Source organism: Polypterus senegalus, chromosome 9 (assembly GCF_016835505.1).
Source record: "Polypterus senegalus isolate Bchr_013 chromosome 9, ASM1683550v1, whole genome shotgun sequence".
NCBI classification, from domain to species: domain Eukaryota; kingdom Metazoa; phylum Chordata; class Cladistia; order Polypteriformes; family Polypteridae; genus Polypterus; species Polypterus senegalus.
The window spans coordinates 121,388,594-121,460,682 of NC_053162.1; the positions used below are offsets into that span (position 1 = coordinate 121,388,594).

At 37.0% G+C, this 72,089-nt stretch overlaps 1 protein-coding gene across 1 annotated transcript; it reads left to right on the plus strand.

Moving 5' to 3' along the window:
• The first annotated feature begins 34,662 nt into the window (after positions 1 to 34,662).
• Positions 34,663 to 54,568, plus strand: LOC120535686 (vesicle-associated membrane protein 1-like). Its single transcript, XM_039763666.1, has 5 exons — positions 34,663 to 35,104; positions 46,197 to 46,332; positions 46,594 to 46,752; positions 46,927 to 46,978; positions 50,951 to 54,568. Coding segments are annotated over exons 1-5 (366 nt in total). The 5' UTR covers positions 34,663 to 35,102; the 3' UTR covers positions 50,968 to 54,568.
• The last annotated feature ends 17,521 nt before the right edge of the window (positions 54,569 to 72,089 follow it).

The following is a 72,089-nucleotide window of genomic DNA, read 5'->3' on the forward strand; positions in this document are numbered from 1 at the left end:
AAGAACTTGTCACAGCACTGTCTGTGTCTGTATTCAGTGAAGAGCACTATCTGAAAAAGTACACTCATTTTGCGTGGATTTGTTTCCACCAGTGGTCTTTGGGATGTGCTAACTATATTTTATACAGGTAAAGCTAATTTGCTCTACACAGGCATAAACATATTTCCTTACATCTGTATTTTAAAGCAATTTTCACTGTGTAAGAGGAAGGCTATTTCACACATCCTGTTTGCAAAGCGAGTTTCAGAACTGAGAGAGGCAAATAAGAAATAATTACTCATTTCTCTAATTAACAAAATTGATAATATTTGTGGAATCATAAGGATGACCATCTCTTTCCCATCCCTATTTTGTTCATTGCTTCATGCTTTTTAGGTGACTAAACTTAGATAAGGGAGTTGCATCTTGATAGCTTTATAAACTTTAAAAATCTGATTACAGCATTTAATCAGAATTTCAATTACATTTCTGGGCATATTTACTGTATGTATTGAAGACGTCCTTTTATTTATTAGTATAGTGTTTTATTTATATTTCCACATCACCAAACATCAAAAAAGACCTCACTGTACACCTGAAATCTCACAATTCACAAGGTGGGTTATTTTTGCTGGTTTCTTTGTCATTCTGTACACTAGATCTACATGGTTTGATGGTTTTTAATTAACTGTTGTCACTGCTGTATATTGAACAAATGCCTAAAAATATTACCAGCGTCAGAACTGACATGTCCAAGCATAGGTAACTACAGAATGATGGAAAACTGGATGCATGTTAGTATGAAGAATTGTGATAGTTTTTAGACTTTCAGAGTCATCAGTTCTCTATTGCTGCCAAGCACTGTACCATCTAGACATTGAACAATCAGGAGCATTAAACGATGATTTTATGACCCAAAAAAAAAATAAATAAATAAAGGATCTCTGTTTTAGACTTCAGCTACAATAGTTTCCAGTCTCCACAATTAGAGTAATTCATCATTTTTCTATACCCTTTGTCACACATGTGTGCATGGGAGGCAGCTAAAGGGCCTGCGTAATGATAGTTCCATGCCAGACCAGGGGGTGGCGAGGTGCACTGAATTTCTCTCTTGATCCTCTGTAGATCATTCACGGGAAATCCCACATGGTTCCATCACCCATGAAGACGTAACTTCCGGTCTCGGCCTTTAAAGTCTCCATCTTTACATACCTAAATCAGTTCTGCTTTGCACTCTGACCTGTGAACAACGCAACAAATTTACCAATTTGCAGCCATCGCATAATATACAGGTGCCTGCCCCAAACCTTTGATGTCTCTGGTTTATTCTTGTGACACATTATTTTTAAGGCAAGATTAAGATACCCATGGGCACCAGAGTGATGAAACTCAAAAGAACTCACTACCCCCCAACTAGTTCTCACACACTACAGATATCAAATATGTCAATAATAAATCAGTAACAGACATTGAATTAGGAAAAAAAAATCCAAAACTGTATAACAAATCAACTTCACCTTCCTTTTTTGGTTCATTTGTGTATTACAATGAAGATAACAGACGAATTGATGAATGTAACATTACATCTGTGGAAAACCAACTCTCTACTGCTAGCACATTCAGCAAACATCTTTAAAAGGCCTAAATCACTTTGTGGCAAAAAGGTAACATGTGACAAAGCATTCTGGGTTTACATATTAGTGCCAAATAAAATAAAGATCTTACAGTGGGACTCCTTCATTCGGGTTTGCCTTTGTTGGGTGGGTCTTATCTCCTGTACATTTTTGTTTACTAGTGACTCTAAATTTGCTCTTTTGTGTCTTTTGCTCTCACTGTGTCTGTATACATTAGTGTCAGCACTCTTTCTAAGGCTGGCATCACAATATATGACTTTTAGTTGGAGCAAGTCACACTGTAACTGCAGGAGCTGGATCTCATTGACAAGAGGATGTCAGAACACATGACAAATTGCAGGGAATGGCAGATTACACAGCTCTTTCACAACTTCTTAGCACAGTTTCACACTTAATATTAAACACAATATTGACACATTTTGATAGCTAATATTTTTTTCTGCACTCTCTCGTGGTTCTACAAAGATGAGATGTTAAATGAGCATTTGTGCTGACTCCAAAGTTTCCCAAGCCTCTTCTCTGTTTGCACAGTCCAAAATGCCTTTTTACTTTCATTTTTGGAGGCGACTGTTAGCTTTCTGTGCTTTTATTTTCTTGTAGATTTGATTAAACTATTCTATGTTAGTGCACACTGTATACATTGTACTTTTAAGAACTAATTGTTTGTTCAGTCTTACACATACAAGGGCCCATTCCATTTTAGTTATGACAAAGTGACACCAGTTTGATTTTGTTGTGGCCAATTACACAGGGTGCTAATTTATTTGCTAGGGATATCATGCTGCAGAACTGTCACAGCTGTGTGCAGTGACTGTCCATGATATATTAATATGAAGTAAATTAAGGTTATGACAGAATATTACTTGATAAGTTATATGGTGTTTAATGTGGGCTTTAGAGTGGTTTCTGCTTTGCAATCTGTGCTACCTAATAGAGTTCTACTCCCTAAGACACTTAAACTGGATTAGGCAGGTTCAATGTTTTATTACTGGTGTCTTTTAAATTGTCTCTGTATGAGTGAATGAGATCCTTGTGATAGAGTGGTGTCAGAACATTTAATCCTGTTACAGAATGCACACTATCAAAAAAGTAATTGATTTACAGTGGTGTGAAAAACTATTTGCCCCCTTCCTGATTTCTTATTCTTTTGCATGTTTGTCACACAAAATGTTTCTGATCATCAAATAAATTTAACCATTAGTCAAATATAACACAAGTTAACACAAAATGCAGTTTTTAAATGATGGTTTTTATTATTTAGGGAGAAAAAAATCCAAACCTACATGGCCCTGTGTGAAAAAGTAATTGCCCCCTTGTTATAAAATAACCTAACTGTGGTGTATCACACCTGAGTTCAATTTCCTTAGCCACCCCCAGGCCTGATTACTGCCACACCCGTTTCAATCAAGAAATCACTTAAATAGGAGCTGCCTGACACAGAGAAGTAGACCAAAAGCACCTCAAAAGCTAGACATCATGCCAAGATCCAAAGAAATTCAGGAACAAATGAGAACAGAAGTAATTGAGATCTATCAGTCTGGTAAAGATTATAAAGCCATTTCTAAAGCTTTGGTACTCCAGCAAACCACAGTGAGAGCCATTATCCACAAATGGCAAATACATGGAACAGTGGTGAACCTTCCCAGGAGTGGCCAGCCGACCATAATTACCCCAAGAGTGCAAAGACGACTCATCCGAGAGGTCACAAAAGACCCCAGGACAACATCTAAAGAACTGCAGGCCTCACTTGCCTCAATTAAGGTCAGCGTTCACGACTCTACCATAAGAAAGAGACTGGGAAAAAACGGCCTGCATGGCAGATTTCCAAGACGCAAGCCATTGTTAAGCAAAAAGAACATTAGGGCTCGTCTCAATTTTGCTAAGAAACATCTTAATGATTGCCAAGACTTTTGGGAAAATACCTTGTGGACTGATGAGACAAAAGTTGGACTTTTTGGAAGGCAAATGTCCCGTTACATCTGGCGTAAAAGGAACACAGCATTTCAGAAAAAGAACATTATACCAACAGTAAAATATGGTGGTGGTAGTGTGTTGGTCTGGGGTTGTTTTGCTGCTTCAGGACCTGGAAGGCTTGCTGTGATAGATGGAACCATGAATTCTATTGTCTATTAAAAAATCCTGAAGGAGAATATCCGGCCATCTGTTCGTCAACTCAAGCTGAAGCGATCTTGGGTGCTGCAACAGGACAATGACCCAAAACACACCAGCAAATCCACCTCTGAATGGCTGAAGAAAAACAAAATGAAGACTTTGGAGTGGCCTAGTCAAAGTCCTGACCTGAATCCAAATGAGATGCTATGGCATGACCTTAAAAAGGTGGTTCATGCTAGAAAACCCTCAAATAAAACTTGAATTACAACAATTCTGCAAAGTTGAGCGGGCCAAAATTCCTCCAGAGCGCTGTAAAAGACTCATTGCAAGCTATCGCAAACGCTTGATTGCAGTTATTGCTGCTAAGGGTGGCCCAACCAGTTATTAGGTTCAGGGGGCAATTACTTTTTCACACAGGGCCATGTAGGTTTGGATTTTTTTTTCTCCCTAAATAATAAAAACCATCATTTAAAAACTGCATTTTGTGTTTACTTGTGTTATATTTGACTAATGGTTAAATGTGTTTGATGATCAGAAACATTTTGTGTGACAAACATGCAAAAGAATAAGAAATCAGGAAGGGGGCAAATAGTTTTTCACACCACTGTAATTCTTGAGTGATGCTCATGATCTATGGACCTCAGTTGGATGTGTAAATGTGTTGGTGATAGTGACACTGTTTGCTACCATTGGTGGATGCTACAACATAAGTCATCCTTGTAGTTGTATTCAATAATTAATTCAAATGGTTTTATTAATCTTTTAAAATTCACCAAATCAATATGGGGTAGTCTAACATAGCAAGAACCCTTTTGTGTGCAATTAGTCTGGTACTCCCAAGTATAACTCAGTGATATGGAGAACATCCATGAGCACTTGGTGTCCCTAGGTGTAGCTCCTCCAAGAACTCATTGGTACTTTGAATAAACACTGGGTAGAAAGGAAAGATAGATGTGAGATAAAAAGAGTGATTTGTGTAATAAGGTGATTAGAAATTTGAGTACAGAAATGGGTAGGTGGTCCAGAAACCTCAAAGAGTAATTGAGATCTTCTAATATAGAGGTAATCCCAAAGTGGTTAGTCATTTTACCCTTTGTGTTCCTCTATTAATTGTTTGTGTAAATATTCCTGTTACATTTATTCTTTGAATTATCATTAAGGTTTAGAGTCTATCCTTGAGCACCCCCTTTTCCATATGTTTCTGTAATGCCAAATTTATTGTTAGTAATACCTTCCAAACCTGATGATGGATGCCATTTTAGTTATGCCAAATAAAAACTCTGTGCCAGATATCTATTATTGTTTTCTGGATGATATATTGGGAGTTGTTGCAATCATCAACAATCAAACAAACAAACAAATCAAACAAAAAAGCACAGGCCAGAATGTTCCTTATCCTTTAATTATAGGCACTTTTCTTTACTTTGTGCAATATGCTTTTTTTACTTGTTAGACAGCTGAATTCAGGGACATCATGACAAGTTTGTGACAACTAAACTGCAAAAACAAATATAATCAAAAACATAATTTGCAAAATGATTTTCCAAAGAGCTTACAAACTGCATTTTGTATTTACTTGACTCTCCTAGTGCAATATTGAAAGATGTATTTCACATTAAGAATAATAAAAATAACATTTCTGAATTCTTTTGAATTATTTACAGCAACAAATTGCCAGTTAATGAGAGCCAGTGGTAACCACTTAAAATAATAGGAATCATGTTTGAATGTGAAGTATTTATAAACCTCACATTTCTTTTATGAGGGTTAATTCCTTGTGTTTTGTGAAACCTCATGGGCCACAATTAGAGTTGTTCGCTCCTTTCAAATTACCACATTAGTCTCATTCTCACATTTCTATTATCACTACTTTCCACTCAATAAAATACAGATTGAAGATTGTACAATACATCAAAAGCTTACATAGATATTGACCAGAATGGAATGTAAAAACAGTACTTTCTAGAACAGTGCTAGACACATGCTGCCATTCTGACCTCAAAGCCTACATTTATTAAACTTGCATAGTATACAGATGAAGTAGGCGGCTAAGACCTTAAACTTAACTAAAAAATCAGAATTTTAAATATAGATCAGTGATGCCTGCGGTGGGCTGGCCCCCTGCCCGGGGTTTGTTTCCTGCCTTGTGCCCTGTATTGGCTGGGATTGGCTCCAGCAGACCCCGTGACCCTAGGATAGTTAGGATAACTCTAGTTGGATAATGGATGGATGGATCAGTGATGCCATTGTTATGCTTCATTTCTAAATATGTGCAAACTTAATCCAAAATATAAGTGGATAACATATTATTGCATGAATATCATCGTCTAGATAAAATGCCAGTACTAAATACACAGAGGTCAATTATACATTTTTGATTAAAGAAAAAAAGGTTTTGATTGTTGCAGTAGTAAGTGGCGCTGTTTTATAGATTCATTGTCCTGTGTTGAAATCATGTGTCTGGTTTTTCAGATAGTCCTTACCTATTTGCTTTGTTTATGTATGTGTTGAGTCATAGCATAAAGGACCAATCTCCCTGGTGCATGCTTTTTGCTGATGACATTGTGTTGTGTATCAACTGTGACCATCAGGGGTTGCTCCAGCTCCCCAACACCTGACACAACAGACATGGCACAAGTTCTAGCACAACATGTGGCTTTTATTCAGTGGGAAATGTTTCCCATGTTTCTCACCAGCACCAAGCACAGTATAATCACAAATAGACAGAATTTTTCTTCTTCCTTCTGTCTTCTGCCTCCATTTTTCCTCAAACAAGCGTTGTCCCCTCTCTCCCAACTCTGGCTCCATTAAGTGAGTGTGGTGGCTCCTTTAATACAGCACCCGGAGATGCTCCAGGTGTCCCATGAACTTTTTCTGGCAGCACTTCCAGTGTGGTGGCAGTCCTGCCATAAATGGCTCAGCTGTTCTTCATGTGCCCCTGCCGGTGACCACAGGTCCCAACAGGGCTGAACATCCAAACTCCAAAACCATGGCACTGTCCTAAGACAGGGGGACTGCACTCTGCTGATTCCAGGAGATGTAATGCCCCCATTCAAGTTATATCCCCCAGTCCCTCCTTTTTGAAGGCATCCCAGCTGGTTAAAAGCCCCAACTGTCCATTGCACATCAGAAAAGAGGAAGTGGAGAGGAAGTTGGAAGAGTGGGGAAGGGCTTTGGAAGATAGAAGATTGAAGATAAACAGGAAGAAGACAGGATATTTGGGGTTAAATGATGATTGAGATTCAGAAGAGCTATTGAAAAGAGTGAATACATTTTAATACCTAGATTCAGTGGTAGCCCGAAATGGAAAACTAGATGCCTTTTTAACCCATAGAGCACAGTGTGCAATAGGAAGAAGGTATCAGGAGTATTATGTGATTGAATAATTAAAGTGAAGGTTAAAGGTAAGGTTTTTAAGACAGTGGTAAGACGAGCAATGATCTATGGAGCTAAGACATGGGCAGTAAAGGGAGCTCAGAAAAAGAAGTTAGATGTGCAGAAATGAGAATGTTGAGATGGATGTGCGGAGTTACAAAAAAGGACAGAGTGAGAAATGAGATAATCAAAGGTACAATAAAAAAGGAGAGATATCTAAGGAAGTACAGGAAAGTAGGTTGAAGTGGTATGGACATGTGATGAGTAGAGACAATGAAAATATGGGCAAAGGAGTGATGAGAATGGAAGTACAGGGAAGAGAAAGCGAGGGAGGCTAAAGCAGAGGTGGATGGATAAAGTAAAAGAAGATCTGACTGTAAAGGTCTTAACATGAAAGGAGGTTCAGGACTCATCTGTTTGGAAAAAGCACATCGACCCCATTCATAGAAGTGGGAGGAGAGGAAGAGGAAGAAGACTCAAATACTTCTCCCGAGATTGTGCTGCTGAGCTTAGCATTGTATGTTCAGTTCATCAACATAAATGTTTTGATTTCTGAAATATTGAGACAGATTATTTAAACTGGATCGAAAACAAAGCTTTATTTGTATGGTGTGTAATTCATAGGAAATTCTGGTTAAAGAAACTTTGCAATAGTTATATCAAAAATGATTTTTGGTTTATTAAGCAAGCTCATTTCTTAGTTAAATTTCATTTTCTAGTTTCTCTATATAAAAATGCTGCCTTTTTTCCAGTAAAGACAAAACAACAATGTGAAATCAATAATATTAATATTAAAATCAGAAGATGGTCTCAAACACAAAAATGTGCCAAGGTCAGTATTAGGGAGTCGAAGGAAGCTTTCAAACAAGCCAAACATTCAAGAAATATTCATTGCAATAAAATAAGGGAGAAGTATCAGAAGCCAATAAGTTTATAAGTAAACTATGCAAAAATGAAATACAAAATTATATCATAAAATGGACGAAGACTCATAGTGAGAACATTAGGAAAAAGATTATAAAGAAATGCTAATGCTTGTTTCTTTAAATTATTCACAAATTTGGACATCCTGAAAGTGTACACTGTTGACCTTTATACCTTTGTTCTAATAATTCCACGTGTCATAGTCTTTTGGTTGACCTTACGTAAGCAATTGGTAACAAGGCCAAGCAAAATGCACAAAATGGCAGCACCCATAATAACAAAGAAAAGGGGAATGTGGAAGGAGGTATTTCATTTTTAACATTGTTAAAAACATCACTGAATAAAAAATAAATGTAAACACAGAATTCCTTGGCCTTCTAGACTCCCCAAATTGATGTCAAGGAATAGCTAGAAAAAGCAAAAAACATACATCAGATCATGATACTTTCAAAATTTCAAATTGCAAAAATGTTGGCATCTAATACATTGAAGAATATTCACAATATAATAGTTGATTGTAGATTCAATATAATTTTTAGTGTTGGTCTCAAAAGAATTGACTGAGGAAATGTCCAAGTGTTAGATATAGTAATGTCTTTGGACTAACGCATTTTGGGATTACACGTCTTCCTCAGGGAAGATATTCTTTTAACTTCAAAAGAAATGCATCTTACATTATTATATAAAATGATGATTACAACAGATACAATAATCAACTTAAAATAATTGTAGCAAACCACATCTTTTATATTTTTATAAAAATAGCTCCACATCTGCCTCAAATATGGAGTAGGAGAGTGAAATCATTTGCTTGAGGAATTTGTTTCAAAACCAGTGCTATTTCAGTGTCATTTTTCAAACTCCTGTACAATTTCCGGCTTCTTCCAAACCACAGACATTATGTTCCACATCTAATTTCCTTTGCCAAGGTCTAGTATACTCATTGGCAAAGTTCAGTTCCAGGCCTGTTTCCATTCATATAAATATATTGGCTGTTACATTGTTCTCTGAGTGAGCCAATAAACCTAAACCATGCTAAGAAATTGCACCTCACATTGTAACAGCCATCAGAAGATTTCACTAAGGATTCCAACCTGTAATCTACTTCTCAGCATGTTTCACAGGCATTCACCAACTTCTGAAACTGACCATGTCACTGTTTCAAATTACTTGCAAGACCAATAATTAGGACCACTTAACCTAGAAAACAGTTTTTTTTAAACACAGCAACCTAACTAAAGTATGTATCTATGTACACTGTTATTGAAGCTATCTTTGTTTATTGCAGTTGGAGTTAATGTATATATTTGAAAGACAAAAATATTCAGGTTTTATCCAGAGTTGCTCTTACATTATTATCTCTTTCCCTAAAACTTTCATGTGAATAGCACCTTAGTCACTTTTCCTGTTAAATCATCAGCCGATTGAACAATCCTTGTCATCCAAACTCCTGGCAAAAATAAACCCTTGAAAGTCACTAATTTCTATTCTTCAAGCAGTAAAAGCCTAAATAATTAGGAAGTGTTTCCATCTTTCATTATTGCATGTGGCATTAACGTATTAGTACATTCAGAGTTGATTGCTTCAGTGATAACACTTTTCTAGAAGCACCTGCATTATATGAGGGACTTCAAAAAGTTTTTTTAACCTATTTATTAAGAAATGAAAAAAAAAATCACTTTCCTACACAGACACCTTCCTTTTTCCCAGCGTTGTACCAAATTTTTAATGCCCAATTACTACTCCTCCCACCTTCATCGTTTCCAACGAAAATACGGAAGTGTGAAAACTTGAACATCCCTCGTATGTATAGTTATTTGTACTTTTAGTTTACTCAAGTGTTTCTGTTATTTTGTCAATTAACTGCGTAGATGTAATAATGTTAATTCATAATACATATACTGTATAAATACATCTATCCATTAATCAACTCATCTATATATAAGACATGCGGTTTTCTTTATGGGGTTGTGGGGAGCCAGAGCCTTTCTTGTCAGCACTAAGGGTACGGTACTTTCACATATTCTCACACACTTATTTACACAATGCCAATTTAGAATTGCCAGTTAACCTAACATGCAGGTTTTGGCTTGTAATTAGAACTGAAACCTCTTAGAATAAAAGAATGTGAACTCTTGGAGAAAACGCAAACTCCACAAAGACCTCAAAATGTGGTATATACAAATGTAAATCAAAATTTACAAATTAATGCAGTTCCACACCTAACTATGCAGACTGTAGATGTTTTGTTTAGGAACACAACACTTTTATTACTGAGGAAAAACAAATCTATAATTGCATATGCATATACAATATAGTCCTACAAGATTGTGTAAACATACATATAGTTAATCCAGACAAAATTTCTCCAGGTATTATGGCTGCGCTCAAGCTTTTCATAGACAGAAACTAGCCAAGCTCAATTAAATCTTCTTGTACTACAAAAGCTATTTAGAAATAAAAAATGACTGGCTAACAGAGCATGATAAATACATTCTGGATACATGAATTATACCTGTCTCTTTATAATATAGCACCCACACCCTCTCCCTTTGTCTCTGCATTCACGTATATCTTAGCCAAAAGAAATTAATGCTGAGCAAAGAAAATAAACTAACATCCTTTTGCACTGACTAAACAGAATCCAAAGACTCTGGCTTTTTAGTGAGCCATGGAAGCAAAAATTGATTTTTCTCCAGTCAAAAACTATTTCAATGTCTTGTTCAATTAGATGATTAGCTAATTTTTTAATCACATTTTTGCCCCTTATACATTTGGAGTAATTTTTCAATGTATGCATACTTGTTTCAGAAATGTTCCAATCTTGACTTAATAACATGAATACCAAAAACACTCTTACAGTAAGAATGTGTTTATTATTATTGTATTAATTTACCGGATCCTAAAGTCTTGCTTAATCTGTTTCCCTTTTATGGGTAAATGAAAATAGTTGAATAAGAAATTATTTCCATGCAATTCATAACTATATTATTTCATTATAGCTTCCTGGAAAATTAACAGTCCAGATAAAAATGAATGCTAGACAGGATCCAGTCTACTCACACTGAATGAACTTGGAGCCTCAAGTAAATGTAACAGCATGCTGGTGGAGTTTGGGAGAAAATAGTGTTCTCTATAGAAAGTTTATGTGAACTTGGCAAGAGCATGTGCACACAAGGAGGCTCAATAGCCATGTAAACTTATCAGGAATCAAGGAAGGTGAGGCAAAAATACTTCCAAATGTCCTAGTGCATTTGAAAAATATGTGTTAAAAGCACAAATCCAACAGAGCAATTTATTGTTAATAATCTGTGATCAGAACATTTTTGCTAACAAATGCAGTGCTTATATTTGTGCAAAAAAGATGAAGGAAAGAGGCAATGACAAGTTAACAAAATGATTTAGTCTGCATTTCTGTTACAAATGCTAATATTGCTTTGAGGTTTACAGGAACAATGTTTTTGCAATTTCTTTGGTCTTATTTAGTGAGGGGTTGAATCTTTTTGAGGTTTTCTTTACTTTTGCAAGGTACAGTGTCAGTTTGTTTTCTGGTTTTAAGATCAAAAATTAATTTATTACAAAATTTATTCTGAAGCATCCATAGATCTTTGTTGTTGGATTTTAGATTGAATCTGACTCAATTCATTTTGGTTTGTTTTCTTAGACATGACACTGAGCTCTTTTCTGTTTGTTGTGTTCTGCTGACTAAACTTCAGGATCAAGACTAGTTTGTTGCTCTGTTCAGCTGTGTTAGAAAAGGAGATTAAATTCATATACAGTAGGTAAGCCCTGCCTTTCATAGTTCAAATCGGGTAAATAGTGAATAGAGGTAAATTGGAGCACCATTATTTTGTACCAAGAGGAGGACCTTAAAACCATTAAGCACTGAATTTTCCTTTTCTGCTTTAAAACTTAAAGAGTGCACACTATAATTTACTGACTATTTCAGCAATTGGCAGAATAATGCAACTATTAGCCCTATTTGAGTTGAGAGTTTCATTCTGCTGAAGTGTTTTATTGAGTATTATCTTTTAATTACAAGTATAAAATTAGCCAAGAAACTAATTAAAAAATTCACTGACATCTGAGTTTTTTCCTTGAAACCCACAATCCTGATCTTTTCCAGATTGTTTATCAGGATTCACTCCCAACAGTAGTGGTTCACCTGGTTCAGGTTCCATTGCAATCCTTCTTTTATGTGTTAAAATAGTCCCATTTTTTTCAGGTCCGAGCTAAAAAAATGACTTCTTTATCATGTACAGAAAAGCCAAGATAAGCAGATGCTTTAAAGGTTACTTACTACCTGATCTCTCAAGTAGATATTATGTATTAATACATTTAGAATATATTATGTTTAATCTCTGACTGCAAATCTTGCTTGTTAGCCCATTTATGCATTATGTCATACATATTAAGTGTGAATTTCCCCTTGGGATTAATAAAGTATCTATCTATCTATCTATCTATCTATCTATCTATCTATCTATCTATCTATCTATCTATCTATCTATCTATCTATCTATTATGAACTGCCACTGCCTACTTATAAACACATAAAGTACTTTTGATGCATACAGTCACTTGCTGTAAGCTAACTTTACAACATTTTCTATGTATATACATTTCATCATGATCTCATACTAGCAGAACACTCAGTATTTCAGTGAAGTAATCCTGGAAACCAAAATCAAATTCTTTTATAAATTGTATACAACAAGTGGAATATTTCAATATTTTTATGATGATGTACAGCAGTGTTTCCCAACCTCGGTCCTGAGGACACACTGTGACTGCAGGTTTTTGTTCCAACCAGCTTCTGTTTTTAATTGGACTCCTGGGCTAATTAAGTGATGTGTTATTTCCCAAGTTCTGTTTTTTGGGAACAATATAGAAATTAGAAAACTAAATTTGGTAAAAAAAAAATGTATATATATATATGAAAATGTACTAAGCAGTTATATGGGAATAATGTACTTTTTTCTTTTTAACAATCTTGATTTTCATTCTATTTTTCTAGGTGTTCTAATTGTTTAATTAATCCATTCTTTATTAATTAGTGGGTCTGATGCTAAAGTAGTTGCAGCCTTTGATTATTCAGTGTTGTTGGCCTGGGAGTCTGCTCTGCTCATCTTTAATTGTCATTATTAAGATACAACGAAGGGGAAAACTGCACAGAGAAAGGGCAAAATATAATGAAATCAACAAAACAGAGTTAAGCATTTAAATCTATAGCAAAAACAGAAATGCTTCTAAATGTCTTATAAATGTAAAAATCATGCTGCTGTGCTTTTCTGAATGTAGAATAAAAGAAAAAGTAATACCAACTAATTAATTAAATGAGATCAGTGTTATCAGTTGATTAGGAATCTGGTTGGAACAAAAACCTGCAGCTACAGTGTGCCCCCAGGACCGAGGTTGGGAAACACTGATGTATAGTGTAAAATGGGATCATATGACTGGTGATGCTGAATAAGGCCAATATGAGCTCCAAGGCACTGTGCTTGGTAGGTAGTGCTGACAGTGGAAGGAAGCCAGAGAAGAGCCCTCTTAGCATAATGTGCTCACAAAATTCTCAAACTGCTTTATGGACCTAAATTTGTCTGATTTTGTAATTTGAAGATTTTAAGTTGGACTTTCTGTAGATTAGTAGTGGTCCGCTTAAACATCTAAGTTTATGAAGATGTCAGATCCACATATCATTTTGGACTTTAGAGTTTGAGGCAAGCTCTAAACTCATTATGTTATTGTTTAGAGAGTTTTGACTTTCTCTGACTCCAGTTTCTAGCTTTTCCAGTTTTTTCACTATTATATTTTACATCATTTGACTATTTCCAAATGGTTTTAAAAGCAGTAAAAACTGTCAGGATAAAAAGGCTATTTATTTCTTGGCAGGTTTAATATTGTTTGTTAGAATTTTTTTTTTTACACCTTCTATTTTTGTGTAATTTTCTTTGTTATGCTTAAATTGTAGTTCTTTGCTTGTGGTTTGCTTTTTCCTTTATAAACAGTCCTCTTGAGACAAGCTATAATTTGGTTTGTGCTTATATTTTACAATCTTGCTGCAACATACAGGGTCTGGTCTTGAGTACCTCCTCAGACAGGTTAGATAATACCCTTAAAATAATATTACCTATATGACCCGTGAAAATGCCCAGGGACTTTACCACAAATTAACAAAGTATGAATAAAGTGCAGCAAAAATCATAAATTATTAACTACTAACAAGTAAAGTACTATAAAAGGTAAATTAATGAAGCCAAATTATTGCCTAAACAGGTTAGGAAATATTAAAGATTTTAGGTAAAGTATTAGAAAAAGGGGAAAGATCATGAAAGTGCATGAATAATGACTAAACCCTGTACAAATAATCAATTGCTAAACTCATAAAATAAACAAAACAAACAATAATAATCTGTCCATTGACCTGTTTAATCAAGTTTAGTGGGGTGAAAGAAATCAATTCCGGACAGCATGCCTGTCTATTTCTGGGCACATACAAAAATAAACCATGATCAGATAGTAACACACACATGTAGTGGACAAGATTATTAAATCAAATGAGCAAACGAAATGTGCTACTCAAGCACAAGCTTGTTTTCAGATAAAGGTTTGTATTCTTGCATTCTTGTTTGTATTTTGTATTAAAAAAAAAAAAAACATATAATGAATATCCATATATCAAGCCCATCTATTAACTCCTCTCAGTTAAGCTCCTTGCACATGGGTGCAGTAACACTTCAGAATTTAACAACTGTTTTTATATCACATTAACATTGTTAAAACCCATTTGCCACCATTTTATTTTTTTTGGCACACAATTTGTATCAGTTTTGAAGTTATATATGATCAGGGCTGAGATTACAATGCATTGGGCATCCTGGATTGCAAGCTGTAACTGACTGTAACAGATACTTGTTGGGTTACTAATTATAGAAAGATGTACGGTAGTAGTGGCTTCAGGGATGAACTACTGTAGTAATAGAAGGAAAGAAAGGAACAGGTTTAGAGTACACTTTTTCCAAGCTAATTTTTACATCCTTTGTACTTCTTTGGACAGGTATCCTGAGGTTGGCTTGGCCATTTAAGGTTAGGTGTGGTGTTTCAGTGACACCTAAGGAATGATAGAGGGAGTTCTAGTAGAATGAACCCATTAATTCCAACTTTCATTCCAGATACAGAAATTAGTATTATAATTTTCTTATTTAGCTTATGTTTTATCCAAAGTGACTTACAACATTTGAGGTACAATGGGTTACTTTTCTTTTATTCTTCCAATTGGAGAACAGGTAGGTGAAGTGACTTGCTCTTAGTTACAGTGTTAGTAGTGGAATTTGAACCAACAAACTCAGTTTCAAGTCAAAATACTTAACCATTGTGTCTTACTAACCATGAAGTAAGTAGATGATAGATAGATAGATAGATAGATAGATAGATAGATAGATAGATAGATAGATAGATAGATAGATAGATAGATAGATAGATAGATAGATAGATAGATAGATAGATAGATAGATAGATAGATACAACAACAGCAGCATTTATTTATATAGCACATTTTCATACAAAAATGTATCTCAAAGTGCTTTACATAATGAAGAATAGAAAAATAAAAGACATAGTAAGAAAATAAAATAAGTCAACATTATTTAACATAGAATAAGAGTTAGGTCCGATGGCCAGGGAGGACAGAAAAAAAAAAAAAACTCGAGACGGCTGGAGAAAAAATTAAAATCTGCAGGGATTCCAGACCACGAGCAGAATTTTAAAGTCAATATAGATAGATAGATACTTTACTTAATACTTTATTAATCTCCAAGGGGAAATTCACATACTCCAGTGGCAGCATACTGATAAAAACAATATTAATTAAATAGCAATAATAATAATAGTATCTGGCCATTCTGACCAATGTCTAGTTGAGCTTAGAGTTAGTACTGATGTCTTATAAAGAGCTTGTCTGGCAAAGATAAAGAAAGACCAGTGTGATATAGAAAAAGAAAAGGAAGGGAAGGAGATAATAAGGAGTGTTTTAATATATATCAAAGTTTAGTTTTATTTGTATGCCTGGGCAGCTTATTTTATATTAAAAAGAGGATGTGGAAAGGCCCTGAAAGTACATGGACTGAAATACACATCAGGACTGCAATGAAAAGGTTGTTTTTAAGTGGACTACACTAGAGGAAACACATGGAGGATGATGGTATTTTAACACTGAATCTAAATTGCTTGTTTCTTTTCTCAACAGAAAAAAATGGTCCAATCAACATCATCTTGCCTTTACCAAAAGATCCCTCAATAAAGAACTGACTCAGACATTCTTGACACAGTCTCTGGATTGAACAGAGGGGAAAAACAGACTCCAAGAAACAGAAAGAAAGACTAGGAACGAGAGCAATTATTATCCCAAACAGAAAGATTTTGTAAAGTTTATCCCTGTCGTTTTCAAGGGTATTTGATCTGTACTTAAAAAATAGCCCCTTTTCTGAATTCAGTTTACATATTGGCAACCATCCTTAAAAAGGAGCATTTGCTAAAATGCATTCTTCTGCTGGGCAAACCTGGTCAACATCACCATCAGCATTCAAACATTTCATAGTATATTGATCATTTCAGACAGTAAGTAATCATATTTGTTTATTCTTCACTGAAAAATAATGAGCACAGTGTCATAGGCATTGAACTTCACTCCACAAGGTTTGCATATTGTATGTGTGTGTGCACAGTACAGTACTGTACACTGCACAGAACTATATACATTGTCACATTTTGGGTCCAGAGTTGCACAGAATATATTCAGAATAATTCTTTTAAACACACTTTATTCTTGAACTTGAAACAACAATCTCAGTCTTTTAAAAATAGACTGCAAAAGCAATAAATGTCACTCCTTTGACTCCAGTCATCTTTTCCTGGAAATTTAAATAAACAACAGGTATCTCAATCAATGCCATCAAGCTTTTCAAACATTCTACACGATAGAAAACTCAGTTGGGCCCAGTATACGATAAGTTGTGGAGCTCTATAGGTTTCTGCTAATGCGAGGCATAACATGAGACACATGACTTTACAAGCAGCTACTTGCAGTTGATCTTGTATAGCTAAATTGCTATCTGTCTGAAAGTATGTTTTCCCTGTACTTGATCCAAACCTAGAAAATTAAAGTGCCGCTTTACCCATTACAACATATACTGTATGTTAAAAACAAAGTAGGTACAAAAATTATTAATAAATTAATTTGGGGCACCAACCAGTGATCCCTATATAATGAAGGAAAGAAAAACACAAGTTGCAACAAAATTTAATTTTAAGGTAATATCTTTAGAGATGCAAATCCATCAGCTAGACTGTAATATCTAAACCCCTCCCAACACTAACCTAATGTTTAGTTTTACAAAAACATACCCAAAATGAACATAAAGCAACCAAAAACAGAGCCAAGATCAAAATCCAAAAGGCAGGTGTCATTTGGTAGAGCAAGAGAAACCAATGTCACCACAAGGTGTAGATCTGCTTAGGCACTTTCAATAGAGTAGGACACAATGGTTTCCTCATAATTGGCTGCAGCTGACAATTAATCAAATTGGTGGCACTTCTGCTTGAAATTAAACCAAGTAAAACAAATAGTTAGCAAAATGAATAATTAAGAATTGCAAATGGAAAAAAAGACTTGGACAACCCTTTGGCAAGAATATAACACTGATATGCATTGTACAGTAGCTCTCTCAGCTAAAATACAATATATATATATTGTACCACACAGCAGCAGTTTTGTCTTTAGCCCAGGTCAGACGCTTCTGACGCTGTCTCTTGTTCAAGAGTGGCTTGACACAAGGAATGCGACAGCTGAAACCCATGTATTACATACGTCTGTGCGTGGTGGTTCTTAAAGCACTGACTCCAGCTGCAGTCCACTCTTTGCGAATCTCCCCCACAGTTTTGAATGGGTTTTGTTTCACAATCCTCTCCAGGGTCCGGTTATCCCTATTGCTTGTACACTTTTTTCTACCACATCTTGTCCTTCCCTTCGCCTCTCTATTAATGTGTTTGGACACAGAGCTCTGTGAACAACCAGCCTCTTTAGCAATGACCTTTTGTGTCTTGCCCTCCTTGTGCAAGGTGTCAATGGTCGTCTTTTTTACAACTGTCAAGTCAGCAGTCTTCCCTTTGATTCTGCAGCCTACAGAACTAGACTGAGAGACCATTTAAAGGCTTTTGCAGGTGTTTTGAGTTAATTAGCTGATTAGAGTGTGGCACCAGGTGTCTTCAATATTGAACCTTTTCACAATATTCTAATTTTCCGAGATACTGAATTTGGGACTTTCATTAGTTGTCAGTTATAATCATCAAAATTAAAAGAAATAAACAATTGAAATACATCAGTCTGTGTGTAATGAATGAATCTAATATACAAGTTTCACTTTTTGAATGGAATTACTGAAATAAATCAACTTTGTCATGATATTCTAATTTTATGACCAGTTATATATATATATATATATATATATATATATATATATATATATATATATATATATATATATATATATATATATATATATATATATATATACTGCTCAACAGAATTAAAGGAACACTTTTAATCAGAGTATAGCATAAAGTCAATGAAACTTATGGGATATTAATCTGGTCAGTTAAGTAGCAGAGGGGTTGTTAATCAGTTTCAGCTGCTGTGGTGTTAATGAAATTAACAACAGATGCACTAGAGGGGCAACAATGAGATGACCCCCAAAACAGGAACGGTTTAACAGGTGGAGGCCACTGAAATTTTTCCCTCCTCATCTTTTCTGACTGTTTCTTCACTAGTTTTGCATTTGCCTACAGTCAGTGTCACTACTGGTAGCATGAGGCGATACCTGGACCCTACAGAGGTTGCACAGGTAGTCCAACTTCTCCAGGATGGCACATCAATATGTGTCATTGCCAGAAGGTTTGCTGTGTCTCCCTGCACAGTCTCAAGGGCATGGAGGAGATTCTAGGAGACAAGCAGTTACTCTAGGAGAGCTGGAGAGGGCCATATAAGGTCCATAACCCATCAGCAGGACCAGTATCTGCTCCTTTGGGCAAGGAGGAACAGGATGAGCACTGCCAGAGCCCTACAAAATGACCTCCAGCAGGCCACTGGTGTGAATGTCTCTGACCAAACAACCAGAAAGACTTCATGAGGGTGACCCAAGGGCCCCATGTCCTCTAATGGGCCCTGAGCTCACTGCCCAGCAGCATGCAGCTCGATTGGCATTCGCCATAGAATACTAGAATTGGCAGATGCACCACTGGTGCCCTGTGCTTTTTACAGATGAGAGCAGGTTCACCCTGAGCACGTGACAGAAGTGAAAGGGTCTGGAGAAGCCATGGAGAACATTATGCTGCCTGTAACATCATTCAGCATGAGCAGTTTGGTGGTGGGTTAATGATTGTCTGGGGAGGCATATCCATGGAGGGTCACACAGACCGCTACAGGCTTGACAAAGGCACCTTGGCTGCCATTAGGTATCAAGATGAAATCCTTGGACCCATTGTCAGACCCTATGCTGGTACAGTGGCTCCTGGTGCACGACAATTCCTGGCCTCATGTGGTGAGAGTATGCAGGCAGTTCCTGGAGGATGAAGGAATTGATACCATTGACTGGCCACCACACTTTCCTGACCTAAATCCAATAGAACACCTCTGGGACATTATGTTTTGGTCCATCCAATGCCACTAGGTTGCACCTCAGACTGTCCAGGAGCTCAGTGATGCCCTGGTCCAGATCTGGGAGGAGATCCCCCACAACACAATCTGTCATCTCATTAGAAGCATGCACCGATGTTGTCAGGCATGTATACAAGAACACAGGGGCCATACAAAGTGCTGCGTACAATTTTGAGTTGCTGCAATTAAATTTTGGCAAAATGGACTAGCCTGCCACATAATTTTTCACTCTGATTTTTGGGGCGTCTTTGAATTCAGGGCTCTGTAGGTTGATCATTTTCATTTCCATCAAACGATGTGGCATCCTTTCGTTCCTAACACATTACCCAGTCTATATCAGTATAGATATCCAGGAGGATTTCTTTATCCCATTGAGATCTGATGTGTTTTCAAAGTGTTCCTTTAATTTTTTTGAGCAGTTTATATATATATATATATATATATATATATATATATATATATATATTTTTTTTTAATTAGATCTTGTAATTCAGCAAGACGGAACAGAAAGCGTAAATTTTCAGAAAAAGAAAGCTTTGCTGTATTTCTTTAATTCACAAGGAAAGGTCCTTTTTCCTACAGCTTTTGTTTGCAAGTGGTGATGCTTGTGGTTGTGTTTTCCAGGCAGAATTCCATCCACTGGGTAGGTAGGAAAGGTACCATTCTTATGTCTCTCCTTCTCATCTTTATAGGAACATAGAGCTATGCGACTAGAAGGGCCATGCTTTCTTTTTTCATGGTGAACTTTCTACGTGAGCTGAACTCCTGACAGCCTCTGGTTACCCTATAGGTTACATATTTCTTGGTAAGCTTTATGTTCCCTTCTGCAAAGAAAAAAACAATAACTTTCTGATACAGTAAATGGGTACCATCAATTGCCTGAAAACCATCATGTAGATTTCTAAAAAATGCAGTAGAAACAATAGAAGGACTTGACAATAATCTTTAATGGTTAATGAGAGAAAAGGCCCAATAGTTACATTTCAGTCTTCTGCAATTTAAGCTGAACTTGGGTTTATACAATTTTCAAAATATTTTTCTTAAAGTTTAGTTTTGTTCAAAATGCATTCAACAGGCTAAGTCTGTAAAAGGTGTTATTTTTATTTTTGTTCTTCTACTAGTTTGACATTTTAAATTTTGGCCTGAATGTTATAAATGCCTCAATAGATCAACATCCAATTATAGCTTTCTTTAAAACTATGACAGATGGAATTAAGTTGTCCAGTGCTTAGTGAGTGTTTTGGCTTTTGTCATATTGATCAAATGAAGTTCAATTTTTGCGTTTTACAATATAATATTGTCTAAGGGCTGCATTGTATAACCAAAAACTAGAAAAGATAACATTTACTCAGCAGGAGTCAACACACTGTTTTATAAAATGTCAATGTTTTTCATATAATGATCCTCACAATCTAATCAAGAAATGAGTGACACAACTTTCATTTCTTTAATTCATTGAATCATTCAGCTCATGGGTTAGGTGGAGTGTGTATTTAGTGTAGTGTGTAGAAGGAGAATTCTGAAAAATTATAGAGAAAGGGATACTTTTATTGTGTAAATATATATGATTAATTGCATTTGTTTTTTATATGCAATAGATTACTAATGGTGAATAAAGTTACACTGCTAAAAAGTTAACGGATAGAGTTCTCTCTGATGGACCACCATTTTTGAAAGATAGCAGCAGTTGTAAAGATGACTAACCAAAATTTTAAAAAGTAATAGGACACAATTAGCAATGTGTGAGTTGTGTGCCTAATAATTTAGCAAACAGCTCAGTGCCAGTCCTATCAGTAATGTAGAATGATGCCTCGTTTAAACAAAACAGGTGAGGAAATAACAATGAAGAAAGACAAGGACATGCATACATTTATTGTCTAATTTATCAAATGAGAACCCTCTATATTTTGATCATAAATGTAATGGTAAATTAAAAAAAACAATTACTCACATGCAAAATGTGTTACCTCAAATTTATGGAACTGGCATAAAGCCATCAGATGAAGGCACCATATGTGGCTTGGGTCAGTTGGTATAAAATTCAGACCATCAAAATTTAAAGGAAAGCAAAATAAACTTGCATTTATCTTTGCTTATATATTATAAAAGTTAAAATAACAGCAACCTACTGAAGTATTAAAATATGCAATATAAAAATATACAAATTTCAAAATAGTAAAAGAAAAAGGAAAATTGAACTGCGTCTGTATATAAATATTTCACAAAATATCAATAGATTTTAAAGCAGAAATACATTAAATATTAGCAATATAGAAAATAGTGACACCTGAAGAACTAGCAGAGATTAACAACTTAATATTGCTTTTTCCACTCTTGTTTTCCATCCTCCAGAAGATGTTGTTGTAGAAATTCCTAATTTAACATAAGCTTATATTTGTGGACACTGTTCTTCATACTTTTGACATCTGCAGTAACACAATAGCACACACAAACACACCTCTGCTTACTCTTCATGTAACTAATAGAATGAATTGAAAGTTAGAAATAAGAGATGCCATCAGCAATTGCTCAAGGCCTCATATCAATCCAGTTTATTTTATCAGATGAAAATGCTGGCTTCAAACCACAAAGCAGCAGCTTATGACTTGGGATTTCCCGCTGCTAAGCCGACTTTGACTTCTAAACTCCAATTTTAAGGGTGTCACATAATACAGCAGGCACTGTCCCTCCTTTTCATCTTTGCTGCTCCTCATTATATATTGCATAGTTTACTGTCAAATAATGCAGAGTTTGCAACACGTGTTTCGCCCTTATTTGGGCTCATCAGTGTACACACTCCACTGCTCCCCTTGCTGGTATCGAACCTCGGATGTCAGCGTCAGAGACGAAATTCCTTTATGCAGCACCATGGCGTGTGGTTCGTTTATTTTACAGCCTGTAGATCGGAGTAATTATATTCATTGCATTCATAGTCTGAGTCCCGACCTGATTGTATGGGTGGTTACCTACCAGGTAACGCATGTGGTTGGTCTGCCATTCGGCAAACATCCGCCACGGGGTCCTCTTTCAGTTGCGAGAAGCAAATCATGGAATGTTCCATAGTCGGGAGTCAGACTACGAATGCAATGAATATATACATATAGGGGGGTGCGAAGATGTAAAAAAAAAAAAAACAAGAATCAAAAATATGAAAAATACATCTATTGAAACCAAAACAAATTAACTTAAACTACATTCTGATACTAGAAAAATAATTATTGAGTTATATAAATGTCGATAAAAGTTAAGTAGGTATAATACAATATGCATCTATCATTAATATATCATTAATTCATTAATATATCATTAATTAAAAAAGAACAAATTGGTATTAGTGGGCTCCTTTCAAAAAAACATTAGGGGGGCATGATTAAAACTGTTATGAAAACTTGGGTCAGAAATACTTAAAGGTTGAGAAACGCTGAAATATATATATATATATATATATATATATATATATATATATATATATATATATATATATATAATAAAGACAGACAGACATGACACCAATGTCTTAAACACACAGATTTTATTTACACTCTTCAGCCGTGGGGCACGCCTTCCCCATGTCTCGCAGGCCCAACACAGTCCCAAAAAGCACTTAACAGACCTCTGCACCGCTCCTTGAATTACCACTCCTCCCAGGCAACCTCGTCTTTTTCCTCCTGATTCTGGCCCCTGAGTAGTGGCTGTCAGCTCTTTTTGTAGCTGTCCTGGAAGTGCTCCAGGTGGTAATTGGCCTAATTAGGCTGCATTTCCGGGTGTTGCTGCATTCCAGCCCACAGAGGCTCGTTAAGCCATGTAGCTCCTCCGGGTGGTGGCCATGGAGAGCAACAGGTCTGAGTCCTGAAGTCCAACACCTGTGGCCCCGATGTAACCCAGGAGGGCTGTCACCAAGCGTTCCGGGGGACGTACCGAGGAGCCCCTGGCTGCTCCCCCAGAACATAAGTAGAAGTGGGATCCGGCCGCCCGCCACAATATATATACTCAAATTATATATTTTACTTAAAAGCTTCAGTAAAAACAATATTTTTTGGAGACATATTGTGATAACGCAACCTATAACTGCTCATGCGTGAATATTGTTTCTGTTTCTCTAATAAATAATTAAACTTTTTCGAATGTTTGTCCCTGTGATTTATTGATTGTCATAGCATAAGCTATTCTCACAGTAAACTGTAAACATTTTAATAGGAATGGCATATCATGATCTCCTTTGGTGTGTAATGTTATTCCCGTAATATATACATTGTCTTTCTTTTTGCCTGTTAAAATTTGCATTGCTTCTCTGTGATCATCAATATACACCTGACCGAACTGTGTATTCTTTGAAATTCAACTTGTCGTTGCTATAACTGTTCCGGGACCATAAATTCTTATAGCTTATGGTCCATTATTGTGTAAATCCACGTTTTGTGCATTGAATGATGCAAATGTGAAAAGACATTGTTGTCTACTGTTTGCCTTTTATTTCTGACCTTGATTTGTCCTGCTATTTTTTCAATTACACCTGGTTCTGATGATTAATCACCTTTTGTTTGCGGTAATGCGATCTTTTCTATCTTTTCTTTGATAATGTAGCGACTGACGTGATAAAGTGTCACAAAAGTTTTACTTGAACAATCGCTGACTTCCTAACCTCAAACACAACTTTCTAGCACCCTCTCCAACCCCTCTTCCCCTGGGTCTCGCCCCCCCCTTACTGCATCAATCAATACCCCGCTATCAGTCTTCCGTGCTGTACTCTCTCAATCGAACCGAACAGTCACTTAAAACCAAAAAGGCCTCAACCTGGCTGGGACACTACAATACTTTCGAATTTTACTGCTTTCATATTTTGTACCTTTCCCTGCATGTGTATCGCGCCATCGTTTGTTTGAGCCTTTCAAATTCCACTGCATTCATAATCTCTTATATGCCTTTTTTTCTCTCCAACGCCTTTGGGCATCTATTCTGCGTATTGTCCTTATACTCTTAATATGTGCTGAGAGCACAAGATGTGTGTGTGCTATGTGCTTTTACACAAATGAATGTTTTTTGAAGGGTGTGCTCTTATATGATATTTTCTGTGAGTAGGGTGTGTCTTGCAAGAATCTCATGTTCCACGTCCCCGCGAGACGTCCCTGGGACAATCTCTTGGCACCAAGTCTCATGTTTACAGTCCCCGTCGAGACGCTCTGTGGCAAGTCTCTTTTGTCTTGCGGGACTTTTAAATGTCTTCCGAGAACTTCCGAGAAGATCACGTATTGTTGCCTTGCTTTTGCTTTCCAGGATTTTTTTTATAATAGAGAGAGATATATATGTATATTCCAGGCTGCTCATTTTTCTAAATAATCTTTGTCATGTTCAATAGCCTTGCAATGTCCATTTTTTACCCTTCCTGCACCCTTTTTTACCCATCTGAATCCTGCACTTGCCGCTACATTTTAAATAACCTCAACATCACTCACAAAACATTTTCCACAGACAGCATCTCAAAAGACTTCAAGGGATGAAAATCTTTGTGAGCCAAATTTGGGCTGTTGGGTTAATGGAAAAAGTCCACCTCAGTTTTCTAATTACTTAACGTGTTTTCAAAGTTGAGTGTGGTTATGTGTTATCAGGTTGAAGGAAATTTGTGTGGTTAAACTCTTTTTAAATATTTGTGAAATGTTTTGAGTTTGAATGTATAGATCTGAGTTAACAGTTTGAACATGTGGCTTCATTTCTACCTAATTCATTTTTGCTGCATCACAAAGAACAATGACCCTGATATCGATAATCATTGTGACCTAAAAATAAAGGAATTCATGAACCTCCTAGACTCTTTTGATTTGAGACAGCTCGTTAATCAACCTACACATAAAGCAGGTCATACGTTAGACTTAGTAATTACCAAAGGACTAAAAGTTGATGTGAAGCAGATCATTGATATTGGTCTATCAGACCACTTTCTTCTACTATTTAATATAGAAATAATGATAGAAAACATTCATGAGAAGCATATTGTTAAAAAACGCTTCTTTGACTCATCAGCAGCTTTATAACTTACAAACATTCTAAGCAATCAGTCCATTAATAGTGCCAACTATAATAGCGAGGATAATGTAAATAGTAAGGTGGAAAATTTTAATTCTAAAGTAAGAGCTGCTGTTGACATAGTTGCACCTGAAAAGACAGTTAAAAAATCTTCTAGCATTGTTATTCCATGGAAGACCCAAAGACTGTCTGATTTAAAAAGAACGTTGGAGGAAAACTAAACTAACTATCCATTATGAGATATTGAAGGTTAAAATAACAGAATACAATAACACAGTCCGTCTTGAGAGGCGCTGCTATTTCTCTAAGATTATAAATAACAATGCTAGTAATCCCAGAGTCTTATTTTCTACAATTGATCTCTGTTAAACCCAGGTAACACAAAGGAATGCCCCAGAATACTTCCAGTGAAACCTGTGAGAACATTGCTGTATTTTTCAATGAAAAAAATTAATGATATTAGAAATAACATAGTACATCTCCCCAACACTGAGGAACCTCCTAAGCCCCAGTACTCCATTATAAACAAATTAAATTCTTTCACCAGGATATATTTACTGATTTACATAGAATAATCTCTCAACTGAAACCCTCCACCTGTGTCCTTGACCCAATACCAACAAGGTTTTTCAAGGTAGTATCAGGCTTGCTAATTGATAATATTCTTGACATAGTAAATTGTCATTAATACGGGGTCTTCCCAGACTGTCTTAAGACTGCTGTAGTTAAACCCCTACTCAAGAAAAATAATCTTGACCCTCTGCTTTTGAAAATTTTAGACCCATCTCTAACCTGCCCTTCTTAAGTAAAATTCTAGAGAAGGCAGTCATTATGCAGTTAAATGACCACCTCAATAAACATGCTATTCTTGATAAATTTCAGTCAGGTTTTAGAACAAATCACAGCACAGAAACTGCACTCGTTAAAGTACTAAATGACTTGTGGGTAAATGCAGACAGAGGCCATTTATTTGTTCTCATCCTACTCGATCTGAGTGCCGCATTTGACACCATTGATCACAATATTCTTAGAAATGCCTTAGTCAATGGGTGGGCCTCTCTGGCAGTGTCTTAAATTGGTTTGAATCCTACCTGGCATGGAGAAAATTCTTTGTTAGTTGTGGTAATCACAACTCAAAGACACATGATATTCTATATGGTGTTCCACAAGGCTCTATCCTGGGTCCGCTGCTCTTCTCAATCTATATGCTTCCGTTAGGTCAGATTATCTCAGGTTACAACGTGAGCTACCACAGCTATGCTGATGACACACAGCTGTACTTATCAATAGCACCTGATGACACCGACTCTCTCGATTCACTAACACAATGTCTTACTGGTATTTCTGAATGGATGAATAGTAATTTTCTCAAGCTAAATAAAGAGAAAACTGAAATTTTAGTGATTGGCAATAATGGATTCAATGAGGTTATCAGAAATAAACTTGATGCATTAGGATTAAAAGTTAAGACGGATGTAAAAACTTAGGGGTAACTGTTGACTGTAACCTGAATTTTAAATCGCATATTTATCAGACCACTAGGACAGCATTTTTTCACTTAAGAAACATAGCAAAAGTTAGACCTCTTATATCATTGAAAGATGCTGAGAAATTAATTCACGCTTTTGTTTTCAGTCTCCTAGATTACTGTAACGCTCTCCTCTCAGGAATACCCAAAAAAGACAAAGAGTAAATCATTTGCAACTAGTACAGAATGCAGCTGCTAGAATCCTAACTAGGAAAAGAAAACCCAAACACATTTCTCCAGTTTTGATGTCACTACACTGGTTACCTGTGTCTTTCAGAATTGACTTTAAAATTCTGCTTATGGTTTATAAAGCCTTAAATAATCTCGCTCCATCTTATGAATTATATCGGAATGTCTGACACCCTATATTCCAGATGGTAACCTTAGATCTTCAAATGAGTGTCTCCTTACAATTCCAAAATCTAAACTTAAAAGAAGTGGTGAGGCGGCCTTCTGCTGTTATGCACCTAAAATCTGGAATAGCCTGCCAATAGGAATTTGCCAGGCTAATACAGTAGAGCACTTTAAAACACTGCTGAAAACACATTACTTTAACATGGCCTTCCCATAACTTCACTCTAACTTAATCCGATACTCTGTATGTTCAGTTCATCATAATAACTGGCTCTAAAATGTGTACTGACCCCTACTCTCTCTTCTGTTTCTTTTTCCGGTTTCACCACCTACTCAAAGCATCATGATGCTCCAACACTGATGGACTAAAAGTCAGAAGTCTACATGACCATCATCATCAAGTCCTTCCGTGAGAACCCTAAATACAAAGAGGACTGTTTCATTTATGTTAGGCAGAATGCCCAGAGGGGACTGGGCAGTCTCATGGTCTGGAATCCCTGCAGATTTTATTTTTTCTCCAGCCGTCTGGAGTTTTTTTTTTGTTTTTTCTGTCCACCCTGGCCATCGGACCTTACTTTTATTCTATGTTAATTAATGTTGACTTATTTTCTTTTCTTACTGTGTCTTTTATTTTCTATTCTTCATTATGTAAAGCACTTTGAGCTACATTTTTTGTATGAAAATGTGCTATATAAATAAATGTTGTTGTTGTTGTTGTTGTTGACTTCCCTTGTTAAAGGGATAACCTTGAACTTCTCGTTCTAAAAAGAATTTGAAAGACGTTATGTGTGTATCAGTTCATGTTCTGTATTTTCTGTTTATACTTCTTTTTTATGTCTTATCTATTTAATTTATACTGCTTTTTATATGTTTATGATATTTATTTTATGTTCATACTATTTCAGTTTTGTATAATTGTGTTCTTATGTGGAATTGTGTTCTGGTATGTTCCTTGTGCTTGTGGGTGTGTTCCCAAGAGGCAATTTCATATTTCGATGGTGAGTTCCCTCTGTATTTTGCTATTAGTTATTTTTATTTACTGGATTATGACCTTATTTGCTCTGTTTCTGGCCATTACCTTTGACCAGGTATTTTGGGACATTGTCTGCTACTGGATTGCCTATTTTAAGCAAGTCCATTTGTGCCTTTGGTGCTTTTTTGAGTTCTTGTTTGTCAAGAGTATTTTTGAAAGAAAAAAACCTGTTATTTATAAAGATTTTTTGTTTGCCCTTTATTAATAAGCTGAAATTCACTCTTCCACCTGTATAACTTTTGTGATATTTGAATTTTAGTAGTTGCTTTGCCAGTGTCTCAGTACTGGTGACTTCTTTAGCTAAAGCCAGCAGGTTGCCATAGGGCATGGCTGAAGTTAAGGTTGTTCCTGCCAGAGAGACCATGTAGGTTTCTGGCCTGCTTCCCAGCTACGTTCAGGAGGCCTCACCATATTTTGCTCTGGAGGAAATTCATGACAAAAGATACCATTCCATTGATTTTTGTATGGTCCCTTTTTTCAAAATAATAAGATTAATGTTTTATTTTCAGTAACAATATGTGACAAAACGCTTGCATCCTCAGGCTTGTAACCGAACAGCAAATCTGAACTTTTCATCATTCTACAGTCTTGTGGCTTATGGTTATGTTTTATGGTACCCAATATGCTACACACTTTTTAAAGTAACCAATATGTTACTTTAAATCTACCGTGTCTTTTTTCAAAAATTGAGGTCATGGCAGACTATAGTGACTGCACTCTGGAAAAAAATGTTACCTCCTCTAGGTTCATGGTTAGTGTCACACAAATTGTATTAATAAAGGCGAAGAGAAGATCTTGTTAAGGTATCAGGTTGACTCTCTGTACCAGTCAAAGGCTTCTTTTTTTAAGTTAAGCAAATGAAAATGCTTACCTCATTACCAAACTTTTGCATGTCCCCAGCACTCTAAAAGATGGTTGTTTTGAAAATTCTATCCAGTTACATGAATTCATATACAATTTATTTATAAACTTGAATTTCGCGGTGCTAACTGTGTAAGTCACGTAAGTCACCTTGGGTAAGTTTCTCAAAGTACACAATAATAAAATGATAAAATAAAGAGTAAAAAAAAAAACCTCAAAGGCAATAACTTGTATTATTTATTTGTATGAATTTCAACTTATAGCCAACTCTAGTGTGGATTATGGCTGGCCATTCATCCCGGTCAATACCCCCAGGCCGCCAGAGGGAGCCCTCCCTTCGACATGGAGATGCCCCAAATTTCAGCATGGCATCATGGACTATGTAGTTTTAGTACACAGCCCTGCTGGATAACGTCGGGGCTGCCAGGGGCCGCTACAGGGAGGCTCAGAGATGTTTATCTATAATAATAAAAGGCAAAGCCCTCACTGACACACTGACTGACTGACTCACTGACTGACTCATCACTAATTCTCCAACTTCCCGTGTAGGTGGAGGGCTGAAATTTGGCAGGCTTATTCCTTACAGCTTACTTACAAAAGTTAAGCAGGTTTCATTTCGAAATTCTACACGTAATGGTCATAACGGTCGATAACGATCGACAACCTCCGCCATGTTGAACTTTCTTATTTATGGCCCCATCTTCACGAAATTTGGTAGGCGGCTTCCCTGTGCTAACCGAAACCAATGTACTTACTTATTTCAATGGTATGATGCCACTGTCGGACGCCATATTGAACTTTCCAACGTCACCAATTTTCAAACTTCCCGTGTAGGTAGAAGGCTGACCCCATCTTCATAAAATTTGGTAGGTGGCTTCCCTGCGCTAACCAAAACCGATGTACGTACTTATTTCGGTGGTATAACGCCATTGTCGGCCGCCATATAGAATTTTCCAACGTCACTAATTCTCCAACTTCTCATGTAGGTAGAACGCTGAAATTTGGCAGGCTCATTCCTTAAAGCTTAATTACAACAATTAAGCAGGTTTCATTTCGAAATTCTATGTGTAACGGTCATAACGGTCAACAATGTCCGCCATATTGAACTTTCTTATTTACGGCCCCATCTTCACGAAATTTGGTAGGTGGCTTCCCTGACCTAACCGAAACCAATGTACGTACTTATTTCAGTGGTATGACGCCACTGTCAGCCGCCATATTGAATTTTCCAACATCACTAATTCTCCAAATTCCCATATATGTAGAAGGCTTAAATTTGGCAGGCTCATTCCTTACAGCTTACTTACAAAAGTTAAGCAGGTTTCATTTCGAAATTCTACGCGTAATGGTCATAACAGTCAACAACATCCGCCATATTGAACTTTCTTATTCATGGCCCCATCTTCATGAAATTTGGTAGGCGGCTTCCCTGCGCTAGCCAAAACCAATGTACATACTTATTTCGGTGGTATGATGCCACTGTCGGCTGCCATATTGAACTCTTCAACAGTCTTTGTTACTTATGGGCCCATCTTCAAGAAATTTGGTACACGGGTTCCCAACGCTAACTGAATCCTACTTACATACATATATACATCCATAGCCTGCACCTCGGTCACCGTGTGAGGTGGCGTTCTCCCATCCAAACGCCTCCCACGTTGTTGGCTGCCTGGCTATATAAGACCGGTCTCTACATTCCCTTCCTTGCTTCGCCACGGGATTCACATCTCCCTACTGATAACTACAGCCTTTTTGTTTAATCCACAGCTTCTCTGCTGTTTTATTGTTTGTTTATTACAATTATAGTTATTGTATAGGTATTTTACACTTACTTTACATTGCTTAGGTACCTATTTCCTTTATCATTCCAACCTCCATTACCATGTCTATCGAGATAATCACTATCGATCAAAGAACTGTCACTTACCGAGTGGTTTCCATGCCAGGAGATAGCACCTACCTTTTCCATTCTCTTTGTTACATATTGCACGGCCATATCAGGCTCACTCTTGATATCCAGAGGAACATTCTGTCTTATGTATTGAATGACTGGAACAGGTTCAAGGTACAGGAGATAATTATACTACACAGGAGCACTATAAGAGTGAAATGCTTAAGCCCTTCACCTATGGTTCTGCATGTGAGTTGATGGCTGCCGCTGAATTGTTCGGTTGTCGCTTTCAAGTGTACCGAGATGGCCAAATATTTTACACCTTTCGACAACCGCCAATGCCTCTTAAACATCTTAGATTCACAGGTGACGATTTCAGTAGTGGACACTTTGATGTTTATGAATGTTTAAACTCTCAAAAGCTGGATGTGATTTTATTGATGAAACTGGTTGTGTGCTTACAATGCTTGACAGATGCCAATTGTCACTTCAACACAACAAATCCTGCAAATACCGTCGTAATTGAAACAAACCATGAAATTCAAACCGATTATGACAGCAGCAATCCAAGCTGTGAGATTTGAGACAAGATTACTGTTCACATGGCCAACTGTAAGTTACATGCTCAAGAGTAAGCTCAGCGCACAGCTTGGTCATGTTACAACCGGAGGGCTGAACTGACAACATGGTATACAAAGAGATCCTTAACAAATAATTATTGGCATATTTTCCCTCAGTTTAAAAAGGTTTAATTTACTTCTTAATAAAAATTTTAATGCAGTACTAGTATTTTGCTAGTTTTCCATATAGCCCAGAAGTACTTCCAGGTCACGAGGACGGAAGAAATAAAGTGCTTCCGGGCTGACAAAGAAGAGGAGTTTTTATCTGACCCGGTGGTGCTAGGAAGTCACATGGACTGCGGGCTCAGAAGCACTTTTGGGTCAAGGACTATAAAAGGACTATGGGAAATCCCAGATGTCAAGCTGAGCTGGGTGAAGGGTGGCAACGCATCTGGGAGTGGTGGAGTGTTTAATGATTATTGATTTGTATTTGTTTATGAGTATTGTGGAGAGGAGGGTGCTTTGTGCACTGTTAATTAATAAAAAGTCAACTTATTGGACTTTTACCTGGTGTCTGACGTATTGTCTGAGGGTTCAAGAGGACAATAGTGCCCTCTATCTGTCACACTAGTAAAGTCGACCATTTGGTAGTGATGAATTCATTTCTGTGCCAAATAATAAAAAGAACTGTGCCATGAATTACTGTTTAAAAATTGTGCCGTTTCTTGATAATGGCACACATTAACAGAGTAGCGAGATGAAACTAAATATGAAGAATGACCCTGAAGACCAGGAGAGATGAAGGGTATTGCCTGAGGATATTCTGAAAGTGAAACCAGAAGAACAGCACACTCACTTGCACATGTTTCAGTAAATATAAAAATCAGATAAACATTGTAAGCAGTAAAAAGAAAAATACAAGGGAAAATTTGTAAAAATAATTAATTGGTAAGAGCTGATAGATACAGTAGATATTACTTCCCAGCAATATGCCAATACAGTATGTCTTTCTCGTTGTTTAAATTAATTTCAGGTGTCTCCCTTTTTATTTGCTACCTATTTAAAATATCCCATTGGGAATTTATTGGCTGACCATTTCATGAAATAATCCTCTGTATTATCATGGGTAATTTAATGGTCATCCCAATGTGCTTTACAAGTAAGTAATAGAAAAATTATAATTATAAAGCCAAATAAAAAATACAAAAAATATTGAAAGATAGAAACAGAAGAATCCCTAAGATGTGAACATAAATCAAGTTAAATTACTATTTAATTAAGGTAATTTCTAAGTCTATGAGAGTTGCAATACAGATGTCAGTACCTGATTTGAAAACATATGATATGTCCAGATATCCATGGTAGAGAGGAAGACAAAATCTGATGCTGGAGAAAATAAACCTCTCAGAGTCCCAAGACCAAAAGACTGCCCAGCCTCACCTGAAATGTAATGAAGTTCCTCATTATTGCTTACAAGCAATCAGCCCCGACTAGCGGATTTATACTGTAGATGCTCCTATGACTATTGAGATGTACAGTATGTGTTTATTTCATAGGCTTCCATATGTGGAAACTTATCTTGTCCTTAGTGATATGTGTTTACTCATTTGTTTTAATTTTTCCATTATGAATTTACAGTAAATTCTATTTAAATGAAATTGAGACTAAAAAGAATAATTGAACGAATGCATGTAATTCTTTAATAATTTTTAGACATTCCCATATGTTAGGTGACATTGTAACATAGTCTTCACAGATCCAGTGTCCTGGATTCAAATTCCATGTCTGTCATTGGCTGGGTGAAGTTTGAATGTTCTTCATACATGTGTATGGGTTTTTCTCCACGTTTCCTCCCAAATTCCCAAATATGTACAGGCTATTTGATTATTGCGTGTGTGTTTGAGTGTGCCCCACAATGAACTGACATACTATGGCAGTTTCCTGTGTTGAACTCACTGTTGTCCAAATAGGCTATTTGTTCCTTTTGGCCCTGAAATCAATTAAGTAGGTTTGAGAATGACTGAGTAGCTGCCTGATTGATCTCCTTTTGCCAATATGGCATAAAACGTACAGCATAGTCACCAGTGTTAAATTAAAACTTAACATGTACTGTAAATATTAAATCATTATTTCCATGCATATACTTTTAAGAGTTTCTTTAGCACTGTAAGAGTTTATTTAACACTACAGCTTTTCTGTGCAGGTTGAAAATAAAATACATGGATGGAGTGACAATTCTTCATCAAGCATTAACACTTATAAGAATAATCACGTTATAAATATGTCATATACGTTAAAAATCTCCTTGTACGTTTTATAATACTAAGGTACACATTGATTTTTACTTGAATGCTTTAATGCTTCTTGATATTTTTAGGTAATGTGGCTCAGACAAGCAATCTATTGTATATTGTACAGACATTGGAAACAAAGAAAAGGGCTTTGGATTAAAAGATATAATGTGTAAAATGCCCTTCAATAATAATTTTAAGTGAGCTGTGCAGTGTTCATCCGTTCAGCTAAATTTCAAACTGAACTGCCTATTTAACACAGAGCCATATTTACAAATAATAAACTTCCTGATTCAGCAAGATCCTTGCTGTTTGAGGGACTCGTATCACTCCTCCTTGATTTATTTGTTAAACGGGACACGGAAAGGAGGGAACCTCACAGAAAGTCTCTCCCTTTTCTCCCTGAGCTCTGACTCCAACGCCTCCGCACCTCTCTGCATCGCACCGCACTGCCCCCATCTTTCCCTCGCCGGACTGGATGTGATAGACAGCGACTGCAGTGACGTCAGCACCGCCCTCCGAATAAAAGCTCTGCGGCTGCTTTTCAGGTGTGCGATCCAACCAGCCCGCAAGGCAGCAATACTGTTAGTTTCTTATTAGTGGCGGCTTTATTGGAAAAGTGTGAACGTCGTCGGTGATGATCTACATTTATTTCTTTTCATAACTCAGTAATATTAGAACACATCCGCAGGGATCGGTTAGCGGTGCGTGTATTTATTTATTTTTTATTTTAGTTTCTTTTCATTATAGCTCTCAAAGGACGATTTCTTTTTCTCGGCGCTAGAACTGGTACTTACTGCCAGAGTGTGTTGTAACAAACTTGACAGTCATGTAAGTACGAAGATTCATGTTTCCTTCCATGTCTCCTGCCTTGTGCCCTTGTGTGTGCTAGGTGTGCATGGCTTGCTGTGTCAGTTACTTTTGTGTCCCGTAGTCGTTTGTCTCGTTGTTCGCCGTCTTGCTCGATTTCTGCAGCCGTTTTCTTTTTCCCCTGCGCTTCCAGCTAGAATTGCCGCAGTGTGGCGCACACGCGGTGACAGTGCAGTGCTGCTTGCTGCTGACAGGGAGAATTTGGGGGAATCCGCAGCGCACTGTAGTGTCCGCATGGACAGGAAAAACCCCTTATTAATTGGATTACACTCATTGGAAGCAGGTTCATGTAACTGTTACAATAAACAACTCATACACAATTTATCAGTAACGAGTCCGTGCTTTCTTCAAAGAAGCAGCTTACTGACAATGTTTTTTCCCTTTGTAATAAACTTTTCTAAGTTTTTCTAACCCCAAAAGATATTTAATTCGAAATTTTCCAAATCAAACGCGATACTAGTTACGCAATTCTTTCTAAATCATTTAGTGACGTTTTAACAGTCAATGCGACATAACCGACTAAAGATTTGTATAATTTGATGGACATTTGTTTAACATATCACTAGTTTAACGAATGTCTTGTTCTGACAACTTTGTTTGCAGAGCTGTGTCAAAACATTAGTGAGCTTCAGTGCTTTTCATTTAGTAAAATATGTGATTAAAGGCAATACTATACAAAATTACAAATACAGTCATCGTACTGTGAACATTACTTCTAAATCAACGGGACTCTTCATTTTTACGTGTAAATGTTTATACCCATCTATTAATATTTTTTTTCCTGCAGTGAAAACAAATACCTTAGTAATAAATTATAAGGGCCAAGGAATATGCTTGATGTATGGTGAACACCTCGATAACAAAGAGCGACAGTCTAATTTAGAGTTTGGGTAATAGTTTTAAGTTCTTCATAATGATGTATTTCTATGTAGTTAATGGTTTGAAATGTGTGTAATTAGTTATAATAATGCTTAATTATGTCCACTTCCCCAAACCTCACTTGGTGCATAACCTTTTTTTAAGTGGGCAGATGCTGCATTGGCAGTAAATAGATCAGGACACCGCATCGTACTGCACTGATGGGGCGGAAGTACAAGATGCGTGAGACTATTTGTGAAAGGAGGGTAGGGAGATGTCTAATGATCCCCGCACCGACAACTTCTGCAATGCTGTAACCGTTTCACTGTAAGCTTACTGGCAAAACTGTACACCCTTCCACCTCCTCCCGGCCCCTCACATCCCTCCATACACAGTGTTATTGGATTAATTAACACTGCACACTATTTTAAAACCCACATCTACTTGTTTACTTTTGACGGGTTTAAGATTGCAATCAGCAATATAACGTCAATGAAAATAAATATTTGTGTGGATCTCTCTCTCTCTCTCTGTCTCTCTCACGTTTACGTTTCCCCAGTGTGTTTTGTACAAGTAATAGTGAATGTAGTGTAGAGCGTTACAATTCATGCGATCTCGACATCTTGACCACAAATCAGTGTTTGTTTTCTGATTAAAAGTTTTTTGCATCAAAATGGATTAGACTGTGTACAACTACTGCGAAGCAACGTTTGTACATTAAACAGGTTTTTGGGAGCTCTTCCGTCCTAGACGCAAGCCTTTATCCTTTGTAAAATGACGCTGTTATGAGAGGCGGCTTATACTACACATTCTGCTGAATTGGATGGGGAGTTTGTAACTTGTTTCCGCGCTCGCCTTGATTTGCATTTGAATGTTGTGCATTCCTGTTTGGTGACAGAGTAAGTGTAGTTAGGGTCACAATGGATATAACAGTTCAGATTATTTAAATATTTCATGATGTTGCTATGTCAGCTGTTTTCGAGTTACTGAAATGTAATTCTTTTCTTTTTTTCTGTATGATTCATGTTTACCATTTTAACAATCAAAACCAAATATTACACTGTCTTTCTAATGTAAACTGGACTTGCATTTTGTGGAATAAATAATTTTTGTAACCACAGTTCATGAGTTAATGAAATGCATAGCTATTTTATATTATTTCATTTGTTATGCATTTTAAAGAGGCTCTCTAAAGAATGTGCAACAAATATAGTCACTTTTACCTCTAAGTGAATAAATGTGTCCCCACCAAATGACAACTCTATATTATTGCCTTGATTAATTGTTCAGGAAAAGCTTGCACATTTTAAGACTCAAAGTACTAGTAAAATGAAAATTTAGTATCAACTGCAATGTCAAGTCATGCTGAAGTTTTTAATTAGAAATGGAAATACCATCATCGATGCTAATCAAATACTCCATCTACAGTCATTGCCACATCGTGTAGGAAATTAAGATGTTTCTAATCTTATCCGTAATATGTAAAATATTGTCACTTTCATATAATATGTAAATAATTTCACCCTGGAGAATATCGATCAACTTAATATAAGTAAACTAAAATATAATAGGATGTAGAATGTACCCTGAAAAATAAAATCAAACAAATGGAGTATTTTTATGCAGTTTTCTCTCTACTATCCTAATCCCCATTTCTTTGTTTTGACCAGGTTGGTCAGTTTACCCCCAAACCTTTGGAGATATTGAAGCAGAAGTATTTATGGCTAGATGCAGTTTCTGAGGTCATCCTCCGCAAGTCACCTTTTATGACATGAAAAGGGGAGGATAACCTTTTTCTAACCCTAGGTCACAAGGACATTTTATTAAAGTCCTCTGTTGTGGAAGTTACATTTACCATAACAATGTGAAGTGATCAAAATCAAATACGATTAGAAGCAAAACTCTTTCTTTCCATTTTCAGATTGAGTGCTATGTATCGAGAATTGTCCAATTTTGGGTCATTGAAAGATTGTTTTCTAGTGTGTCTGTGTGTGTGTTTAAGGGTTATTATTTTATCATGATTTAAAATAAGTCTATTATTAACAGATATATACATTAAATTTTAATAACAAGAATTTCCAAAGTGCGCTGTTTATAGATTAATGAAGGATTTAAAGAAAATATTTTCTTGTCTTGGCTTTGAATATTGGTTACAATATTTTAATAAAACAATATATTGCCTTATTTTTAATGAAAAAAAAAAAAAAACAGGTTCTACAATGGTCAAATGAACTTAATTGTGCCAAAAAATGCAAACACCCGCGTCACATGAAACAGCAGTCTGAGTCACCAAGTGTGATCAGCACAGTCGGAATGCATCATGGCATACAATCTGCTAGCATCTGCAGTTTTTCAGGAGTAATGCGGTACCATTTTTCTAAGGAAGCCAATCAATTCTGAAGGAAGCAGAAAATGCTATCTCAGGCATTGCTCCAAAAAAAAAGCATAGTTGCTATGCAGGGTTCACATATATTGAATGATAAAGGCCAAGATATATAAACAGCAGCACTGTCATTGCCATCAATACACTGCAAATTGCGTTGTCATGCTCTAGAACTCTACTGTTGGTAGTAAATAAATGCTAAGAAAAATGGAGTGGATATTGTCATTAAGTACTCTTAATTAATAATTAACATGCCTTGTGTGGGAATAACTGCAGCCAGACTAATAACAGTGCAACACACTTCATATTATAATGATCAACATTCATAAACCTTTCAGCTTTGAAATCAGGGGGTTAAGGCTAAACAGATGTTTATAATTATGGAGCACATTCACTGATCCATTTCTCAAGAAAATGTTACAGAATGATTTATTTGATAATATAAAAATTCTCAGCTGTGAAATTGGCAGAATTAAATGCTCAGACTTGGAAAGTCAGGTGACATATATTGCTTATGCAGCATGACACCTATGCCTTGTTCTCTGTAAAGATATCAGTAGACCATTTTTAATCATGTAGGGTTGGCATTTGCAATATTAACATCAGAATTCCTACATGACATTCTGCATAAGTCTTTTATTCCACATGACTGTTTAAGTCTGAACATTTATTTCCACTAATCTGACAACCAAACAGAGCTATGCTTCCCATTTAATTAGTTTTTTTTTTTTTTTTTGTAATTATTTAAAAATCTGAAAAAAAGGAAGAACAAACATAAACACACAAAGTATTAAACATATAACAGAGAACAGCAATGCAGCAAATAGGTCAACAAGCAATAACAATCAAAAAGCATTTTATTCAGCAGTTTTGGCAGGAATATTCTGCAGTGCCACCTCAGTGATATCTTGTTTTCATAAGTACAGGAACAAGTAGATATTCTGCACCTGGGAATATGAAACGGAATACCACCATAAGCAAAGATGAATGAGACACAACTATTGTTAATTTCTTAGAACTCAAAGTTTATGACATTTCTGATTGGGGTTCCACTGTTTTGCGGAAAATCATGATGATGCTATTCATACTTGCTTGCAAATCAAAACAAATTAAACTGTTTTGGTTACCAGACCTCTCAGTAAATTTGCACCAACAATTGTGACCCATTCACAGTGAGTTATACCCTTGTTCCTTAGCAGTCATACTAGCTATGGATAAAGTCAGCCAAACATGTCCAATAATTAATAAAAAAAATCTCAAGCATACTAAGTTTTTAATTGTCTCCTGCAAAGCCTCTTATTTTCATATACTTAGTATTGCCCATTTAGTAATATTTACACTTTTTGTGTATCACTCACTAATATATACAGTGACACATTCTAATATAATAATGCATGCTTATAAAATTATTATTACCTTTACAACAACATTCACCTGTTTTGCAATGAAGCACAATTTTACCATTTCCAATTGAGTGACCTTGAGCTTTTACCCACTCTAAAATAAATAAATTAATAATTGCGCAATGCCTCCATGCTTGTGAAATGTCTTGGGGTGATATTCAAAATAGAATGTAAATTTAAATAAAAAAAAGCTTTACGTTTGTGCAGGAGAGGAACAAAGTACCCAGGGAAACCCTTTACTTATACAAGGAGAAAAAGCACAGACAGAAACTGAGGCACCATACAAATGACGGTACTCATTCTGCCACTGTAATGCTCCATAGGCAGAAATATTTGATCAGTATCTGAAGAAAGACAGAAGACATGTCTTCCAACTGTAAGCGGTAGATTTAAGAAGGTTCTGCTGGAAGAATGTATATTCAAAGAGCAATTCACCTATCAGTTTTAACTCACCCATGTGAAGTTCAGATATTATCAGTCTAATTCACTTCAACTCATTTCACTTTATTCTTAGCAAGTCTATAGCTTACACTACTAACACATAATTTAAAAATCTAATTAAGCATAAGAAAATACACTTTATAAAAGGAAAAAGAACCTACACTCGCATTCTGTAGGGACCCTCTTCATCTATAATGATACCAAAGAGACCAGATGTTATAAAATTGTCTGTTTATTAATAATAAAAAAAAGGATCAGTGACCATAAGAAGAACAATATAACAAAGTAAAACAAAGGAAAATAAAATTATGCTGCCTGAATACTCTAATTTCAAGTTTTTCTGTCTTTCTGATGGACTGGTTCACAAACTTTCCCATATTTTAGTACTATAGTACTCCCTGTCCTTCTGTCACATACAATCATATGATTTAGGACCACCTAAAGAAGCATCCAACACACATTAGAATTTTATATCAACACTGTGTGGTTAGGTGCAGGAATGACAGGTCATGCAATGGTAAAAGGTGGGATGCCAATTGGGTCATCCAGTGTAATTAATTGAATTGTTCGACGGCACTATGCTTCTTGACTTTAGGCACAATGCTTAACAAAAATAGATGCAACTCTTGCTGCAGAATTTAGGGCATATTACAGGAACTCCGTCTGGTGGGTTGCTCTTTTTAGAAAAAGGCAACTCTTTCCGGGCAGCCAGTGTTTCTTATTGTTGATGAACTCGAAGGGGAATGCTAAGTGCCAGTGTTTCTCAGCACTGCAGCGAGAGAGAAAAAAGAGAATGTAAGTGACAGCTCCCCCTCTTGTCATGGTGTGTTATTACAAACCTTAATTAAGCAAATCCTTTGACGCGATCCTTTCACACGCATGTGTGACAACTGATAGATCATAAAATGTTCCAAGGTATACTGAATGTAAACAAGCAGTCACAGTTAGGTTGTAATATAAATAAACGTATGTATATTTAAGACAAATTAAATTAATGAGATTGCCAGAGCCAACAAAAGAAGAGGATATTAAGTTGACATTATTTCAAGGGAAAAAAACCTTAAGGAAAAATGAAAAAAACAAAATTCTAAAGTAACTACAGTACATTGTGAAACAAATTATCCTCTTTATAACAAAGAAGTGCAAATATTTAATGGAATTACATAAAATAAAAATCATTTAACAATATGTTGATTTTTTCAACCTGTAAACACTCAAAAAGGCAGAAAATATTATCCTTTTAAACATAGCTGTAGAATACTTACAATTGTTAGTTCTTAGTTCATTACATAACATAAAATAAATATTTTTAAATAAAATAAGTTATTTGCTCCATATGTTAAAGAAATAAAAGTTAATTTATGAAAGTTAAGGATTACAGATTTTTGAACTTTACTGAATTTCTAATTTTGGTTTTGCTAAATCACAGTTTAAAATTTGATTGCCAAGCACTTGCATGTTTTCACATTTTTGGTTAAATCTCCTTTACTTCTGCCACTCAGATTTCTTTCCACTGAATATTTTTTGTTATAATAACAGATGCATTCAGTGGTCACAAACTCAATCGTGACATTCTCACCACCTGCCTTAATTTATAAACCAAAGATTAACTCAGTATATCACTAATATTGCAATGGGTATGAACCTTTTCTCAGCAAAGGCTCACAATGACTTATAGGATCAGAGGGAGCCATAATTTTGTGCCATAGGTAAGGACACTAATATAACCTCTAATGTTCATGGATGTCCAAGTAACCTTGTGCTCTTCTTAAACTGTGAGAACACCAAGGCAGCACCCATATTACCTACTTTATTAGTGGACAGTAGGGTGCCATAAGCTCTTTTTGAATGTCTCTTATTGTTGTTTAGTGGTCAGGAAATCTTTCAACCTATTGCTTTCCCTGCTTAAAATCCACCCCCTTTTTCTCTCTAGGGATAGAGTTATGCATTCTTGGCTTCAGGGTTTTGGTGGAATAATTTATGCGGCTTTCATCCAGTCCACCATTGTCTGTTTTTCTTATGGAGCATCTAGCACACAATGAAGACACACAATCGCATAGCAGCTCTTGACTTTCCACACTGGCATGTCTGTCTTTTCTAAAATAAAAATTAGTTACAGCAGGTTTGGAATATTGGTGTTGTTAAATTGGCCCTAATGTCTGTGTTTGCATTCAACAAGCGATGGACAAGGTGTCACATACAGTGATTGTTCCTGCCTTGCTTCCAATGCTTGGTGGGTTAGGTTCGAGCCTTCCCACAACCTTTCCCAAGATAGGCAGCTAGACAAAAAGGAAATTGTGTAGATAAAATAAGCAATATTTTATTTCCATATTCCAACAGTTGACATACATAGTACTGTTTAGACACCTAGACTTAAGATTGTGTCTTAAAAATGCTGGAAACTCTATTTGATTTCCTTTCAATCTTATCATTTGTATGAAAACTGCATAGTGTTTGTACAAAATATTTTTTTTTTTTGCTGGTATATTTTTTTGAGATAACGACCGCCACCAGTACTGTTAGCCAACAGAGTGCTGGTGGAAATTGGGGTACTGTTGGAAAGAAGAACAAGGAGAAGAAAAGGGGGGAGATGTGTCCAGAGGCAGGAGGAGAAGAGGAAAGTAAAGAGAGTGGAACTGAGGGTAGGAACTTTGAATGTTGGCAGTATGACTGGTAAGGGGAGAAAGTTAGCAGATATGATGGAGAGAAGGAAGGTTGATATATTGTGCATGCAAGAGACTAAATGGAAGGGGAGTAAGACCAGGTGGATCGAAGGTGGATTCAAATTGTTCTATCATGGTGTGGATGGGAGGAGAAATGGAGTTGGGGTTATTCTGAAGGAACAGTCAAGAGTGTTTTGGAGGTGAAAAGAGTGTCAGACAGAGTAATGATTATGAAGCTGGAAATTGGAGGTGTGATGATGAATGTGGTTAGTGCATATGCACTGCAAGTTGGGTGTGCAGTGGATGAGAAAGAAGATTTTTTGAGTGAGTTGGATGAAGTGATGAACAATGTACCCAAGGGACAGAAGGTGGTGATTGGAGTGTATTTCAGTGGGCATATTGGTGAAGGGAACAGTGGAGACGAGGAGGTGGTGGGTAGGTATGGTGTCAAGGAGAGGAATGAAGAAGGTCAGAGGATAGTGGATTTTGCCAAAAGCATGGACATGGCTGTGGTGAATACGTATTTTAAGAAGAGGGAGGAACGTAGGGTTACATACAAGAGTGGAGGAAGATGTGCACAGGTGGATTACATCCTATGCAAAAAAGTTGATCTGAAGGAGATTGAAGACTGCAAAGTGGTGGCAGGGAAAGTGTAGTTAAGCAGCATAGGATGGTGGTCTGTAGGATGATGTTGGAAATCAAGAAGAGGAAGAGAGTGAGGGCAGAGCCAAGGATCAAATGGTGGAAGTTGAAAAGGAAGACTGCAAGGTTGAGTTTAGGGAGGAGGTGAGACAGGCACTGGGTGGCAGTGAAGAGTTACCAGACTGCTGGGAAACTATAGCAGATGTAGTAAGGGTGACAGCAAGAAGGGTGCTTGGCATGACATCTGAACAGAGGAAGGAGGAAAAGGAAACCTGGTGGTGGAATGGGGAAGTATAGGAGAGTATACAGAGGAAGAGGATGGCAAAGAAGAAGTGGGATAGTCAGAGAGATGCAGAAAGTAGACAAGAGTACAAGGAGATAAGGCACAAGGTGAAGAGAGAGGTGGTGAAGGCTAAAGAAAAGGCGTATGATGAGTTGTATGACAGGTTGGACACTAAGGAGGGAGAAAAGGACCTGTACCGATTGGCTAGACAGAGGGACCGAGCTGGGAAAGATGTGCAGCAGGTTAGGGTGATAAAGGATAAAGATGGAAACATACTCACAAGCGAGGAGAGTGTGTTGAGCAGATGGAAAGAGTACTTTGAGAGGCTGATGAATGAAGAGAACGAGAGAGAGAAGAGGTTGGATGATGTGGAGATAGTGAATCAGGAAGTGCAACGGATTAGCAAAGCGGAAGTAAGGACAGCTATGAAGAGGATGAAAAATGGAAAGGCCATTGGTCCAGATGACATACCTATGGAAGCATGAAGGTGTTTAGGAGAGATGGCAGTGGCGTTTTTAACCAGATTGTTTAATGGAATCTTGGAAAGTGAGAGGATGCCTGAGGAGTGGAGAAGAAGTGTACTGGTGCAGATATTTAAGAATAAGGGGGATGTGCAGGACTGCAGTAACTACAGGGGAATAAAATTGATGAGCCTCAGCATGAAGTTATGGGAAAGAGTAGTGGAAGCTAGGTTAAGAAGTGAGGTGATGATTAGTGAGCAGCAGTATGGTTTCATGCCAAGAAAGAGCACCACAGATGCAATGTTTGATCTGAGGATGTTGATGGAGAAGGAGTTGCATTGCGTCTTTGTGGACCTGGAGAAAGCATATGACAGGGTGCCTCGAGAAGAGCTATGGTATTGTATGAGGAAGTCAGGAGTGGCAGAGAAGTATGTAACAGTTGTACAGGATATGTACAAGAGAAGTGTGACAGTGGTGAGGTATGCAGTAGGAGTGACGGATGCATTCAAGTTGGAGGTGGGATTACATTAGGGATCGGCTCTGAGCCCTTTTTTATTTGCAATGATGATGGACAGGTTGACAGACGAGATTCCCCGTGGACTATGATGTTTGCTGATGACATTGTGATTTGTAGCGATAGTAGGGAGCAGGTTGAGGAGACCCAGGAGAGGTGGAGATATGTTCTAGAGAGGGGTTGGAATGAAGGTCAGTAGGAACAAGACAGAATACATGTGTGCAAGTGAGAGGGAGGTCAGTGGAATTGTGAGGATGCAGGGAGTAGAGTTGGCGAAGGTGGATGAGTTTAAATACTTGGGATCAACAGTACAGAGTAATGGGGATTGTGGAAGAGCGGTGAAAAAGAGTGCAGGCAGGGTGGAATGGGTGTCAGGAGTAATTTGTGAAAGACGGGTATCAGCAAGAGTGAAAGGGAAGGTCTACAGTACGGTAGTGAGACCAGCTATGTTATATTGGTTGAAGATGGTGGCACTGACCAGAAACCAGGAGACAGAGCTGGAGGTGGCAGAGTTAAAGATGCTAAGATTTGCATTGGGCGTGACAAAGATGAACAGGATTAGAAATGAGTACATTAGAAGGTCAGCTCAAGTTGGACGGCTGGGAGACAAAGTCAGAGAGGCGAGATTGAATTGGTTTGGACATGTGCAGAGGAGAGATGCTGGGTATATTGGGAGAAGGATGCTAAGGATAGAGCTGCCAAGGAAGAGGAAAAGAGGAAGGCCTAAGTGAAGGTTTATGGATGTGGTGAGAGAGGACATGCAGGTGATGGGTGTAAAAGAACAAGTTGCAGAGGACAGAAAGATATGAAAGAAGATGATCTGCTGTGGCGACCCCTAAAGGGAGCAGCCGAAAGAGGAAGAAGATATTTTTTTGAGATTATTTGATGTGTTAGCTGAAAATAAAAATACCAATATTGAAAACAGAAACTGCCCTTTAGTTGAATGTCTGACAAATGTCAATCAACATTTGAATCAAAAGTGTTGTATAGTTTTTTGTCTTTAGTTTTGCATTCAGACAGTAAATGTTTATCTGTCAATTCCTTAAAACTAAAACAGTTTAGCTAATCTATTTTTATTTAAGAAAATCTAGACTAATGTGGTATACTGTATTTTAAAGAAAAATCATACAGTAGAACAGAATTAATTCATACATTCATTCATTTTTTTCTAAACCATTATTTCATTACCATGTCATTGGGACATGTACCATATTCTAGGAGTTATGTACATAAAGGTTCTAAGCAAACATACAGACACTGGGCATATTTACACTTGCCATTCCACATAATGAAAGTACCAAGTATTTATCGCCTGTATTTTTTCTTGTTTTGTTTTTAGGTAATGAATTATAATATACTGTAGAATTTTTAAATTAAAACAAAAATACAACATTTATGTTTTCAGGTCTGCTCCTGCAGCTCCTGGTGCCCCTGGTGAAGCTAATGAGGGCCAAGATGGGGCACCAGGTGGGGGACCTCCTGGACCTCCAAATACAAGCAGCAACAGGAGGCTGCAACAGAGTCAAGCGCAGGTCGAAGAGGTAAGATTGTATGGGTTGACATACATAGCACTATTTTGGTACCTAGACTTAAGAATGTGTCTTAAAAATGCTGGAAACTCTATTTGGTTTCCTGTATTTGAAGACAGGCTGAGCCCTTAGGAATTATTTCAGTAAACTTTGAGATTGAATCTTATTTACACCTATCGCTCCTCCAAAAACAATCTTAATCTCTCTTTACTAAACAGCTTAATCAGTAGGCTTAATTCTGTAATCCTGCTCTTCCCGTTTACTCCTGCATAGGTTGTGGACATCATGCGAGTGAATGTGGAAAAAGTACTGGAGAGGGACCAGAAGCTTTCTGAACTGGATGAACGTGCAAATGCACTTGAGGCTGGTGCCTCTCAGTTTGAGAGCAGTGCTGCTAAGCTGAAGAGCAAATACTGGTGGAAAAACTGTAAGGTAAGGATCCAGTTTTCACAACCAAACTACATAAAAGGAAAGTAAAAACAGAAACTGTAAACAATACATATGAAATTAATGTTAAACAGTGGTCAAAAAGCAGTTCATACAGCAGAAAAAAATGAAACTAAACACTGCTGGATTCTAACACAACTCTGTTTTTTTGTTTTTTAGATGATGATAATATCTGGAGCAATATGTGCAATCATTATAGGAATAATATTTAGTAAGTTGAAACCTGCGTATCCCTACTTTAAAATATTTCTATTTTGCATTTATTGATTCTGTGCTGCAGAAATGTTTTAACAGCTGATATACACTGTGTGCACAATTATTAGGCAAGTGAGTATTTTGACCATATCATCATTTTTAATGCGTATATTCCAACTCCAAGCTGTATTAACTTGAATGCTTATTGGATTTAAGCACGTCAGGTGATGTGTATTTGTGTAATGAGGGAGGGTGTGGCCTAAGGAGATCAACACCCTATATCAAGGTGTGCAGAATTATTAGGCAGCTAGTTTTCCTCAGGCAAAATGGGCCAAAAAAGAGATTTAACTGACTCTGAAAAGTCAAAAATTGTAAAAAGTCTTTCAGAGGGATGCAGCACTTTTGGAATTGCTAAGATATTGGTGTGTGATCACAGAACCATCAAACATTTTGTTGCAAATAGTCAACAGGGTCGCAAGAAACGTGTTGAGAACAAAAGACGCAAATTAGCTGCCAAAGATTTGAGAAGAATCAAACGTGAAGCTACCAGGAACCCATTATCCTCCAGTACTTTCATATTCCAGAGCTGCAACCTACCTGGAGTGCCCAGAAGTACAAGGTGTTCAGTGCTCAAAGACATGGCCAAGTTAAGGAGGGCTGAAACCCAACCACCACTGAACAAGAAACATAAGTTGAAACGTCAAAACTGGGCCAAGAAATATCTGAAGACAGATTTTTTTCAAAGGTTTTATGGACCGATGAGATGAGAGTGACTCTTGATGGACCAGATGGATGGACCTGTGGATCAGTAATGGGCACAGAGCTCCACTCCAACGTGGAGGTGGGGTACTGGTATGAGCTGGTATTTTTAAAGATGAGCTAGTTGGACCTTTTGCATTGAAGATGAACTCAAAATCAACTCCCAAACCTACTGCCAGTTTTTCGAAGACACTTTCTTTAAACAGTAATACAGGAAAAAGACCATGATTTTTATGCAGGCCAATGCTCCATCACTTGCATCGAAGTTCTCCACTGCGTGGCCAGCCAGTAAAGGCCTTAAAGATGAAGGAATAATGACATGGCCCCCTTCCTCATCTGACCTAAACCCTATCGAGAACTTGTGGGCACTTCTTAAACGCTAGATTTACGGGGGAGAAAAACAATACACCTCTCTGAAGAGTGTCTGGGAGGCTGTAGTCACTGCTCCACAAAAAGCTGATCGTCAACAGATCAAGAAACTGACAGACTCCATGAATGGAAAGGCTTATGACTGTTATTGGAAAGAAGGGTGGCTATATTGGTCATTGATTGATTGATTGATTTTTTTTTTGAAATGTCAGAGATGTTTATTTGTAAATGTTGAGGTGTTTGTTTATTATTCTCACTATAACAGATGAAAATAAACAAGTGAGATGGGAAAATTTTCATTTTTCCTTTAGTTGCATAATAAATCTGCACACTAATAGTTGCCTAATAATTGTGCGCACATATGTATTCCCCTGATGATGTTCACACTCACATTTCCGTTGTGAAACATTCAGGTTTCAGGTTTATTAACATTTTGGATTGACTGATATACACTGTGTTTGTTCCATATTAAAATTAATCCTCAAAAATACAACTTGCCTAATAATTCTGCACTCCCTGTAGATTTAAATTAGTATACATGTGTGGCAAAATGAATAACACCGATGGTGTCTTGGATTTAAATCCTGCACATGCCTTCTATCCACGTGTAGTTTGTGCATTCTCCTGGTGTCTATGTGTTGGTGTGAGTGCTTTTATTTGTTTTTATTTATTTTTTCACTATTCTTAAGGTATTATGTTTGGTTGTTTGACAATTCTAAATTGGTCTTGCATGTGTGTGTATACAGTAAGTAGCACAAATAGGCTATAATAGGCTGGTCCCCTGTTCAGGTCTTTTTCCTGCCTTGTGTCTGATTCTGTCACCATAGGCTGTGGCTTCCCAATGACATTAATTTGACTGAGCAGGCTTAAGAATAGAGAAAGTTATGTTATTTATAGGATATTCCCAAGAATGAAACTTATCCTGAATATATATATTTGTTCCAGATTCTCATGACCTTTTGGGTGTAGATGTAACTTACACATTGAATGAACTTTACCTTAATTTTCAATTATGTCTTCAATGCATGATTCACATGGTTAAAAAAATAAGCTTAATAGGCCTTGTCTTCTCAGGGCTGCAGAGATGTAATTACTTTAATGTATTAGACGCATACCCTTGATGCACTTGGTAATTTTTCACACAGTTTCTAGATGTCAGTCAGTCAGTCATTATCCAACCAGCTATATCCTAACACAGGGTCACAGAGGTCTGCTGGAGCCAATCCCAACCAGCACAGGGTACTAGGTAGGAACACATCCCAGCCAGGGCGCCAGCCCACCAAAGGGGGCACACACACACCAAGCACACACTAGGGACAATTTAGGATTGCCAATGCTCGTAACCTACATGTATTTTAACTTAACTAAAACATTTAAACATATTTTAATTCACTCCAGATCTCACACATATAAATGGTACATTCTAGTAACATATGTTATGCCAGCAAATATTAAAGTCCCAAATTAGTTAACTATATTGAAAGTCTTAAGTAAATATCTGAGTCACAGAAAAAAAAACTTCTTATAAGTAACCTGTTATCAGAGAAGAAAATATAAAGTTAAATGTTATATTTGACCCCATCATCACTTTAAATGTACCATTAGAGTCATAGTTAAGCAGTTAGGCAGTTATAAGTAGATTTTCCTCAACAACAGTATTTTTTTTTTTTCAAAACTCTTCTGGCTGTGTGAACGGTCAAACATTTTTCACATGCTTGTAAATCTTAAGAGTAATATTTACAATGAATCCCTGGGACAACACTGCCTCACCGTTGCCGAATTCTGGGCTCAGATCCTGATTCAGATACGGCCAGAGTAGAGTATGCATATTTTCCGTCATCAGAGTTAAGTTTTCCTCCAACATGCTAAATATGAGAAATGTTAGATTAGTGCTTGAATCTGAATTGGCCCAATATTTTGCTTATAGCAGTGCACTCTGTAATGGACTGGTAACAGTATGCAAGTTTGGTTACTGCCTTGTGCTGGGTGCTGCCAAGACAGACTCCAGCCCATGTAACCCTGAGTTGAGTTAAATGCATTTAATGATGCAAGAATATAATTCAAAAGATGACATTTAATAATTGCAAATTTAGAAAGATATATTGTGTATATTGTACATTTTGACGAATATTACTTTTTGTTAACTGCTTTAAAGTCACAGTGATTGCATAAATTGTTTTGGTTATACTATAGACTTATATTACTTTGAAATAATTGATTAATTTCATGCATCCATCATCTTGGGTTTAAATCTTACACCTTTTGACCTTGTGTGGCATTTCCATGTCTTCCCCTTTTCCTGCATAGATTTTTCTCCATGTACTCAGGTTTTCCTTCCACTACAAAAAAAAAACAAACGACACATTAGGTTAATTATTAATTCTATACTGACCTTATGCAACTGTGAGTGTGTATATATGCCTGAGTCGGTCTTTATGCAGAGTGTTGCTAGGATGGGTTGCTGTCCCATTCAGTTGAGCATGTTGATAAATGCTATGCTGTTTTAATTGTTATGCTGTATTCTTGATGTTGATAAGTAGAGACTTTTTTTTTACATTTTGCAAATTTCAATTTCTAAGTACACACCCTCAGTGCATATCAAGGATTTTCGTTGCATAACCTGAAGCTGGAATATTATGGCAAACTTTTTCTTGGTTGAATAAATTATACATTCTATTATCCAAATAGTTTTAGTTGGATGAAGTTGTAATTATAATGTCCCTATGCATGTTCTCATCATAGGTGTCCTGGTTCAGTTGGTCAAAGTTTTGTTTGATTTAGAATTCAAGTATTTTTTTTAATAATCCTAGTTTTTGTGAGAAATGACTTTTTAATTTATGTTTTTTCTTTTCTCTTTCAGTTCACTTTTTCACTTGAAACCTCCATCTCATCTGACGACGACTGAGTGAGAGAACATGGGTGAAAGAGAGAGAGAGAGAGAGAGTGTGAAAAAGAAGGAAGGACTGAGTAATGTATTACAAACATCAACAGGGGAACTTAACCATCTGGTATCCAGCTCAACAAAATTTTTTTGCACCTGCTCAGTTATATGTTTAGCAGTTTACACTTTCCTTTACAAGACTTCTGCTACTGCTTTGCTCCTCAGTGTGCAAATGCTATTTTTTCTATGGATTGTCAAATATAATGTTAACACAGAAGCTGTCATACTGCCAGTGTGAGGCTGTGCTGACAAAAAAAAAGCTTTGAACTTGGATTTGTGGTTGGGATGGGGGAGGTGGAAAGATTGGTCATGGTGTGCAGTTTGCTCACTAAGGTAACATTTTAGATCTTTGTGGAAGACTTCACTATCAGGCCAGTTTAACAGGTGATGAATGATCTCTTACATCAGTTGATGAAAATATTTCGTATGTTTTTTTTTCTTCTGGTAATTTAAGCAAAGAAGCATTAATTATGAACTATATATACTTGTAAAATATTTTTAATGTTTATGTGATACCATAAATCATACATTCTTTGTTTCATCTTTGTTTCATTGTTCACCATCAATGTCTGTGTTTCTACTAGCTATGAACTGTATTTAAATAATTATTCAGTTATTTGTTTAAAATTACTAGACTGGGGAAAAATAATTATTGCCATAAATGGATTTTAAGTGATGCATGTTGTCACCTTTTGCAAGAAATACAATTGGAGTGAATTATGGGTATAATCTAAGTGACTGTGCAGATTTTAACTGTCTCATATCACCACAGCTGTATTAACCAGCTGTTAAATACCTTGACTGCACTTGAATTTTAATTAGTTTAGGGCAAAAATGATATAAAAGCTATGACAACTTTGTTTTATCTCTGGGAGTAAAGTATACATCCTTTATTATTGTAGTATAATCATTTATAGTGCTTTCAGAAATTAAGTACTTCCTTACTGCCTTAATTTTCAATGTCTACAACTGATTACTTGACTCACGCATCATAAAGTAAACAATAATTTAAGTAAGGCAAAGTATTTTATTGTGCAAGAATAATTCTGAAAAACTGAAATGTCTTCTTTTCTTTAAGTATTCAGTTAATTGAATTAACACTTAGTAAAAACTCCTTACTGCATTAGGTTGTCTTAGTTGTGTCTGTATGAATGGGATTTTATTATTCTTGCTCTTTATAGATTAATTCTAGTTTGAAGAGCAATGTTAAAGAACTTTGATACTCAAGTCTATCTACAGATGTTTGCATGGTACTGAGACCTGGGAAAGCCAAGGTCTCTCCTGTTCTTGTTTCAAATAAACTGAAACAGTGTTATTATGAACACATTCTTGGAACCATTGTCATTTTGGAATATGGACAGGGTTTGACTCAATTTTTTGCAGACTAATTCAGGATTTCCTGAAGGACTTGGTCAGACCAGTATTTGGCTTCTTAGATTGTTACTTTTACCAAATTCTGGCAAATGAAGCAAATACCATGATCCTTCATGGTAGAAATGGTGTTAAATGGGTGCTGACCTGTATTTGTTTTATCATTGAACTTTGAGGCTCAGTCAGGGTGCTCACGGGGTTCTTCTTGTTTGGATGGTCAGTCTTTGTCTTAGTGGTTCAGTATTCTTTATAGTTTTGAAAAGATAATACAGATGTATTGCTCACTGCTTCATTCACTGATTTGTATGCAATTTATATTTGCTCTAATATATAAAGTCATGAGTGAAGTCTTTTATAGACATTTTATAAAATATAAATGAAAGCACTGTGTAAGTGCCATTTAAGGGACACACAATGAAAGATGATACATCTGTGACTACTTACAGAATCAAGACATTTCACTTTTATTTTAAATTACATGTAATATTTTTGTCACTTGTAGACACAATACTACTTAAAGGCATGTGAATAATTTCTGTTAAATTATTAAACAAAAACTCCAATATTTAATGATTATGTTGTGAATAATGGGTACACATGCAAAAATAAATATTGTAGATTCTTCAGCAGCTAGATTATAAGAGCAACTAAACATTTACAATAATTACTAATCAGTCTCTGCTTTGAGAGAGAACTTTATCTGCTCTAGATTTCTTCACTGTCTTGCATGAAGAGTCCACTTCAGACCTTTCTGTAACATTTCTTTTGAGTTGAAATCTGGATTATGACTCAGTCATTCCCAAACATTACTTTTCTTAGTCTTAGCCCACTGCATGGCACATGTAATTCAGGTTAGGATCATTGTCATACTGGATGACGAGTTTTAGGTCAAAGGACTTAAGGAAAGACAATCCATAATGGCAAGGTTCTGAAATCATATGAATTCATAGTTCCATCAGGTAAATTGTAAAGGACAAGAGCAGAGAGGTAGTCCCAAACCATTGATTGTGGGGATGTTATTTTTAAGGGAGGTTGTGGTGTTTTTTTGTATGGCATATTTTTTTTTTTTTTTTTTTACCTGTTGTTTACCTGTTTTTTTTTTTCTACTTCATAATCCCCCTAAATGTACAGAACTTTTGAATATAAATCATTTAATGTATAAAGGTAAGGAGTATTTTAAATTTAGTCTGAATAATATAACATATACAGAAACAGAACTGAGAACTGGAATTTTTCAAAAAGTACTATAAATGATAAGAAATTGCATAATATAATTTTTTATTTATATTTATAGTGAAGCAAACCCTGAAAAATTCAGTGCTGATAGATATTATCTGAGAGGCATATGGATATACACTTAACTGATTTTATTTACCTGTACAGGTATAAAATTATTAGTGCAGAAATACAACAGTGCTTTGCTGCACTATTTCCATTTTAAAATATGACCAACCAGTGTAACTTACCTACAATACATGTGGTAGTCAGTAGAACTGCACAATCCCGGCCCTTAACAGCACCACCAACCACATCACCACACTCTGGTCAATTATTTTGTTTATAACGGTGAGTTTGAGCCCTGAATGTTAAATTATTATCAATAATTTTTATAATTATGTATGGATTTTTTTTTTACTTTGGGTAACAATGTGCTGCTTTTATGAAATGCTAATTAAATGTGCATGGACAATTAATTACTTTTTCTCTGCAAAATATCAAGTGGAAGTGAAAAAGTAATAATTGTTAATAACAGTTAATATGTTATTTGAACAAAATCTACTACAGTTAAAATCATTTCTGCAATGCTGAAAAGTGTTAATATATAAATGTATTTTCAAAAGTTTTGCATATTACTTTTGTTTCATACTTCTGATTTTAACTGAATAGGTTCCCCAAGTACATTGATTTGTACTGTATGAAATCCTTATGATTAATATCTGTAATCTACTTAAATGGATGAATCAGCTCGTTGCAAAATTAACTAGATCTATAGCTGAAGATTATATATAAGGTCTTTCAAGATCGTGAGATTTCATTTTATACTAAAAATATCATACACATGTATATTTTTGTTTAATTCAGTTTTGTATTAAATTTTGTCTCTGGATGTTAAGTATAGTCCAATATTAAGATATCTACTAACTGTGAATGTTCATGGTCAAAAAATCTTCAGTTAATAACCTAAGGATTGAAATGCTATTTTATTATTATTTGCACGCTTCAAATCAGCTGTTCCACAGCTTGTAAAATGTGTCATTGTGATTCTTTACTTACCAGCAGTGCCCCTGTCCTGGACTGTAAGAACTGCAGATTAGCAGTGTTAATTATATACTGACTGCATATTAACCTTTGTGTAAAAGCGTCTGTGTTGTCTCTGTATTTGATTTCTTTGACAGAAAATATTACTCTGCAAAAAGGAATTAAAGCAACTGGTATGATCCAATTCCATGTGCACTATTGCAGAGTAGAGAGTTTAAGATTCAAAGATTTTTAGTGAATAATTTTTCTATTTAAATTTTACTAATTCATTTTTAGTAACTATTTGTATTGAAGAAATTTTACCAGGAATTAATGGAATCATGGTAATATTAGTTGGAAATAATATGGTCATCAGTTTTCAAGGGGCTTGATGGGAGGGGATCTGAATCTAGAAGTGTTAGAGAAACTAAAGTTAACATCAATCCAAAATTTCTAAACATTTTCTCAAGACATCAGAAAGAAGCTAAATTCTAGTAAAATATATTTTGCAGAGAATAAAGAGAAATGGACCAGTTGTTTCAAATTCTCAATCACATACTGTAGTATGTTTTCAGAATTATGTCAGGCATCATTATTTTAAAATGCATATTTGCCCATAGAAATCAAATCAATTAAAAAAGAGCATTTATTTATTGCATAACAACTATTGGATTTATATTTTTCGGAAAACATGAAATATTGCAATCATGAAAAAAAAAATCTGTTTCTTTAAATATGATGACACTGTTTTAATGATTCTTTGTTTAAATGTTCATTTAATTATTTAGTCCAGCTCCTAAACTACTATAAATTTAACAGGACACTATGTGTGATGTGATAAGTGTTACATTTCTAGGCTTTGCCATGCAGGAGACAATACTATGTTTGCAAAGGCAAAATTGAACTAGATTGCAATGGTATAAAATTTAAGAGTTGAATAGGTTTGATGCAGTGAAAGGGGTTTTTCATGTTTTTTTGTTTATTTCACACTTAACAGTGATTATAATTTTAAATTAAAGCTTGTTAAATGAAACTTGATTTTACAGGCACATTACAATATCTTGATTATTTATTTTTTTCACAAGCAGATATATATGTTCTATTTTACAAATACAAGAATGAAGAGCTTCCATAATATGCAAACAAAATAATTTTATTGCTGTTAATAATTATGTTATTCCCAATGTCCAATGTGTTGTCAACTACTGATAAATGCTGTAAAAGCTTTAAAATATTAACTAAGATAATGGACTATAATATGAACAAATACAATTCCTATGAGTAATTTATGTAAAGTGCATGTATATTAAATGTAAACCAAAGTAAAAGATAGAGCATATTCAATAAAATAATATTCTGTGCACAGGTTTGCCATCTTTTAAGTTTTATTGATCTCTTAGAATATATTATGATAAATAAACACAGTTCAATTAAAACATGCAACATTCCAAATACTGATATTTTAATAAGATTCAACACTCAAGAAAACTCCTACATTCAGAAAGATATGGAAACAGAGACCACAGTGTCAGGTAGTTCCAAGAAAACATTTTGAAACAAAATTAAGGAATGTTTGCAATATTTTTTATAGTTTAAAATAATATAAAACATCGCTTTCCCTTTGCAAGGTTGGATTAAGATTCATCCAGATGAGTATTATAAGTCAAAACTATACTAGTGTTGTACGGGAGATTTTTCACTCCATGATCTTATTGTACTATTTAGTAGAGAAGCTAATATTTTCCCCCAAAATATGTGGCATCCCAAAAACCTGTTACCTACATTACATCTTGCCTGAAGAATTAGCCTGAGTTGCCTTAAAAGCTCGCTTATTGTAATCTTTCTAGTTAGATAATAAATGTTGTCATTTTGCTTAACTTCACACTACAGGGGATGGTAAAGGGTGGTACTTGATGTCATTGTTCATACTTTAGATTTTGTTCCTGATAGAGAGTAGATTTATTGTATCCAGGATAAATGAGTGTACAGTTCAGCATGAAGATGAAGGTAATATGATGAAGGGCTGAATCCCACTCCTTGTCTGAGATTTTAAATGAGACATCCCTTTCTCATCATTGCATAAGATCTTTTATAGGTGCACACCCTGAAATAAATAAAGTCTAGAAATACTACAGATATCTTCATCATTACTAGGTAGTGTACATGTTCAAATTTGAAATTAATGGAAGGTTATCAAGTTGAATAAAGTTTCTGATTTATGTATAGAAAAAGTAGTGTATTAATTGCTGCGGTGGGTTTGTTTCCTGCCTTGCGCCTGGTGTTGGCTGGGCGTGGCTCCAGCAGTCCCCTGTGACCCTGTGTTAGGATATAACAGGTTGGATAATGGATGGATGGATGGATGGTGTATTCATTGAATAATATACATTGTAACATATTTGTTCAAAGGATTCATTCATATCATCAGTATACAAATCTTTAAAGCTCAACATTTCAAGTGTCTTCCATTAATTAAATACAGTGTAGATTACAAAGAGCTAGAATATATGAATATCATTCATTGGACCAGCAGAAAATAGAATTTCTGTCTTTAAGGATTTTGAGCATACATACAACATGATTACTAGTAAATTTGTGATAATTAATGACTAGAGCAAAAGCATGAAAAGAGGAATTTGAACAAAATTTCATTTTCATAGCTAATGAAGCAGTTGTAGTTTCATTGCTTTCTGATTTCTTCTACAAACTTGTAGTAGTAGTAGTAGTAGAAATGTCACATGCACAGAAAGAAATATTCACAAGTATCATCAGTAAAATTGTAATTTACTTAATGCCATATCACTCTCTACTTTAGACCCTAGAGAAGGATGTTTTTAATGATGTGACCTTTTTGTGTTTTAAATTAAGAAGGTTAAATTATATCTAACTTTTTAGACATGTTAATACATTTAGGAAACTAAAGTAAAGTAAAAATGAAGTAAAGTAATAGAAGTTTGGGGATGATAGAAATATTAATTCTCATATCTACTGATGACCTAATTATTTACTAGCATCTTGTTTGATGATGTTAAACTTATTACAGTAATTAAGTTTGGATAGGTCTATATGTTTTCTTGTAAGCTTAACTCCAGGATGCTGTGCTTATGTTGAAGCTAACATTCCTCAAAAATGTTAATAGCAGTATTACATTGGTCCTTTCAAAATGGAAATAGCAATCATCCTTTAAACTAAGCATGAAAAATTAAAACTCTAAGTAAAAAATTAAGGTTAAAAAAATAAATGTGGTCATATCCAAGAAATTTCAAAGATAGAACACATGGTAATGTGAATTATAATTTTAGATAGTGTACCAGGCACAATGATGCCAAATATCTGGTGACCAGCAACCATAAAAAACATGGTTACACCACCTGAAAATAAATTCCAAAATGATATTGTAAAAATGGTACATATCATACTAACTTAATAAAATTGTACAACACTAGACATAAAGTATGCACTGTTGTATTACAATTGACAATAAGCTATTTAGTTTAATTTAACATGCAGTTCAATTTACTAGAAAACCTATATGCTTTTTTCAAGTTTGAGCCCAGAGATTCTAAGAAGTTAATCCAACAGATTTAAACTAAGAGGCAATGATAAGCATGGATTCATGATATCAAACACCATATTATCAGCATAGAGGGATAGAGAGATACTTTTTGTTCACGTAGTGTCCTTGTAATTCCAGGGATTTGGTGTCAGTTGCAGAAAGCATTAGCAACAACAGGTGTCCCTTTCTAGTTCTGTTTTCTAGTATGAAATATTCTGAATTTACATTGTACCCTCTCAACGGACACTCTGTCCTAGCTCTGTATGACTCTAGTAGCAACAACATCATTGTTATCTACTGCTTTGTCCTATTGCAGCAATATAAAGGAAAACAAGCGCCTTACCTGTATACACTGTGAGGCCCGACACTACCCTGCTGTTGTCTGTTGGGTGCACATCCAAAGAAACATCCAAAAGCTGCATGTGATGGTAGTGTCACAACCTCCATATACTGGGAAGATATTGACCACAAAGAAAAGTCGGAGAGGATGGCCGGCATCTGCCCCCAGGCTGGAGTCTTGAGATGGACTGAGACAAACCTCCCCATGTTGATACCCCACCATGCAAGCAAGCAGGTAAGGTCAGGGAGACTCAGTATGATGTGAGCAGTGTCAGTGATGAGACTGAGATAAATGCAGGTACATAAACCCTCCGACACTGCTGCATCAACTTGTGCCACTCCTGATTCCATAGCCTTCCTGCAGCACCAGTTCCACTCAATGCTTGTCCCTTGTAAAAAATGAGCAGGGGAAAAATGACTCTCTGGAGTTTTAAATTATGCAGACACCATTGCACACAATCAAGTGACTGACTCCTCATTGCCTCCCAAACCCCACTTTGAGTTACTAAATGACCTGTTATATCAGGTGGCTGAGTCTGAAGGCAAAACACAAACCCATTTGTTAGTTCTCCACCTTTATTATTGACAGGTTTGCGACAAAGCACTTACCCACCTGCTGGGGACTCACCTGGGATTAACAATGGCCCAATGTGCATGAAGAAATGCTTAGTTTTTGCAGGTTCTGTCTGGAGTTTCAATTAACTCAGCTTCCCCAGAAGGAACTTGCATCTCTTGTTCCCCTTTTGATAACTAGCATCCTGTTCAAGTGGAACTTGTAGGGGTCTTTGTGCACATCAGTATCCTCAAGGAGGTCCTAATGGACTAGGAGACACCCTTCACTTCATGAACCTTTAAGGAGGTTGCCAAGCTGCTGCGCTTCAGCCAAATCAAAACCATCCTCGGACTAATGGCTTAGTAGACCATTTTAATCAAATGCTAAAACATATATTGAGGGGGTGCTGCATGCAGATGTGAGAGATTGGGATCATCTCCTACCTCTAGTTGTATTTGCTTTCTGGGAAGTACCCCAAGTCTCAATGGGAATGTCCCATTTGTAATCCTGTATGAAGACATCCAAGATTGCTGTTGAATCTGATACGATGAGTCTGGGAGGACGTCACAACGCCACCCTCCCATAACATTCTTGACTAAATCGCAGCTTTTCAAAACTATGCACAGTCAGTACAACCAAGGCACCTGCCTGTGAAAATTCCACCTTGGATATTGAGTAATGGCTTATGTCACCACATTCCACTCACAGCTCCTACCTCACTGGCAGAGCCCTTATGAGACCAAGGAGCAAAAAATGGGTTGTGGATATTTTAATACTCCAATGAAATTGCCGTTCCTCTGAGCATATTTGTCATGTGAACCTCCTCAAGCCGTGGCATAGCTGGGCTGACCAAGGTGCTGTGGCTTCTCCTGCAGTATCTGAAGATGCAGAACAGCTTAATTATGAGATAAAACCTAAGCCTCTGGTAAGGGCAGGAACTAGCTGCCACCATAGCCAAGGTGCGAGTAGTAAATCTCAGGCTGGGGTGGACGGTTCTGATTGCCCACAACATCATAACTGAGGTGGGGAAAATAGTAAGGGAATGTCCTTACTGCTTTCTGGTGGTGAAACAATCCATGGTAGCGCTGGAAATAATATAATGCTAGAGCTGGGAGTGATTGAGGAGAGTCAAAGTCCCTGGTCCAGACCCATTGTACTGATCCCAAAATTTGCCACATTTAATCAAGTCTCCCATTTTAATGCTTATCCCATACCAAGGGCAGACAACCTCTTGGAATGTCTGGGCCATGCCCAGTACCTGTGCACTCTTTACATGACGAAGGGTTATTACCAAATCCTCTTAACAGAGTCTGTGAAGAAGAAGATACCATTTAGCACCCATTGTGGCAATTGGAAATACTGCATTTTACCCTTTGTGCTACACAGGGCCCCACAACTTTCCAGTGTCTGGTGTACTGACTGCTGCATCCTCATAGTGCCTATAGTGCCCCCTATATTGACAACATCATCCATATCCAGCACCTGGGAAGAACACTTGCAACACCTCTCGGTCCTTCTAGAGGTGGAACCTTTAACAGATCTAACGAAGAAGGTGCCCAACACTGTGGCATGGGGACTTGAAGCAGAAGCTGCATTCTGTGACTTGAAAATAGCTCTCACGTTCTCTATGCTTTTTCTTCTCCAGAATGACACCTTAGACACCAGACTTGGTGCCGTGCTGAGCCAAGTCATCAATGGAGCTGAACACCATGTCATGTATCTCAGCTGCAAACGTTTGGGCCGAGAGAGATGCTGGAACAAGATGGGGTGCCAAAGCTAACCGTATGTTCTTTTCCATACATCAGAAAAACTGCCCATGGAGGGCAAATTAGCCAGGCCCCTTAAGGTCAGTATGATATAAAGCTGAGGGTTCATGGAGAATGTCATCTCAGTTAACGGAAATTTGTCCCACATGCACAAGCTTCCCTAATCAGACCTGCTCGAGAAAGCGGAGTATTTAGAAATCCACTGAAGGTTAAAATCAGTTATTATGTCAAATCTGATTTTTGTATTGTTTTTTGGATGATTGCAGCAAAATAGGTAGCCTTGTTGGCACCCCAAATTTTCTTTGGTTCTCCTAGTCCTCACTTATCACCTCCATTCTCCACAATATACACCAAGAACACTGTGTTTATTTAATTAATTACTTTATGTATTTATTGAGGAAGATTCAGCACCAGACTATCTTATTGTATCTATATTATTCACACTTTATTGTGTGAATAAAATGCACTGTGTAATTTTGCACCAACTCTTGTTGTAATGTGTCCTCATTGCACTTTTTCCATTCTTGGTTCATGACAATTGATGTCCCAGGTTCAATGAGGAAAGGCAAGCTGTAGGAAATCAGGTTATCATAAGCATATGCCGTGATTTTGGACTTAAGTATAATACGGTAAAATCCATCATACTTAAGTCAGTGACACAGAAAAAAATAAGTGATGTATATAAAATTTAAAATTAACCAATTTAATTTGTCTTGCTATATAGTGTAAAAATTAGGATTTCATTATACATTGAATAATCATTTATTCTTCAGACACATGGAAATTTAGACTAAAGTTTGTGCATAATAGATGACAAATATCAAAACCATCATGGATTTGGCAACAGGTTATTTCACCAATCCTCTGCATTATCTAAGAAATCTACCATTATGATAATTTTTTATAATTATCCTGAAGTCTGTCATACAATGACAGTCATTTTTTGTTATAATGTTGAGTTTCCAAAAATATTTGATGACGGCAGAGGATGGACAATTTAATATAGTGTTTCCAAGTATTTTCATGAAGTTGAATAAAATATACCAGTGCATTGCTGTTAACTAGCAATCAGACACTCATATGATCATGCAGGCAGTATACACCAGGCCACAAAATGACTAGTTGTGGATAAGTTAAACTTTTGATCTTGTTTTGATGTTTATTACAATAATGCATACTCAGAGCAATACCATGTAGTCTGGTCTTAATATGGTGCTAGTATGATACTATCTCAGGTACACTGCAACTTACCTCTATGGCTTCAGTTTCCGCAAGTCATAATAAACTGAAAACTAAAGTTTCTTCATACTGCATACATGATGTAGAGACAGGTGAAATAAAAAACAAATTGATGCTCAATGTTTCAGTATTTTTAAGGTAAAATAGTAATTCATCAAAACACATCCATTAATTTCAACAGTTTTCTCCTGAGGTTCACCATTGTAGGGGACAGCCAGGGCTCTTACCAGCCCAGGATGCCCCAACCATGAAAGAAATGGGGGAAGAAGCATTTTTGGAGCATTACCTCCCCCAGGGTGCTAGAGGGCAGCCCCCCTGGAGTGGAGTGGAGTGGTACCTCAGGTTTAGAGCATGGAAGCTCAACCCTGTTGTTACCCGTGGGGTACCTGGAGAACTGCTGAGCCCTTTGATGCAGTACTGCCACCACACCCGCAAGTACTGCCGGAAATAGGGTCAACAAGCACCTGGAGCGCTTTAGGTGTCTTATAAAAGGAGCCTTATAAAAGACCTCCACACTGTATTGACCACCATGATGAATGAGTTGCAATAGCTCAAGATCCATGTAGGAGAAATCCGTACCCAACTGGAGTCAGAAGCTTGGGCTGCAGCGGCGGTAAAGTCGGAGACTTCTCGGTCTTTACTTCCTCAGTTGACTCACTTAACTGAGGGGGATTATGTAGAATCCTATTTTATTATTTTTGAACGCACCACCAAACATAATGGATGGCTGAGGTCGGAGTGGGCTTATATTCTGGCACCCTACTTGAAGGGAGAAGTGCAGAGGGCTTATTATGACCTTACCGAGGAGCAGGATGCCGTCTATAACACCTTAAAATCTGAGGTGTATAAGTGCTACGGTGTGTCACCGTAATGTTTTTGCCATGACAGTGGTTAAAAATCAAGACCAGTCTTAAATGTATTCATGGGGAAACTCGTTATTACAAGTCCGCCTCATGTGTCATCTCAGTGGATAATGTCATGAAAAGTTTGGTGGTGTAGCAGTAGGGGACGCTATCGCTCCCTTGAACCCTCAGGTACCACGCCAAACACCATGTAAAAGTGCTACAATAAATCTTTTTATTATAATATTGCGCACTAAGCACCCTCCACTCCACACTACTCATTAAACAATTACAAATATTACCAATATATAATATTGGTATATAAAACCAATATAAAACCAATCCTCCAGCTCCCAGACACGTTGCCCTCATACCACCCAGCTCAGCTCGCCGTCTGGGAGCTCCCTTAGTCCTTTTATATTCCCCGACCCAACAGTTCCCAATCCAACAGTCCACAAGTCCTTATTCCTTCCAGGTCAGGGTAAACAATGCTTTTCCTCACCCCGGAAGCCCGTCACTCTTCCTGTGACGAACTTCTAGGTCAAAGTTCGCAAGCGAACAGCAACAGCAAATCCCAGTGGCCCCCAAGGTATCCAGCAGGGCTGTGCATAAAAACTACATAGTCCATGTGGGCCCTGCTGGAATTCGGGGCCCGTACATGCTCTCGGGAGAGCTCCTCCTGGCGGCCTGAGGGTGAGGGCCGTAATATGAAACCAGCCATCCATTACAGTGGTTGCACTGTTACCCGATCCACCTCATCCAGTGATACTATGGCAGGACTGGTCTGACAGTGACAGCGATAGAAACATTACTACTCCCTGTAAAAATGTGGGCTTGTTATGGGTGGGGATAACACTAATCCAACTGCCTTAATGCTGTGTATGACAGCACGTAGGATCAATACAGCCACTCAATCTGATGGAGATAAGGGTACTTTAGGCACTCCGTAGGTCAATGCAACTACTGGAGAACCTGGGCAGTCTAAAACTCCGCCCATTGAGGTCGCCACAGATCCTATTCAAGAATTAGCTTCTCAGTTTACATTAACACCATCCTTCTTTAAAAGGGAGCAGTGGAACGATGATTCCTTAAAATTTGAGAGAAATGCAGTTGTTTCAGTTAATGGACAATCATCCCAAGATCCTACGCCACGAATGCCCTACTTTGTTATTAAAAATTATCTCTTGTATCGCGTGGCAAAACATGAGGGGGTGTTGAGGTCATTGTTGTTAATCCCACATACTTATTGGCAGCAAGTATGTGAACTGGCTCATGCCCATCTCCTAGGGACCAATTTGGGGTCCTTGAAAACAACTTGAACGAATTAAGTTATGATTTTATTGGCCAGGAATAAACAAGGAGGTCAGATGATTCTGTGCTTCGTGTCCAGAATGCCAGCTTCGTCAGATTACTAGGAAGCACCATGCTCCTCTTATTCCTTTACACTTTATTGACATCCCATTTGAAAAGGTCGGCATTGATCTCGTCGGACCCCTTGAACCCTCATTGCATGACCATAAATATATTTTGGTCATGGTGGATTATGCCCCTCAATTTCCAGAGGCTGTTTCCTTGCAGCATGCAACCTTAATAATAGCACGGGAATTAGTAGGGATATTCGCACGTGTGGGGATTCCAAAAGAGGTACTAACAGACCAAGGAACTCCCTTCATTTCTGAAACATTCAGGGAGGTTGCTAAGTTGCTGCAAATTATACATCTTAAAACATTGTCTATCACCCACAAATAAATGGTCTGGCAGAACAATTTAATCAAACGCTTAAGCAGACGTTAGTAGTTAGTGAGGATGGATGAAACTGGGATCAGTTGCTTCCCCTCATATTATTTGCATATAGGGAAGTGCCGCAGACGTCTACAGGTTTTTCTCCTTTTGAACTCTTAGACAACCCCAAGGTCTATGGGACATGTTAAAAGAAGGATGGGAAGAGGAGGTCCTTCCCTCCATCAAATATATTAAAATATATTACTCAGTTATACGATAGATTGGTAAAAATTAGACCCGTACTAAAAGAGCATCTAGAAAAAGCTAAAGCAGTGCAGGTAGGATATTATAATTGGAACACCACCCTCCAGAAATTTCTCCCAGGAGATTGTGTTATGGTACTTGTACCTACTTCCCATTCCAAATTATTGTCACATTGGCAAGGCCCATACAAAATTACAGAACGAAAAGGGCTCGTTGATTATTTGGTTAAACAACCAAATTGTCAGCCGAGCAAGCATATTTATCACGTAAATTTGCTAAAACCATGAAAAGATAGGGAAATTGATTCCCTTTCCAGTCGGCGACGCTCCCATTTCATTGAACACCAGACCCTTAATTTTGGATCTGATTTGACTTGGCAACAGTGACAGGAGCTGGAAATAAGACATCCTGTTAGTCCTGGAAGTAGTAAGTGAGCAACCTGGTCGTACTGCGCTGATTGAACATGACATCATTACTGACTTGTGGGTGATTATAGAAGAACTCCCATGTCGACTTCCCGAATAAAAGACTGAAGTGGAGTTGGAAATCAGACATATGCTGGATCTGGGGGTGATTGAAGAGAGAGCTACAGGCCATGGTCCAGTCCTATCATCTTAGTTCCAAAACTTGATGGATCATTGAAGTTCTGTAATGACTTCTGGTGACTCAATCAGGTATCCAAATTTAATGCTTATCCAGTGCCTCGAGTTAATGATCTTCTCAATCGGCTAGGTAATACTCTTCTCCAGCATCAATTATCCCACCATGTCAGGAATGACCATTGACAGAATTAAATTAGTAAAGTTAGTCTAATTGTCCTTAACTTACTTCAGTACAAGCACCTTTTTCTTGACATTGAATAACACAAATATTGCTACTCTCAGGACAAGACAACAAATAAAACTAATTTCTTTTCTCTATTTGAAATTACTATACTCATCTACTGATATATGCTGGAAGTGAGTACACTGAACCATTAAACTAGCACTAGACTAGCGCATACTTTATTTTTCAGACCTATAATATGTGTTCTTAAATTTTCATGCAGTTTATAGTTAATAGAAATATAAAAATATGTATGAGAAAAATTAATAAGCTATATCATAAACTAATAGGTTCACTGCTTGCATAATTGACTGTGAAAAATATCTGCTGTAAATACACACAAAAAGGTAGAAAAAAGTTCTGGGGAACTGCCCCTTATATTGTACAGTGTACAATACAAAATAATACAGAAATTCAACAAATGGCTCCAGAGCAACATCTGGTTTCATGTCCAAATCAGGGACAACAAACACAAAAGGATTTGGGCTTTTATAATAGCCAGGGAGGAAAAGATGGGGTCTAATAATTGAAGCCTCAGTATTATGCATGGTTAGGGAAGCAGGAAGTAGGACTCTATGTTGGCTTCCCTTTGGGGGATCATTGAGTAGAGGAAATGTTAGTACACTTTGAAAAAACCTTTTGTTTTCTGCCCTCGATTGATCCCTTAGCCACTGCACATGGTATCACAATTACATGCAATTTTCAATATCATTTGGTATCATGCAAGTGTTTATTTATGTGATAATCATGCAATAGACCTATTGGTCATTTCTTGTTTAATGCACAACAACACAGAATAAATAAGCCAAAGATTACATTTACTTATTCAGTATTAGTAATGCCCTGTGGTGGGCTGGCACCCTGCTCAGGGTTTGTCTCCTGCCTTGCACCCTGTGTTGGCTGGGATTGGCTCCAGCAGACCTCCGTGACCCTGTAGTTAGGATATAGTGGGTTGGATAATGGATGGATGGAGTATTAGTAATGATTATAATGTAAATAAGCAAAACAAAATTATTGTTTCAACTGGAAACATCTGTCACCTTGTCATTTTCTATGCATTATCACATGCTACAGCTGCCTGTTGTGTTTTTTTAAAGGTACCCCGTAATAGATTAAAACATTTTCTCCTATCATATCCCAGACAACTAAAGAAATTACACACATTATAACCCGTTGTTCAGTTTTTTTGAATCTAGCCAAAACAATAGACTTTGCTGGGATTCTGAAATTTTTAAAGGGAAAACATATTTTAATTGCTGAACTTGCATGCATGCTCTGCATATTACACTATTTTATTGTGTACAGTCACATTACTATAAGTAAATTAGTACAACATTCCAACGATTTATGCTGTGGACGCTAGGGGTCGCTTTTGCCCCGTGAAACCCATCAGACAGACGTCTAAGACACACTTGTAAAAAGCACCAAGACGAATTTTAATATCTTTCTTCAGATACAGTGCACAAAGCACCACAATTCTCCAGTAACAGTAATAATAACAACAATAATCAATACAATAATCAATCCTCCAGTCCCAGCAGCTCCGTCACTCTACCACCCAACTCCGGCTCTCCTTTGCTGGGTTTTCATCAGTCCTGTAAATAGTCCATGACCTGAAAGTGTGCCTCCCGGGTTAAACGCCACATCATCCTTCCTCAAGTAGCCCGGAAGTATTGTGGGCTTCCATCCTCATGACTCTGAAGTACTTCCGGGTTGTCGTAACAGTAGGAGTCCCCAGGTTCTTGGTGAGCTCCCCCTGGCAGCACCCAAGGTACCCAACAGGGCTGAGGAAATGGACTCCATGTCCCAGGATGCTTTGAGGGAATCCGGGGAACTGTTGTCGTCCAGGGGAGCTGCCACCTAGCGTCCCGGGGGATGCAGTGCCCTGAAAAGGCTTCCTTCCTCCATTCTTTTCTTTTAGGGACGTGCCGGCCAGACTGAACTGCCGGCTGTCCCTCACAATGCTTAAATTAAATTACACTCTATGCCCTTCCTCACCAATTTCAGAATGCTAATTGAACGGTGAACCTGTCCATTATGAAATAGTTCTAAATGAATACTCAGAGATCAAAAGAAGAAAAGATTACTGTAAGTACATCCCTGGAAAGTTAATTCTAAGCAGCATTAATGAATTATTGCCTAATTTTGAATAGACTTCAGATTATTCCTTTTAAAGAAAATTAGATTTTGCTAAGTTTTAGATAATATATGACATCATCTTCCTAATCTACTGCAAAGTTCCAATCACAGTCCATAATCAAAATCCTTAATGTGAAAAAAAATGTAATTAAAAAACAGAAAATCAACAACAAAAAGCATAGCACTACTCACAGACACTCCTTAATCAAAATGTTGCCCTTCCAGAGCCTTCTCAGCCTGCTTAATTAGCCTGAGGGACAGCTCAGATATGTCATGGTGGTCCTGCCTATTAGGATGCAACCCACAAATTACATGGAAAATAGTTAAATTGTAAAAAAAACAGTAAACAATGATAACCATAACAGAAAATATGTAAAAATAAAACATAATTTCTTGTACTCAAAAATAACAGAATACATATACATACCTTACATAAAAATTAGATTTTTCATTGCATAATCTTATGTCATCTAGTATTTAGAGAAGCTTGTATCCTGTCAATCAAGAATATTTAATTGGGTTATTTTACAAGATTATTGTTTAACTGAAAAAGATATGCATTTGTTATTTCTTTCAAATACTTTTGATGTCACTGTGTGAAATCTATTACATTTTTTCTCAATTGCTTAGACACATTTCTTGAAAATAAGCTTAATTTCCCTAAACACTCAAAACAATTTCGTAACCCCACAGTCAACTCCCTAAACTTCAAACTTCAAGGTCAAAACCAATCTCTCTACTCAAAGCCAAGTAAACTTAAACCAAAACCAAACTTTGCCTTCAGACATCACACAAAAGCCCCCCAAAACACATACAACTACAACATAGCTTTACACTATGCTGAGATCAATTCAAAACACTACTGTTAAAACCCATTATTACAATGTGTAATGTTACTTATGCCCCCCACCCCACAGCTACTTCTTTACATAATAAACACTGTACAGTGGTGTGAAAAACTATTTGCCCCCTTCCTGATTTCTTATTCTTTTGCATGTTTGTCACACAAAATGTTTCTGATCATCAAACACATTTAACCATTAGTCAAATATAACACAAGTAAACACAAAATGCAGTTTTTAAATGATGGTTTTTATTATTTAGGGAGAAAAAAATCCAAATCTACATTTCCCTGTGTGAAAAAGTAATTGCCCCCTTGTTAAAAAATAACCTAACTGTGGTGTCTCACACCTGAGTTCAATTTCCGTAGCCACCCCCGGGCCTGATTACTGCCACACCTGTTTCAATCAAGAAATCACTTAAATAGGAGCTGCCTGACACAGAGAAGTAGACCAAAAGCACCTCAAATGCTAGACATCATGCCAAGATCCAAAGAAATTCAGGAACAAATGAGAACAGAAGTAATTGAGATCTTTTAGTCTGGTAAAGGTTATATAGCCATTTCTAAAGCTTTGAAACTCCAGCGAATCACAGTGAGAGCCATTATCCACAAATGGCAAAAACATGGAACAGTGGTGAACCTTCCCAGGAGTGGCCGGCCGACCAAAATTACCCCAAGAGTATGACTCATCCGAGAGGTCACAAAAGACCCCAGGACAACGTCTAAAGAACTGCAGGCCTCACTTGCCTCAATTAAGGTCAGTGTTCACGACTCCACCATAAGAAAGAGACTGGGCAAAAATGGCCTGCATGGCAGATTTCCAAGACGCAAACCACTGTTAAGCAAAAAGAACATTAGGGCTCGTCTCAATTTTGCTAAGAAACATCTCAATGATTGCCAAGACTTTTGGGAAAATACCTTGTGGACTGATTAGACAAAAGTTGAACTTTTTGGAAGGCAAATGTCCCGTTACATCTGGCGTAAAAGGAACACAGCATTTCAGAAAAGAACATCATACCAACAGTAAAATATGGTGGTGGTAGTGTGATGGTCTGGAGTTGTTTTGCTGCTTCAGGACCTGGAAGGCTTGCTGTGATAGATGGAACCATGAATTCTACTGTCTACCAAAAAATCCTGAAGGAGAATGTCCGGCCATCTGTTCGTCAACTCAAGCTGAAGCTATCTTGGGTGCTGCAACAGGACAATGACCCAAAACACACCAGCAAATCCACCTCTGAATGGCTGAAGAAAAACAAAATGAAGACTTTGGAGTGGCCTAGTCAAAGTCCTGACCTGAATCCAAATGAGATGCTATGGCATGACCTTAAAAAGGCGGTTCATGCTAGAAAACCCTCAAATAAAGCTGAATTACAACAATTCTGCAAAGATGAGTGGGCCAAAATTCCTCCAGAGTGCTGTAAAAGACTCAAGTTATCGCACATGCTTGATTGCAGTTATTGCTGCTAAGGGTGGCCCAAACAGTTATTAGGTTCAGGGGGCAATTACTTTTTCACACAGGGCCATGTAGGTTTGGATTTTTTTTCTCCCTAAATAATAAAAACCATCATTTCAAAACTGCATTTTGTGTTTACTTGTGTTATATTTGACTAATGGTTAAATGTGTTTGATGATCAGAAACATTTTGTGTGACAAACATGCAAAAGAATATGAAATCAGGAAGGGGGCAAATAGTTTTTCACACCACTGTATAAACAACAAATATAGAAATGTTATCCTGTAATGTACGTACAATACAATACATAAAGAACTGAAAAGAAAAAGAAAATTCTATTCAACCACAGCATCCCTTCTCTTGTTAGGGTCAGACCAGAGAAAAGCTTCCTCCATGGCCTGGAAAAGGTGAACACGAATGTATGGGTCTCAGTCGTAGGCCTTTCATGCTAAAAAAAACCTCCTCTTTAGGGGTCAGGAAAGGAGAATATACAGGCAGAAAAATGTTGCTGAATCTGGGGTTGTTGGTCAACCATTCACAAACCAGAGCAGCCTGGTGGAAACTGACATTGTCTCAAATTACAACACAGCAATACTGCTGTGGTTAGGCTGGCTCCCTCTGGCCCAGTTGGTATACATGATCTCAGAGACCATTAAGAAAAGCCAGTAGAAGCATTGTGTCATAGGACCAAGGGTGGCATGTCAGTGGAGGATGCCTCCTGGCTGATGGCAGCACATATTGTCACATTCTTTCCTCACTAGCCAGAGACATTCACAATGGCCCATTGGCCAATTATGCTCCTTGCCCTCCTCCTCCTCCATTTAGTGAGGTTGAAGCCTGCCTTTGTGGTATAGCGGGTATAGCCCCAGTGTGAGCAGCCTGGTCTCTGGGGAGCCCAAGTCTCAGTCTAAGAGAGCTGAACCAGAGCCAGATTGGAAGGCCACCAGATCAGTTGTGTAGGAGAAGGTCAGCTGCAGGTATGGTGACTCTCTTGTTGCAGGTAAAAAGACACCAGGCTTTGTGTTTTTAAAGGATTGCTTCCAGCGTTGTTTTAATCTTGTTGTTTTTAAAAGACTTTTTTTCTATGGTGTTTTTAACCTCCACTTCACTTCTGTTTTAATGAATTATTAATTTATTAGAGATATTTGAAAAACACTGCATTTGGACACTGTTTTGTTGATGCTTTAATGAAAGTACTTTTGCACATTTTGCACCATCCTCTTGCTCCATTGTAGTGCCTTACTGCCGAGCTCATCAGTAACATTACCGATGGTGATGGGTTCAGGGGATCCCAGACGGACGATGGGAGCATGGAGCAGAACCCGCATTGTCACAGCCTTATGAACAAAGATGAACTCAGGAGTAGTGTGTCTTACTTCTGTTTCAAAAATTCTCTACAAAAGATGACACACACTACAGTAAATTTTTACTCTGAAACACATTGCTAGAGTTCACAAAAAGGAGGCCATTGGAACAGTTTGTTTGATATTATACAGTATAGTTCTGTATAGTACTGTAAAACTATGTAACTATGCTCAAGTATGAAAAATCATGCCTACACATATTCCAGGCATTGCATTTTACAGTTTTTCCCAATTGCTAAAACACACTTCTTGAAACTTCCACCCATTTTCTCAAAACCTTAAACACAAATCTGAAAATTCAAACTACATTCACAAAACTGTGGAGTTTCCTATTAAGACAACCCCCAAAACAGTAATAGTTTTACAGGTGGAGGCCACTGACATTTTTCCCTCCTAATCTTTTCTGACTGTTTTTTCACTAGTTTTTCATTTGGCTATAGTCAGTGTCACTACTGGTAGCATGAGGTGATATCTGGACCCTACAGAGGTTGCACAGGGAGTCCAACTTCTCCAGGATGGCACATTACTGTAATACGTGACATTGGCAGA

Excerpts from the sequence above, each read along its gene's own strand:
- LOC120535686 (XM_039763666.1), top strand. Across the intron at positions 46,333-46,593 it reads GTCAAGCGCAGGTCGAAGAG|GTTGTGGACATCATGCGAGT; the intron begins GTAAGATTGTAT and ends ACTCCTGCATAG. Across the intron at positions 46,753-46,926 it reads ACTGGTGGAAAAACTGTAAG|ATGATGATAATATCTGGAGC; the intron begins GTAAGGATCCAG and ends TTTGTTTTTTAG.